The following is a 66,832-nucleotide window of genomic DNA, read 5'->3' as shown; positions in this document are numbered from 1 at the left end:
AGAGCTTTCGTGTGGTGTTCTGGGAAAGTGGATTTAGTGTATATCACGGAGGAGGAGGTGCAGACAGCATTAAAGAAGGCGAAGAAAGGAAGAGCACCAGGCATCGATGATGTACATACAGAGATGTTATTTGCTGGGGGAGAAGTTGGAGTCGGTTGGACGAAGAAGCTGATGAATGTATTTATGAGAGATGGTTCGATTCTGCAGGATTGGAGGACAGGGCTACTTTTACTGGTATGAACAAGGAAAGGTGATGTTCAAGATCCAGGGAAGTACAGAGGCATAGTACACTCCTAAGTCATGTCATGAAGGTATTGGAGAGGATTCTGGATTGGGGGGGGGGATAAGGAAGAGGGTGGAGATGGAGATCGGTGAAGAGCAACAGAGGTTTCGAAATGGTAGGGGATGACAGGTGGGAAGTTCACGCTGAGACAGCTGATAAAAAAAAGAGGTTGGAGGTGCAGGGTGAAATTGCATTGGGATATGTGGACCTGGAAAAGGCGTATGACACTGTTCCAAGGGAGATGGTGATTGTGACACTAAGATGGATGGGAGTGCCGGAAGTAGAAGTTAGGTTGATGGAAGGGATTACAAGGGAACGAAGGGAAGAGTTTTGCTTTGTCCTGGAATGTCTGAGGAATTCAGTGTGAACATAAATTTGATGCAGGGAAGTGCTCTCAGCCCACTCATGTTTATCATGGTGATGGAGCGTGTAAGCAGGAAGGTAAATATGAGGGGTATTCTGGGGAGAATATGTTGGATGCAGATGATCTGGCTGTTGTGGTGGAGAATAGGTGGGAGATGCAGGAAGTACTTGTGGAATGGAAGGAGGCATTTGAGAAGCATGGGCTGAGAATGAGTATGGAGAAGTCTCAGGTGATGTGAGTCAGGCAGCAGAGAAAATAAAGGAATATCAGGTAAGTCAGAGGCAGAGGTGCAGAAGAGGATTTAGATGGGTGTGAATGTGTGGAGGGAGTCATGGCAGACAGAAAGATATTGTTGTGGTTTCCACCCATCTGGCGTGAGAGCGACCGCTTTTAGCTAAACGCGGCCGCGCGCCCACCAGACGCGCAATCCTAGTCGCAGCTTTCGGATCAACGCCGAAATCCAGCTGCAGGTGTGTTTTTAACCGCACCATAAATCAGCCAACTCTTCTGTCCACGCACGACAGGGTCTGATCGCCGAATTGTCGATTTACCTAAGTATGCGTGCAGACAGAAATGCCGGGGATTTACACCTCGACGGGACCCATACGGATACGGGCCGCTGTACGCAGCTCACGCCGTTTGCGATTTGCCGAGCGGTTGTATATCGCCAAGCCCCGTTGTATCCGATTACTTTATCGGCGATTTAAAAGCCAGCTAATATTCCGTACGTAATTACAGCAGCTCAATGGAGGAAGGGGACACAATGAGCAGATGAACATTCAAACAATGACATTTATTTGTCACGTATGCAGTTAATGAAGCAATGCAGATATACAAGCACGTATGCAATGCAGTGAATGCAACGAATGGGGGTAGGGACAAGACACGAGCAAACAAAAGACCTGCAGCCATATCTATTTATTATGTACACAATCACTTAACCACAATTCTACTTGGTGGATACGGCTCCACAACTTTCATACAAAGAAAACCCCAGGAAAGGAAAGGGTAAGAACAGGGCCCGTAGACCTTTAATGTTCACGGAGCTTTGGAGACCGAAGGAGCTCCGTGAGACCGTGCTGGTTACCTGCCACCCTCGTGGTGACTCGCTGGGCGACCCTCGATGTTCCGTCATCACGGTAGTTGGTGTAATGGCGACTTGGTTGGTCCGGGCCTTGCCGTGCGGCCTGGTCGATCGGGCCTATCCGACGACGCCTCAGAGGAACGAACGGGCCTTTGCTCTTTCAAGAGTTGATGCTCTTTTACGAGCCCGCCCGTTCCTCAGCGTTTGCTCCGTCATCCGCGTTTTGCTGGCTGGCGACCCCTCTCCGGCCGTCACCACCCACCCACAGTTCGACACGGTACTGCAGGTTTGGCTGCGCTCCAGGCTTCGCTGCGCTCCGATGACACCGACTGCCCTCCACTGGACTCGAACATTGGCGCTCTCCACCCCGACTCCAGACAGACTGCGAATCCCGACAGACTCCTGGAAGACTGCTCGTTTGGCGTTCCAGCGCGCCTTTTTATAGGGTCCGGGGGGTGAGTTTGATCTTCCACCCTCAACCTTTCACCCCCCGCTGGCTCCGCCCCTTTTGGCATTTTGATCCGATTTCATCACCAACTGCGGAGAGAGCGGACGTGGTAGAGATCATCTTTACCACGCGGATGTTGTGGAAATCATCGGCTCCCGCCCCAACGAGTGAGTCTCCGCGTCTGTCGCGGAGATGCTGTTCGTTGGGATTCGCCGTGGCTGACGAAAAGATGGTGGCGCAATGGAGATGAAGGTGAGGCGATGTTGTTCGTTTGTGGAGATGTTGGTGAGGAGATGTCGTGGTTGGCGCTGTGGTGGGGATGGCGTGGTAGTTGAGATGCGGTTGTTCCAAAATAAAGATAGCAAAAGAATAATACTACCTCAAAGATCACAGCCCGGTTACACGAATAAATCCCTTTAGACATTGGTGGGGAAATCTAATCTGAACACACACTTATCGACATAACTGATCTCTGGGAAACCTGAATGGTGTTCTGTGAATTTCCACAACCGTAACAATATGAAGGCAATTGAAAGGGAAGGTTCTGATGTCGTGTGTAACGCTGGCCTACCTTTACGATCTGGAGATGGTGGCAATGAGAAAGACAACAACAGAGGCTGCAGGTTTGCGAAAACAACTGGGTCAGGAGGATTGTGGGAGTGAAGAGGGTGGATAGAAGGAGCATGGATGAACTGAGGGAGGAGATTGGTGTGTGCAGATGAGCTTGACTGGGAGATTGGTGAAAAGCCGGCTGAAGTGGGCTGGACACTTGGCACAGATGGAGGAAGAGAGAATGGCAAAGAGAGAGGATTGGTTGAGGGAGAAAGGTAGGAGGATAAGAGGTAGACTGTTGTTGATATGTGAAGATTGTGTGAGGAGGAATATCAATAAGATGAGCTTGGTTGAAGAATGGAGAGAGTTGGCTGAGGAAAGGAAAAGTGGAGGAGTATTGTGCGAAAGGCAGGGCAGAAACTTGGTACTGCTGGAACTCACCCCTTATAAAGGGAAGAGAAGGAAGAATAAATTATTTGGAGCTGAAAAAAAAAAAAAAAAATATATATATATATATATATATATATATATATACACACACACACACACACACACACACACACACACACACACACACACACACACACACACACACACACACACACACACACACACACACACACACACACACACACACACACACACACACACACACACACACACACACACACACACACACACACACACACACACACAGTATAACCTATACACACAGGATGGTCCAACAAACATTGGACCCCAAAATGTTAAACAATTACTTATGGGCTTCCCAAAATGTTATCGATATACCGACTTCCAATTGTTGATTGGTTTAAGGACCTTTCGGCGAATTATAGAAATAAAATGTATTGCTTTTTCAGGAATGAAAAATTCTATCCCACATTGCCAATGATGCTCTCAACGAATGAAGAGAAGGCTGTGATCAAACTTCTTGGGTAAGAAAATAGCTATGGTGCGAGGAAGATGAAGACTATTTCCCAATAAGACCTGTCTTTGTGCACAATCAACTTTCACCTCAGTAAAATTGACGAGTTTGGATCTACAAAATGAAACATTAGCAGTGGCAGATGTCAGAGTGTAAAGGACCCAGCGAAGTATCAATGCAGTTGAGCAACTTGTTTTATTTGTAGGCAAGATGATCAACCTGGGACAAGCAAAAGTGTCACACAAACTGCTCGTCAGCAGAAGATTTGCAGGTCTTCCATTTACAGGATGATAAGGCTTGATCTGAATTTTAAAAACATTCATAAGGATACGCTCTCAAAAGTGAACGCCTCAAGTTTGCGAGAAGAGGTTCGCTCGATTCAAGCAACTACTGCATAAAATGTCCAGAACCAAGGTCAACAGAGCATTCTTTGAAGCTGAAAAAGCATTTACAGTGGAGTCACCCCATCAACACTCAAAACAATCGTGCCTGTGTAAATGTTGAAAAGAAATCTGCGAGGCAACACTTGGATCAGGCTGAAATAAACAGAGCAATTGATCCGTTTTAAAAGCGAGTTCGACTGTACATTGATGAAAATGGGGATAATTTTGAAAATTTGCTGTAATTGGAATACTTTAATTGTTTGAACAATTATAAATACTTAAAGTGTAACAATGTTTTGTAAATATATGTACATTCAATAAAAATTAATTTCATCAAAAAGTATTAATAATTTCATTGGTAAACTTGAGGTCCAATATTTTTTGGACCTATATCTATATCTATATATATCCTTATATTGTCACGCAGGAAGCTTGCAAAGGTGATATGCTTCTTTGCTGAGATATACGATTCCACGAATAATCAAAAGGCTTCCAACTAAATTGCAGACAATTTGCTATCGTGTGCAGCCTGTGGCTGCTGGTTGCATCATTTTCTGGGGGCATGGCTGTGCTACTGATGCAGTGCCCTCTATCACCAGTGAGCTGGTACTCATTTCGATGACTTCGGAAGGACGACAGGCTGAGTCAACCCCACATGGTGTTAAATTCAACAGCCATCAGGGGCTCAAACTCAAGACCCTATGATATTAAGCCAGCCAGCTTAACCGTTAAGCCAACACCAGGCTTACTGCATTTAATTTAAATTAATATAAAATGCGTTCGGATGTTAAAGCTTACCGTTTCCCAAGGTCACCCAATGGAAAGCCGATTTGGTGACAGAAAGCGGGAAAGCGTTCCTGAATAAATGAAGTTTATTTGTAATGATAAGGGGGTCCAAGAGGTGGACAGCACATGGGAAACACAACAGTCCAAGCGACATGGAAGAGACATGGAGAGAAAGAGGTGATCTAAACTTTTGGACAAGAAGAAATGAATGGTGTGGATCCTTGGCGCCACAGTTTAAACAGACTAAGCTATACAGGGAACAGGCAATAACTTTATATTATCATAGTCCTGCCAGACCACTCGTGCAGAGACGATGGCTTGATGTAAGATAAAGCAGAAAGAGAGAGAGAGGCAGACTGCGTGTGCATGCACATGCCAGTTTTGATTGGCATCACTGGGACTGCCCTCGCTGTTCCTCATTGACCGTCATACTGGATGGGGCAGCACTTTACCAAGTTTCATCAAATGGTATTAATAATTTCATTGGTAAACTTAAGGTCCAATATTTTTTGGACATATATATATATATATATATATATATATATATATATATATATATATATATATATATATATATATATATATATATATATATATATATATATATATATATATACTTACAAACGCGATATGCTTCTTTGCCGAGATATTTGACCACCCCTTCTGAATATTCCCTCCTACCGGAAGACACAGTTGCCGAACTCACCATCCTGGCCTGCATGCATCGGCCAAGTATGTGCTGGTGGTTGATCTGAAACACAAAGCGCTTCCGTGCCGAAAGAAAGTCCTCCACCCGGCCTCACATGCTTTATGCGGAGGTTTCACACGAACAACCTTACCCAACTATCCAAAAGGTTACACCCACTGCCCTCCCCTCAGTGAACATATCCTATCACAAGTTAGCCTTACGGGTCCCTGTTAAATGGCAATCTAACCAACTTGAAACACCTTTGCCAGACTACACTAACCACAATCGAGCTATGGATATCCCCCACACCCATTTCACACAACAATATCTATCTATACAAGAAAAAAAAACGTTAAAAAAGTAAAACCATAGAGGGTTGACATCTCAAAAATAAAAATAAAACCAAACAAAGGTTAGAATGACACCACATGACGATTCCACAATACTCTTCTGGATTATCATCACGACATCTTTTGACAACTTACTTTTGTTGTGGGATTGTGATGGATAAAGAACAAGAATGAAGAAAAAGAATAATGAGGAAGAATGAAGAATTGAACCACATTACAATGCCACAATATGACACCGCAATCCTCTTATGGACGAACATCACAATATATTTTGACTTTTACTTTTTTGTGGGATCGTGATGGAATAATGTCATCACTCTTCAGGTCCAATATTTTTTGGACCTATATCTATATCTACATCTACATGTAGATATATTGTCATGTAGGAAGCTTGCAAACGTGATATGCTTCTTTGCTGAGATATTTGATTCCACGAATAGTCAAAAGGCTTCTAACTAAATCTAACTTCTGTGCTGTGTCACGTGATTGGGTTTTCGTATATTATGCCTCACCCGCTAGGGGTGGCAGGACTGTGCTTCTGGTCGCGCAATAAAGCGGAGTAGATGGTGGCCCGCGTGCTTCTTGCGTCCCACCGCACCTAGTACACACTAGTTGGCTGACGAAGATGGGATCATACGGACTTATGCCCGTTTTCGACGGGGACGACTTCGAATCGTTTTCAGAGCAATTGGATTGCTATTTCCACGCGAACGATGTGGTCGACGAGAGCAAGCAGAAGTCAATCTTGCTCGCTTCGCTTTCGCCGGAGCATTATCGGCTGCTGGGTGACTTAGTGGCACCGAACAGGCCCCGGGATGACGGGCTGGCGTTTCGGGACATCGTGGAGAAAATGAAAGCACACATGGCGGTTGAGCAGACTCGCGGGGATGTTCGAGCCATCACCGGCCACGCGGGGTCTGAAACACAAACGTGTGTTTGAAATGTCACAAGGTGGGTCATTTGGCGCGTGTGTGCCGTGGGGCGTCGGCCACCGTTAAAGTCGTGGACGGCGATGTGCGACGCGACTCGGGGCGGAACCAGCGGCCGGTGTTGAGCCTGGGTTCAGTTGGCCCGACGACGGCGCGCCCGATGACGGTGGAGGTCGAAGTGAACGAAACGCCGATCACGTTCCAGGTCGATACGGGAGCAGTGCTGTCGCTCATCGGCGAACAGACCGCGCGTAGACTCAATGGCTTGAAGCTTATCAGGTCAAACCTCGCGCTGTTCACGTACACCCGTGAGAAGATAACGCCAGTCGGGATGGCAGACGTGTCTGTGCGGTATCAAGGCCAGGTCGCCACGCTTCGGGTGTACGTCGTGCGGGGGAGCGGGCCGTCTCTCCTCGGCCGAGATTGGATGACCCGCATCAGGCTAGACTGGGCCGCAGTTCACCTTGTGCAACCCGTGCCGAGCCAGTGGGAGGATCAGTTGGAGGAGATTCTTCAAAGACATCAACGGTTGTTTAGAGACGACCTTGGGAAACTCAAGGGCATGGAGGCGAAACTCTTCTTGAAGGAGGGGATGATTCCTCGGTTTTGTAAACCGCGTCCGGTGCCGTATGCCCTGCGGGACAAGGTCAAGGGTGAACTGGATAGGCTAGAGGCCTGTGGAGTGATCAAACGGGTGTCATGCTCGGATTGGGCCACCCCGGTTGTCACGGTGCTGAAACGGAATGGGGACGTCCGATTGTGCGGGGACTTCAAATCCACAGTTAACCCGGGGCTCAGCGTGGAGCAATATCCATTGCCGTCAATCGATGAAATATATGCGCGATTGGCGGGGAGTCGATACTTCACGAAGCTAGACCTGCGTGATGCATATTTTCACCTGCCAATGGATCCCAGGAGTAGCGAGCTTTTGACAATCAACACGTGTCAAGGACTCTATCGATATACCCGACTCTGTTTTGGGATTGCTTCGGCTCCAGCTTTGTGGCAGAAAGCTATGGATCAGGTTTGCATTGGCCTGCCCGCTCAGACCTACCTGGACGATGTACTCATTGCGGGGAAAACGGCGGACGAGCATCTGGCGAACATTGCCCGAGTGCTGACGAAGCTAGAAGCGTGCGGCCTGCGCTTAAACAGGGACAAGTGCGCGTTCTTCAAGCAGCGCTTGGAATACCTCGGGCACATCATCACGCCGGAGGGGCTGTTGAAAGGTCCTCGGAAGGTGGAGGCGATTCAGCGCATGCCACCGCCTCGCGACAAGATGCAGCTGCGCGCGTTCATTGGTATGGCCCAGTATTACCAAAGCTTCGTGCGCGGGCTCAGCTCACAACTTGCGCCGCTGACGCGGTTGCTCAAGAAGGACGAGCGCTGGATTTGGGGGCTTGCACACCAGGCGTCGTTCGACCGCGTCAAGCGGCTGCTCACAGAGGATACGGTCCTCGTGCACTACGAGCCTGCGCGTCCGCTCCTATTGGCATGCGACAGCTCTGCATATGGCATCGGGGCAGTGCTCTCCCACAGGATGGACGATGGTTCCGAGCGGCCTGTTTGTTTTGCATCCCGGACCCTGTCCACAGCAGAGCGCGGATATGCCCAGATCGAACGGGAGGCTCTCAGCATCGTCTGGGGTGTGCGGACGTTTCATCAATATCTGCTGGGACGGCATTTCATTTTACAGACGGATCACAAACCGCTTCAATTCATCCTGAGACCCGAATGCGGAGTGCCGGTGGTAGCAGCCGCGCGAATACAGCGGTGGTGTCTGTTTCTGGGTGCTTACGATTATGATATTCAGTTCAGAAGCACCGAGAAGCATGCTAACTGCGACGGGCTCTCACGCTTGCCGTGTGCGGAGGGTCCACCTGCGTCTGAGCTGGGCGACCGGGTCGACGTGTTTGCGCTGGACCAGGTCCAAAGCGGGCCGGTCACGGCCAGGCAGGTCGCGGTGGAGTCGGCTCGTGATCCGGTGCTTGCCCGTGTCGTCCAGGCGATTTCTACGGGGAATTGGAGCGATCTGCCTTCGACACCGGCATTTCGACCTTTCACGTCACGCGCAGCGGAGCTGTCGTTGGTCCAACGGTGCATAATGTGGGGAATGAGGACCGTGATTCCACCGAGGTTCAGGCAGCGGTGTTTGGAAGAACTGCATGTCAGTCACCTGGGCATCGTGAAGACCAAGAGTCTTGCTCGTAGCCTGTTGTGGTGGCCGGGGTTGGACAAAGACATTGAGCAATTGGTTAAGCGTTGCACCACGTGCCAGACAGATGCTGATAACCCGCGTCGAGCTTAGAGTCTCTGGCCTGTGCCAGACCGAGCTTGGCAGAGGGTCCATGTAGATTTTGCGGGACCGGTTAATGGCAAGATGTTTTTGATTGTGATTGATGCATTCTCGAAATGGCCGGAGGTGGTAGTAATGCAGCATACTTCAGCAAGCATTACGGTAGAGAAGCTGCGGACGATCTTTGCTAATAAAGGGTTGCCGGAGATCCTGGTCTCTGATAATGGTCCGCAGTTCATCGCGGGTGTATTTGATGAGTTTATGCGCCAGAATGGTATTCGACATCGAAGGTCCGCACCTTATCATCCTGAGACGAATGGCCAAGCTGAGTCGTTTGTCAAGATGTTGAAGCGGGCTTTGCGCAGGGGGGGTGTTGCACCTGTGCAGACGGTGGTCGATGTTTTTTTGCTCCATTACAGGAACGCAGTTCATCCTGTCACGGGTGACTCGCCTGCCATTTGTCTCTATGGACGGGCTTTGCGGTCCAGGCTAGATTTGCTGCGACCTGGAGGGTCGGGGAGTGGGGCTATGTCGCGTCCGGCGCGGCTGCGCAGCTTCGAGGTGGGGCAGCGGGTGATGGTACGCGATTATTTCCACAGTTCCAAGTGGGTGCCAGCGGTGGTCTCTGGGGTGCTGGGGCCGGCGAATTGCATGGTGCGGACTGATGGTGGGGATGTGTGGAAGCGGCACGTGGACCAGATGCATGATCGCTGTTCAGCGTCACCCCCCCCACACCTCCCCGAGCCGAACGTTGCGGGGCCCCCACCGGTAGTCTCGCCGGCACCTGACGTTGTATCGCCGGGACTGGCTGGGCCGGCGCCGAGGGGGTCTTCGCCTGATGCCGTCCTACCCGGGGACGTCGAGCAGGCTGGGCAGTCGGGGGTAGCTGGTGTTGCGGAAAGTGCGAGTCCGGCGAGGGTGTCACCTCGACCGAGCCGGGAGGCGTATGAGCCTGGACTGTCTGGTGGCGCTGCCCGTCCGAGGCGGGTCAGGGTGCGGCCGCGGTACTTGGAGGATTATGAGTGTTGATGGGTTTCTGATGGTCATGTTGTGAGTATCCGTTCGTTATGTGACGGGTCATTTTACGGGGGGAGGAGTGTGCTGTGTCACGTGATTGGGTTTTCGTATATCATGCCTCGCCCGCTAGGGGTGGCAGGACTGTGCTTCTGGTCGCGCAATAAAGCGGAGTAGATGGTGGCCCGCGTGCTTCTTGCGTCCCACCGCACCTAGTACACACTAACTTCTAAAGTCAAAAGGCTTTTATTATGGACTCTTAATTACGTGCTGTTTGAACATCAGATGCACCCTTACTTCACACACGTACGTCTATTAATTATGTACAATTGGACTGCTGAGACCCATTTCACCGTTGAAGACTGTTTAAAACCCCCAAGACCCTTAAGATCCCAAAGACCTCAAAAAGACCCAAAAGACCCCGAGGAATCAAAAGACCCAGATGGTTCAAAAGAACCCGAAGACCCAAAAGTCACCGAGAAACCAAAAGACCCTTGAGACCCCTCAGACATTAACACCATTTAGATCCCTTCCACCCTTTAAACAGATTAGACAGCTGATACCATTGACCATTTAGACCACTCTGACTGTTTTATATTACAAATAAATATAATATCACTAATCGATCAATATATTACTAAAACTCTCATCTTGTATGTATGTATGTATGTATGTATGTATGTATGTTCCCAAAATACAGCCAAAATGGTAAACGATAGCGCAAAAATTTTAGGGCCACCTTACTCACCATTTGCCTGCGGTGTGCAGTATCAAGTTTCATTCAAATCGGGCAACGAAAAAAAATTATTAAAAAATCAATTCTGGATTCAGTCAAGTACTCTTCAGGAGTATTTGATCAATGCAAACAACCTCAGCGGTATAGTTTTCTGGAACTATCTTTTTTTTTTCTTTTTTTTGAAAATTTTTATATCAACCACTGTCACAACGGGAACCCAGTGGGTTCACGGGTCGTCTAGTATTACAAATAAATTTGTACAAAAGTAATGTCTGTATTATGATTGGTGTAAATCATGACAACACAGCAAATCCGTGATGTCAATCTCTGCAGCAAGGTGTGGAGAGGCGAGCGTAGCGAGCTGATCCACACGAGTATATATGTAAGAGTGAGTTGTTTGTATGTGTGTCATTGGTTGTTATTTCTATATGTGGATGTCATAAGGTGGAAGGAGTCGCAGTGCTAGAAGTATCCACCTCCGTTTTTATGAGGGATAAAAAATTTTTTATGAGGGATAAAAATTTTATGAGGGATCACGATTCATCGACGAAGCTGTGAAGTTTTCTTGTTCTCAAAGTTTTGTTCCAAGGGCTGTTCTGATACCCTGGACAGCAAGTGTGTGTGTGTGTGTGTGTCCTTTAGAATTTTCTGTATTTCTGCATAAATTTGACCTAAAATGTGATCAGATCTTCATCTAACTCATAATAATAGAAAAAGAGAACCTAATTAAACAAATATCACATTAAAAAAATCTACTTTTTCAATTATTTATTGAACAAAATGATCCAACATTCAATTTGTCAGAAAACGTAGGTGAACCTCTGTTAATCAGTTCAATTAAGGGGGTAATTACAGTCAGATGTTTCAATCAATGGGATGACAATCAGGAGTGAGTTTGGGTGGCCCTGCCTTATATGAAAAACATAAACTTTGTTCATCACCATCAGAGCCTGGTCTTCACCACACAGATTTGTGGAAGCTTGTCATGCCCCGATCAAAAGAGATTTCTGCGGACCTCAGAAAAGGAGTTCTCAATGCTCATCGGTCAGGAAAGGGTTACACAACCATTTCGAAACATGGTGGGCTCCACAAATCCACTGTCAGGCAGATAGTGTACAAATGGAGAAAATTCAACACCATTGTTACTCTTTCCAGGAGCAGTCGTCCAATGAAAATCACTCCAAAAACAAGGCATACAATAATCAACGTCGTCACAAAGAACCCCAGGGTAAAGTCTCAGGATCTGCAGGCCTCTCCTGCATTGGCTAATGCCAGTGTTCATGAGTCCACCATCAGGAAAACGCTGAACAAGAATGGTGTGCATGGGAGGATAGGAAGGAGGAAGCCATTGCTCTCCAAGAACAACATTGCCGCCGTCTCAGGTTTGCCAAAGACCACCTGGATGGTCCCGAAGGCTATTGGAAGAATATTCTGTGGACAGATGAGACGAAAGTGGAATTTTTTGGTGTAAATGAGAAATGTTATGTTTGGCGAAAACCAAACACTGCATTCCAACATGAGAACATCATCCTAACTGTGAAGCATGGTGGTGGGAGTATGATGGTAGCTGTGAAAGGAGGAATGGGCCAAAATTCTTCCAAGCTGATGTGCAGGACTAATCAAGAGTTACAGGAAACATGTTAAAAGTTATCGCTGCTCAAGGGGGGTGCCACCAGTTACTGAATGTCAAGCTTCACATACTTTTTCCGACAACGGAATTTAATGTTGGATCATTTTACTCAGTAAATAAATGAAAACGAAGATTTTTTTGTGTGATATTTGTTTAATCAATTTTATTGTCAGGTCAGGCCAGATTGATTCTGTGACTTGCTGCAGATACCATGAAAACCTGTTTCATGGCCAGGTTGTCGGCGACTAAACCGTCTCCCCCACCAGGTTTCCTGCTGAGGAGGGTATATGGACATGGACACCCAGCAGGATTACAAAAAACAACCTGTCAAAGGGCGGAGGAGCTCCTTGTGAGCCAACGGACATTCATATCTCATGCCCAACTGTGTCTGTGGCTGTCCTCCTGCAGTGGGGTTACTTGTTTTTAAGAGGTTGGTGGCAGGATTTGCACTCCAGCCAGCATAAAACACTTCATTCCGCAAAACCCAGGAATTCAAAGAAAACTGAAAACCCACTACGTGGGAGTACCTCCAATGCTGCTGTCCTTTGCAGGGCAGCTCACTGGATGACAGGATTGAGGCAAAGCATTCGGGACCCCAATAACTTGATGATCGGAGGAAAAGCACGGTGTAAACTTCCTGGGTCAGAATGCGGTGGTGTGTGACAGAGTGGTGCTGAGGTATGATCCACCAGAACAGCGGTCTCCTAGGTTTAACCTGAGGCAATCCCTTCAGGTGGGTGCCTGGAATGTCCTATCCTGAAGAGAGGACAATCACCTGTCTCTGTTATCATCTGAGCTCCAGTGTTTCAACATCTGTATTGCAGCACTCTCTGAGGTTTGGAGACTGGATAGTGGTGAGATCATGGCAGGTGGTTACACCTACTATTGGTCTGGTCACTCTGATGGTTACCATGCCCAAGGAGTTGCTGCAGCTGTGTCAAATAGGCCGACACCCATGATAATTGAGGTAACATCCATCAACGAGCGAATTATGAGACAAAAGATTTGTCACTCCTTGGTTGTCGTTTACCTGGTCTCTGTATATGCTCCGACTAAGGAGAGTGATCTCACCATGAAGGACGCATTCTATGCCACGCTGGAGTCTGTGGTTGAGCAGTGCCCCAGGTGAGATACTCTTCTAGTGTTGGGGGATTTCAATGCATTGACTGGCACTGATAGGGATGGTTATGAGACTTATGATGGTCCCCATAGGTCTGGAACTGTGAACCAGAATAGCATTCAGTTCCTTGACATCGTAAAAAGTCGTGGACTTAGGGTGACTGGTTCATGGTTTCAGCAGCCACAGGCTCATCGTTGAACTTGGTATTCCAACGCTTTTGATGTGGCAAAGGAGAATGACCATGTGGCTTCCAGTCTTGCTCTAAGGATGTGAGACTAAGACTCTGACCAGGGATCTGGAACAGACTTAACTCTTTCGGTACCATGCCTCTTCGGAGAATCCTTGGCTGTCGCAGGTCGGACTTTGGGTCCAACGAGCAGTTGCTGAGAGAGACTCAGATGAGATTTGTTACCTGTATAGTCTGTGAGCATCAGCTGCGGCTGTATGGATACTTGGCTCATTTTCCTGACGCTGATCCTGCTCACCAGATTCTATCAGTAAGGGAGCCTCATGAGTGGAGGAGGTCAACGGGCCGACCAGGTGCCTCATGGTTGCAGTGGGTTGATCAGCATCTCAAGAAGATGGGGATGGGCCAGGCATCTGCCTGGAGTATGGATAGACGGAAGCCCCTGGAGTACCGGCAGAAAGTGGATGCAGCAACACGCCGCTCCGGTGCATGCTCCCATACCTCACCTGACCTGATTTGTTTAATCAGGTTCTCTTTATTTATTATTAGGACTTACATGAAGATCTGATCACATTTTAGGTCAGATGTATGTGGAAATACAGAAAATTCTTAAGGGTTCACAAACTTTTCTCACCACTGTTGAAGTTACGCATTTTTAAAGAGAAAGAAGGCGCTTCTAACCAAAAGTAAAAAACTAGATCGACTCCGCTAATTTGAGCAAAAAGCGAATGCAAACCAGGTCTCGGGCAACGTTTCATCGGCTTCGCAGCTGGTCAGTAAACAAAAACCCATGGCTTGCATTAAATTGTTTGCCTTAAAGCTCTCCACAGGGGGTCAAAACCTCAGCAAGCAAGGTAGCAGGTTTTTTTGAGGCAGATGTGGTTAAATTGCAGATGCTGGTACTCCATGTTGGGACTTCACTTGTGGGACTTCACAAACAGGTGGCAAAGCTTCCAGGTTTGCACTCCAAAAGCATCTGTTGTAGTTTGTACAAGATTGGGGTGGTTGGGATGACACATTTTTAAAGAGGAAGAAGGTGGTTCCAATGAAAAGTAAAAAACTAGATCAACTCCACTAATTTGAGCAAAAAAGCGAGAGCAGACCGGCTGCGAAGCCGACTAAACGTTGCCTGAGACCGGGTCTGCTCTGGCTTTTTTGCTCAAATTAGCAGAGTCAAACTCACAGACCACCGAAAAAAAAAATTGTGGACATGACTCTATAAAACGAAAAAAGAAAAAGTGGACATGACTCTATAAAACCCATCACGACAATATATTTCCAATCAAGTGGGTTTACAGGATGGCCTACAGGTGTGCACACTCACCTCTAAACTGTCGAGCCTGGGTTCAAATCTCAACCCAGCTATAAACTGTTATGCTGGTGTTTCACAGGTAGGGTGATTCATCAATGTGTGTGCCATCCCTCGGATGGACGCTAAAAAGGCATACCGTCTGCCAGCATTCGTTGGTGGGCATTAAAGATCCCATGGTGTCCTTCACAAAAAAGTAGGTGAGCTATCACCGGCACTGAACAAATTCTAAATTTCTGCCAAAACCAGAAGAGGGAATTGCATCAGCCCCGCAGCCGAGTCCGCAGCCTCTTGCTGCATAAAAAATAATTAGAATTTCCATTTAATTAAATGGAAAACCAAATACTGCATTGGAGTCATCAGATGGAACCCAAAAAAGTAAAGAGCAAAGATGGAGTCATCAGGAGGAACCTGGATAGGATTTGAGTTTCAGCCACTACTCTTCTACCCTCAAACCCATCCAGGACACAGCCAAGTGAGCTTTACAGAAAACTTTCTGCAAGAATATACTTCTCCTTAGACAGATAGATAAAGAGAGAAAGAAATAAAGAGTACGAGAGATAAAAGAAAAGAAAAAGCAAGAATTAGAATCAAGGAAGAAAAATGTGAAAAAGTAGAAGGAAGTGTGAAAGGAACAAAAAACAAAGGCGGTGGGAAGAACCCGGATCGATAGATTTCAGAAGTTACTCCCCAGGCTCAAACGCAGCAACAGGTTCAAGCTCTCAGATAATCTCCAATGAATGATACATCACCATTTTGATACAAAATGCAGGATACAGCGAGTGTTCCATATGCAGGACAACACCTTCCAAGCACACTAAATGTGAAGTACTCTCCACCAGGAAACAGGAACACAATGCTGAAGTGCTTCATGGACCTGTCTGGCCATTTTTGGAAAGAATAACAGTGCTGAAAAAAGTCGGGCATGTGAGGCGTTAAAAGACAAGGGAGGTTGTTGGCTCGTGCAGCATGTTCTTCACTGGACATTCGCTGCAATTCATTGGCGATTTTTGGAAAGCTCACTGCATGTTGGCTACAATAGTCTCCAGATGCAGCTTGGACATTACCCAAGACCCCTTGATGGGCAACGTCATAATGAACTTCTTCACAATAATTTTGCCAGAACTCCTGGATGGTGCCCGGTTCCTCACCAGCAAGGACTAAACAATCGCACAAGCATATGGTTACAAAACCACACTGGGAGTATTTGAAACAGCCTATTTGGACCAAAGGTTCACAAATTGCATATGTAGTAGAAAAAACATATGAGGAATGTATGTTTGTAATGCATTCCCAAGAGGGTTTGAAGATTCCAGTGCAATTGAATAAAGCTGAATGATGACGAAAAAGAAAGCAAATTTCAACAATCTTACTATAATTCACCATCCGTCCATCCGTCTGTTCCCAGGTACCACAAAAACGGCTGAACCGATTGCAAACATTTTTTTGGGTGTGTAATCCTGGGACCCCTTGGAGTAAAATAGGCATAAATATAATAACATGACCCCCTTGACGGCTCCGCAAGGGAGCGGGTGCTTCGAGTAAAGAGCAATCAGAGATTGCAGACCCTCTTCAGGACATTTTGTGTTGCAAATCCTGTTTTTTTCAATCCTACTCCTCCCTCCAGGTCTTCAAAATAGCTGTTCACCATCTCATATCTTCCCCCATCCAAAACCTTTATCTTTTCAGCCCACGTTAATCCACCCCAAACCCACCTCCTTTAAATTCCCTGCTTTCCTTCCTGAAAGTCCCTGGAGTGGCCATCTTGTTTACCCCATGTATCCCGCTCCATCGCTCTCCCTTCCACAGATCTAATGTCTCTCTTCCTTACTGTGTTGTGCTTTCCTCTCCCACCCCTCTTGTCTCATGCCCCCCTTGTTATATTTTCTGTTTGTCATGTCTTGTACGAGCCTTGACAATGTATACAAAAATAAATAAATAAATAAATGGAAGGATGTACTAAATGAAAGGTTGTTGATTGCAAATGAAAGGTCTAAATGGTCTCGTAAATGTGTAAAGTTCTTAGGTCTGAAAAGTTGGAAAGGTCAAATGGTCTGAAGGTCTAAAGGTCAAAAGGTGTAAAGGTCTGACAAGATCTAAATGGGTCTCAAGCGTCAAAATGGTCTAAAAGGTCTTAAAAGATCGAAGGGGTATAAAGGGTGTAATTTAAGGTCCAAAGGGTCGGAATTGTCTGAAGGATCCAAAGGGTCTTAAATGTCTTAAAAGGGTTGAAAGGTCAAAGGTCAAAGACAGGGTATTAAAAAGTCTGAAAGGTGTGAAGGTCTAAAGGGTAGAAAGGAATCTAAGGGTCTTCAGGGTTTTAAAGTGTCCAAGAGGATCTTAAGGGTCATAGAGGTCTAAGGGTTCTCAGGGTGTAATGGGTTATATGGGGTCTGAGAGTTCAAAAGGGTTTCAGGGGTTTTAACAGGTCTTTGAGATCTTAAAGAGTCGAAAGGGTTTTTGGGTTCGAAGGGGTCTCAAGGCTCTTAAGGGTTTTAGGTGTCTTATAGGGTCTGAAGATTGTAAAGGTTCTAATGTAATTAATACACATAGTGTGTGACACTCACATTCTGTGCAGACAAACTAACAGATCCAAAGGCAATACCCTGTCCTTTGGTGAGGGAAATAATCGAATACAACTAAATGTTGTTGAATGGCTGAAAAAATGAATAAAATAGCACTTTAAAGGCTATCTATTTATTAATTATAATAATAATAACACCATTCCTTTCATGCCATAAAGGCACAGAGCGCTGCTGAGGCAGTTTCATTGGCAAGGAGTATAGTCCTGCATAGGTCGCCACTCCGACGCAGGTTACCCCAAATGGTTATTCCAGCCATCCAAAGGGACCATACTCTGTGCAGAGCATTGGTGCTGCTTCAGCAGTCTCCTTGGCTATCGGGCACAATCCTGGATGGGTCGCCACTCCGTCGCAGGATACCAGCAGCATGCTGGTACTCATTTTGCCGACTTCAGAAAGATGACAGGCTCAGTCAACCCCACCTGGTAGTAATTCAACAGCTAAGCAGGATTTGAACTCAGAACCCAATGATCCCAAGCCCACCACTCTCACCATTAAGCCAACACCAGGCATAAATGGTTATTACTTATTATTACCCAAGCAAAAAGTAGGGTGAAGCAATTGGTTCACTTCTGTCCGTCTGTCTGTCTATAAACATCAGTTTATGATCGAGGAACAACTTCATTTCAATTGAATGTTACATTTTGAACATGAATCGGAAAACAAACCTGGAGTTTATCAGTACTTTAGCTCTTAATTTGTCCTGATCACACACGCTCAGAGAGGAGTGAGTTTTTTTTTTACTCTGTCGACCTGCCTGGCAGTGAAACAAATTTGAAAATCATTCCAAACAGGAAACTTACTGTTTTTAAGGATGTCATAAAGGACACAAACAACAGGCAAGAACAACTAGTGTAGCTTGTTAAATAAGGTGTACAAGACACATTTACAGTGGTAAACTTCCAGAATTTTTTTCTAGGACCTTTAAAATCTCTTTCGTTTCAATTGAAGAATATACTTAAACACTGTAGAACACAAATCGCCTTTTTGCTGCTTTCAAAACCATACCGTTTAGCAGTACTTGGACATGTTAAATAAGGTGGTGTGTAAGACACTGCATCAATGGCGCTAAACATCCGGAATTGTTTTTTATACGCCTTTTAAAATCTATTTTTTCTTCAATTGAATGATATACTTGAAGACTGTGTGCAGGGTAAGCTGTTCTATGAAATCTCTAGTTATTCCACGGTATCAGACCCTTAGGCTGACGCTTTATCAAAATGAAATGCTGTCAGATCTTCAAAGTCCACACCAAATTACAACTAAGCAGAAACAAGTTCAAGTTTGATGGTGGAGGCGACGATTCGTCCAAGGCACAATTGATTGGAAAACAATTGATTTGTAAACAAAGATTCAAACTGCTCTTTTACTATCTTGGCCCAACAAGCATAACCACTTCAGACTTGGCACTTGGGTTTTAATGACTGTTGAAAAAGGGAAAAAAAAAATCTATCAAATATCATGGGTAACCAACATCCGAAAAATATTTCTGGCCTTAAAATGATACATATGGCATATGCATAAAACTTCCTGTCTGTTGACAAATCCACCTAATTCTTTTTATGGATATTCCATTTAGCTGTTGTCTATATTGGCATTTGGATAGAAAGTAAGTTTGATACAGGACTCCATCGTGGAGAGGTCTTGTTCTCCATCTCCAATGGTTTTGTGGGTGAGGCTTGATTTGTGAATCTCTTCGGGGGGCAGGACCTCAAGGCAGAGACTTGTGCAAGGCCTCAAACTATGATTGGTTGAACCTGCAGGGCTGTGATTGGTCTGCTATGCGCCTGGGACGAGAGACCATACATGACGTGTGCTGTGTCTATCAGGGCATGGAGATACGTGGATTGCTTGAGTGCCACCAAATGGCAGGGAGGAAGGATGCTCTTGGATGCTCTTGCCTCTCTCCTGTATCCCCTGCTCTGGCAGCCATTACAGTTCTTGACTCTGGACAGTTCCATGCTCCACTGGTTGTTCAAGTACAACAGCAACATGGGGATTCTTCGTCCTGTGCCTGTATTGCTCAGTTTTAGTGTGCATGATTATTGTGTGTGGTGCCACAGCCGAGTTCGTTTCTCTTGTAGAGCATTTCTTGTCCAATTTGTATCCGTCCATTGGGATTCTGTTACCATGTCTTGTATGAATGAATTATTATCTTGCCAAAACGAAGTTTTTGCAAGATATGTTAGTCAGCTTGTATGTTTTTTTTTGTTTGTTTGTCTGTAATCACGCATAAAAAATTCTGCAGAGCACAGTTATCATGGGAAATTTTTGTAACTTTGCATATCAGAGGCCTATAGAGGTCGCTTTCAGCGCACAAATTTTGAAGGTCAAGGTCAAAGGTCAAGGTCACTTTGTCGCAAATCAGGGGAGTCGACGAAACCCTTATTTTTTGAGTAATTTTAATTGAATCGTCTCCAAACTTTATGGGAATGTAGTATATGGTCTGGCGCTCAGCTGATTAGTTTTTGGTGGCGATTGGCCTTGACCTTCATGGTTAGCGCCTGAGGTCAAACATATTTGACCCCAAGGTCAAATTTTCAAGTTTTAGGAACCATATCGTGTCGTACCTCAAATTGAACACCTCGATGAGTGCTTTCTAGATATGTCAAGCTTGAGACATTATGACGTCATTTGGTGACGTTATGAGGCAAACGCATATTTTTCATGGTTACTCTGTAGAACGAGTCTCATCAGAATCTCTCGTAGGCAGATATTCCTCAAGGAGTCGCTCCTGGTGGATAGCAGCTCTGTTCACCTCAGTGTGACCTTAAAGAAGTCACACGTGGTCACCTTTTGGTTTATTTTTCATTTATTTCTGAAGAGACTGTGCTGCTTCTTGTTCACGCCATTTCACGATGCCAACATTTGTATTTAATCGGATTGCCTGGAGGGGTAAGTTGGTAATAATCCTGTTTTATAACCAGCGAAGTATTAGACCCTGCCAGAGCACGGACTTGACATTAACTGCTCACTGTCGGATCGTGAAAGGTAGAGATAGATCCACTATGCTTGAAGCGGAGACTCCAGCATCATCGGTTGCCACTCAATTCTAGTTTTGCCCTTTCAGGTGGTTGCAATCGACGTGATTCAACCAGGTAGTTCCACCTTTCAGATGGTTGCAATTGATTATGTTCAATTTTGAGTGCTTAGTTCCATTATCATGAGTTCCCGGAAGCTTCGAGCAGAGCCAGCATTCCAATATGGAGTAAAGTAACAGAGTCTAATGGACATGAACTATCAACGCCGCATTGCCGAAAGATATTCAGTACAGTTAGGTAATTGGAATTCCATGCAGTAAGAGAGTAGAATCTCCAAATGCTAAGTAGGTCTACTCAAAATGGTGGATTCTATAGGGTGCAAGGGTCAAACTTGTCAATCTATCTATCTCTATCTCTATCTCTCTCTCTCTCTCTCTCTCTCTCTCTCTCTCTCTCTCTCTCTCTCTCTCTCTCTCTCTCTCTCTCTCTCTCTCTCTCTCTCTCTCTCTCTCTCTCTCTCTCTCGCAATATCTCTCTCGCAATATCTCTCTCGCAATATCTCTCTCGCAATATCTCTCTCGCAATATCTCTCTCGCAATATCTCTCTCGCAATATCTCTCTCGCAATATCTCTCTCGCAATATCTCTCTCGCAATATCTCTCTCGCAATATCTCTCTCGCAATATCTCTCTCGCAATATCTCTCTCGCAATATCTCTCTCGCAATATCTCTCTCGCAATATCTCTCTCGCAATATCTCTCTCGCAATATCTCTCTCGCAATATCTCTCTCGCAATATCTCTCTCGCAATATCTCTCTCTCTCTCTCTCTCTCTCTCTCATAATTTGGAAACAAATTAATGAGGTATGCTCACAGGATAGCTCAGAGGAATGCGCACTCGCCTCTGAGCTGTCGAGCCTGGGTTTAAATCTCGACCCAGTGATAAACTGTCACCCTAGTGTCAACTTGCATGAATGTGTGTACCATCTATTGGATGAATGTTCAGGCTGAAGACACGTCTTGTGGCACTGGTTAGTGGTGAAGCTTAAAGATTCCACAGTGTGTTTTGTGAAGACAAAGCTAGTTACTGCCAGCACCCTGAAATCTGTTTTTTTTTTTTTTTTTTTTCAAATTTCTGCCTAAACTGCAGGTAGCAAGTGATCTCGTCTTCTTGGATAGCCATTGACACCAGGATACACTACTTGCCATCTCAGAGTGTACTCGTTGTCCTGGCAGCAGTTGTTCTCTGCAATAGACAAAGGTACATACCCAGGTTGTTCCCATTTCACATGTGAACAGCCATCTTTGGCTCTGGAGGGCAAACACGATACTCGTAAATTTATTCGTAGTTCCTTGTTGTGGGGAGGATCAAGGCTTCAGTACCGGGTAAGGCTTCATCGAGTGCAGCACGGATATGGAGACAGCTTGGCCAATGAGTGGTGGAGCTTGGAGGTGGCTCCAGCATAGAGGGGGTGTCACAGGTGAGTGCACAGGTGGGCAAGCCAGCCAATGGAGTCATACTGCCCAGCCACAAAATTGTGCAATGGCAAGGAAAGAAAATTTGGTGGGCACGGCCCAAAAATGTAAGTGCACCAACGCGGGGGCGACGGAAATTCAGGATTTTGGAACCCCGTAGTTTAATGAAGGCCTATTGGCAGGGTATAACCCCAGGAACAGTTTAAATGTATAAGAATGTTAGCGTAGTTAGGATTTATGTAGATCCCTTCATACCATCCACAGCTGGGATGATCACCGGCCATGTTACTTGCCCTCCAGGTGAGAGGAACAACGAGATGGGTTCTGCAGTGTTCATAAAATTTTGTGTAATTCTGTCTTTTCCTTCCCTGGAGGAATCTTGGGGGGATTGATTTCTTGAGTTTCAACAAGAAACTTTTAGCTCTTTCATGAGCCCCATCTATATGTACAAAAAAAAAAACTAAGAAAATAAAAACTTGGTAACTGAACACACCCCTGCATATTTTCCATTACCAATAAGCTTGTCGAGCGCTCGCCAAGTGGCTTAAGCACTCAAGCAAGCATTCCAACGAAATGTTTGAAAAGGAACGGCTGGCTTTGCAAGCGATAGCAAGCTGATTGGTAATGGAACACCTTGGTGACACAGCATTTCTTTTTTTTTTTCCAATGGGTGGGGGAGGCAATAAAACATGGAAATTCCTCTGGATTGTTTGCAGTCGAATCTAAAGTAACATATGCTAAGCAAGTCCTCTTTTTGGGGCGAAAATAACACATTCTCTTCGTTGGGCATTTTGGCCGAAATATTTTTTGTGCCCTGGGCCCCCCCCCCCAAAAAAAAATCTTAATCCACCTCTGTATGTATATGACATACAGATGAGGTGGGTGATAAATGTTTTGGCATTCTTGCAGCCAATATTTTTGTGGGAACGGACATAGTGGGTAAAGAGAGTAAGATAGATTAGTTATTTCAATAATAAATATCCTGCATAAGTGTGTGGTTTCTGTGTAGAATGATAGGACATGTGTTGAATTGTGTTCAAAAGATAATAAGTAGTCTTATAGGTATTCCCCCTCCCTTCTGCAATGTGTTAAATGCCCTCCTGCCATTCCTTCCCTTTTAATCCTTTAAATCGGTTCACTTTGTAATCTGTCTGTGTGTTGCTGTTATAAATTGTTTGCAGCTCTACAGATCAGCGGAACCACGGAGATAGAGAGACCAAGAGAAACACAGAATACAACCATAGGTTGCTCCAGGCAGGTGATGGAGATGAAGTGATCGAGTCCCAGAGTGGGATCGTAGAAGTGTGCATGCGCATTAACCCAAACCAACAAAGTCTGGAGGTGATGCTAGCTATGTCTCGCTTCACATGTGCCAAGTTTCGATTTTTTTCCATGGAGCTGTTTCAGAGATACAGAGGTCCAAAGTTTTTCCTTTTTTCCAACACGGCTGCCACACACCACATGACCGATGATGTCATAATTATCATTAAACATTCTAATGAGTAGTAGCCATTCCACATGAGTTTCACATATGGTGAAAATTGTGTCAATCGGATAAGCAGTTGCAGAGAAAACAGAGAAAATTAGCACGGACGTACATACGTACGTACGTACAACCCAAAAACATAATGCCTCCAGAAACTTCGTCAGCGGAGGTATAAAAATGAATCACATATTTCGTTAAGTCATGGTTTGTAGTTGTACCACTGCCTAGATTTTCTGAAAATTAGGGAAGGCTTTATACAACTACTACTACTACCACCACCACCACCATCAGCTTCTCAGCGGTTAGGGTGGTGGCTTGGGATCCTAGGGTCCTGAGTTTGAGCTCCATTGGCCACTGAATTTACACCAGGGCGTTGACTCAGCCTGTCATCCTTCCGAGGTCGGCAAAATGAGTACCAGTATACTGGTAATAGGGGCACTGCATCAGTGGCATTGCCGCACCCCTAACCAATGATGCAACCAGCAGCCAAAAAGGCAGCACACAATGGGAACTACAACGACGACTACTACTACTACATTAATGGTCCCAATTATATGCACCGTTTTATGGGGTGGCCAGGGAACGTTTACAGCCCAAGTCTTTCAGGAACCAGCTGGCTATGCCTGACATTCAACTGAATGTGGCAAGAGTTTGTTGTTTGTTCAGGGTGCTGCCAATAACTCGCCAACTCTTTCTGAGAGACACCATTAAATCTTTCATGTCCACCAATGAGCAGTGCTGTGGTAGACTGGTCCTCCAACTTAATGTCCACCTGATGAACAATGCTTTGATGCCTCACCCTTCCTCCAAAATACCAGGCTTACAGTTTATAGCTGGGTCCAGACTCTAACCAACACGAGACAGCTCAAAAGTGAGTATGCATACCTCTCGTTTAGGTTTCCTGCCAGCCTACAGTTCACAGCACATATTAAAATGGTGTTTCTAATTAACTGGCATTTATAATTCATTTATTTTAGCTAAATATACAAATTCTGTATTCCTAATAAAAATGTAAATTAAATGACTTTTATTTTTGTAAAAATAACACTTTAAATAGGGCCAATAAAAAAGGAAAAATCCTTAAATAGCATTTTCACAATGGTTATTGTTCAGGCCTGACCTGTACTAAACTCATGTGTTTTCAGCAAAGTGCTAAAATGGGGTTTTTGTATACAAAGTTGAGGCTCATGGATGAGAAAGCTGATAAAGGGCAAAAAAGCCAACGCCATGACAGTGGGGCCACCGGTGGATACAAGAAGCTAGGGAATGAATGAAAAACAAAAGAGGAGAGAAGGGAGTAAATATAGCAACCTGCAAGTAAGAGAGTTGAGTGTGCTAGGGTTAGTGGGGTAGAAAAGATCATAGGTAGGGTCAGGGGATGACATGAGAAGGTGATGCACCATTTGCTTGAACTACCCTAACCCTGCAAGACTACATTTGAATCATCTCTGTGAGCAGTTCCACAAACAGGAGAAAAGAGCAACAAAGGTGTCGAGGAGTGCAGAAAGCCTAGATTTTAGGGGTTGAACTAGGAAGAAAGCATGTGAAGAAAGAAGAAACCATGAGAAGCTGGGTAGCACCGGAGGGCTGAAAGAGCATCGGGAACTCAATCAGAGGAGAGGTGGTAAAAACACAGAAAGGCCATCAACTTGTTTCTGATGTGACAGCAACAAGTTTTGTGCTTCAACCTCATCACAAAAAGGGCCGATAAGGTCGAGTGCTTTAGATTCCACAGAATCATGGAGAGATATATGTGTTGCTGTGGCATCAGCCCAAAGCGGAGAGCAGTACTCCATTGAGCTGTGTATAAAGGCCTTGTAGGCTGTGGATAGCTTTGGTTTATCAAAGAGTGACTTGGAATGATGGAGGATGCCCAGTCTGCGCTGGCTTTGGAGGCTAGCTTTGCTATGTGGTTGGCCTCGAATAGGTCATGGCTGATGCTTAAGTTGAGAGGTTCAATGGACTGAGCCTTTCCAGTGGAAGTAGATTAGGTAGGTTTGTTTGATCATCCTTTCAGAGTGACAGGGTCAGTGACATGATGAATTGTTGATGTACAGTATATGATACTGGGGCTGTTGATTTCTATATAGAACAAGCAAACAGTTCTTTCTGTTTGTCCGCTGTGCTCTTGCTGAAGCAAATTAAAGGTGAGAATCATGAGAAACCCTGTCCGCATCCAACTGATATATCAAGGAGATGCACAATTTACAATATCTACAAATGTTAGTGTGGTAAGTTGTATAGATTCTAAAGGAAAGATTGAACACTAATACAAGTTGTATATGATTGATTTTAAGTTTTATACAGCATTACAGAATGAAAACTAGAGGGGGAGCACTCGGTAGAGTGCAAAACCTCCGCCGCCAATACTGCTAGGTCACTCAAGTGAACCTGATATCCTATTCATTCAATTTGACGTCAACATTGCTCACAGAGTTATAGTTTGCAACTTTCACTTTTACATACTCAATTCATTCGTCATAACTAGATTCCTTGAGACAGAAATTGATTTTATGTGGGTATATCCACCTGAAGTTCCAAAATCAGCCACAATTATAATTTTGGCATGTTTTTTTGTTGGAAATCACTTATAACATGTGGAAATGCAAAAAAAAGAATCGAAATTTTGTTGAAAAAAAATTTGCAAATTTTTTTTCTCTAACAATTTTTTTTGGGGGGGGGGGTTGGAAATCACTTAAAACATGTAGAAATGCAAAAAAAAGAAATCGAAATTTTGTTGAAAAAAAAGTTGCAAAATTTTTTTTTTCTCTCAATTTTTTTTTTGGGGGGGGGGTTGGAAATCACTTAAAACATGTAGATATGCAAAAAAAAAAATTCTCTAACAATTTTTTTTTGGGGGGGTGACAATTTTTGGGGGGTTGAAAATCACTTAAAACATGTAGAAATGCAAAAAAAATTTTTCTCTATTTTTTGGGGGGGATAAAAAAAAAAATTTTGGGGGGGGGGGGGTTGGAAATCACTTAAAACATGTAGAAATGCAAAAAAAAAAAAAAATTTCTCTAAATTTTTTTTTTGGGGGGGGGGGCAAGTCTAACCAAGTCCAAAATTTAATGGCATGGTCCTTGGACCATACCTAACCCCCCCCCCCACCAAGTTTCGTCGAAATCCGTCGAGGAGTTTTTCCGTAATACTGTTCACAAACAAACAAACAAACAAACAAACAGAAAGGGGTGAAAACAGTAACCTCCATCCATCTTCGAAGATGGTGGAGGTTAACAAACAAACAAACAAACAGAAAGGGGTGAAAACAGTAACCTCCATCCATCTTCAAAGATGGCGAAGGTTAACAAACAAACAAACAGAAAGGGGTGAAAACAGTAACCTCCATCCATCTTCAAAGATGGCGAAGGTTAATAAGGTTTTGATGAATATTCATTCCCTTTTGCTAAATTATCGTGTGTATAATCTGCAATATAAATTATCTTGAGAAAAACAAAAATCTCATTCCTTATCGTACAGTACTGAAAAATAAAAATCTTCATCAGAAACATTTTATTACTGAGGCAGTTAAAGAAGCCCCTGCATACCTCAAAAGTCCCAGCCTTGAGCAGCGCCACCTGGTCGAACTGAGAGAGGCTGAGGAAACCTGGAATGCTTCGTGCGAATGCAACCACCTGCTTCACAGCTGGCGTGAAGTAGCTAGAGAACTCTTCCCACAGGTCGGCTCCAGTGGCTCCTGGCCACCCATATGGGTTATCATTTAGAGGGCATGCCTGGGACGGGGGGGGGGGGGGACAGGCAAAGAAAACAGGGTTTCATGGAGAGCGGATTAAATTGTGTAAAAGAGAAAAACCATGAAAAGAGGTTGGTATGAAATATCTTCAAGGGAAAAAAAAAACTTCATTTCTTCAAATGAAAAAAAAAAACGGCAAAATGCAAAACACTTTTTTTGTTAGCTTTTGACGAGTTTTGATATGGGTGAAAGTATGGTTTCATGAGGGGTCGTCTTGCAAAACAAGAGCAACAAGAATAGCACTCAGTATAGCACATAACTCCGCCAGGCTGAACAGTTTATGTATTGTATCCCACTGATAGGCCGGATCTGCATCCGTACCAGAACCAAAATCGAATCGGCTTGTTCTTATCACCTAAAAAACTCATCTACCTAGTTTTGTCATCATCCTTCCCCAACTTTTTGAAATATCGTGCTATAAATTTGATTGTTTTTGGCCCCATCTCTCAATGGTATGCCTGATGTTGGCTTAATGGTTAGGGTGGCGGGCTTTGGATTCGAGGGTCCTGAGTTTAAATCCTGCTTAGCTGTTGAATTAATACCAGGTGGGGTTCACTCGACCTGTCATCCTTCCAAGGTCGGCAAAATGAGTGCCAGCATGCTGGTATCCTGTGTTGGAGTGGTGACCCATCCAGGATTGTACCCAATAGCCAAGGAGACTGCTTAAGCAGCACCAACGCTCTGCACAGAGTCTGGTCCCAATCTCCTCCTCCTCCTCTCAATGGTGAACAATCTCTTAAGAAATTAAATAAACCAATGTGACCCGCAGGGTGACCCGTATCTTGCCAAAAGGTGACCACGTGTGACTTCTTTAAGGTCACATTGAGGTGAACAGAGCTGCTATCCACCAGGAGCGACTCCTTGAGGAATATCTGCCTACGAGAGATTCCGATGAGAATCGTTCTACAGAGTAACCATGAAAAATATGTGTTTGCCTCATCATGTCACCAAATGACGTCATAATGTCTCAAGCTTGACATATCTAGAAAGCACTCATTGAGGTGTTCAAGTTGAGGTACGACACGATATGGTTCCTAAAACTTGAAAATTTGACTTTGGGGTCAAATATGTTTGACCTCAGGCGCTAACCATGAAGGTCAAGGCCAATCGCCACCAAAAACTAATCAGCTGAGCGCCAGACCATATACGACATTCCCATAAAGTTTGGAGACGATTCGATTAAAATTACTCAAAAAATAAGGGTTTCGTCGACTACCCTGATTTGCGACAAAGTGACCTTGACCTTTGACCTTGACCTTCAAAATTTTATGCGCTGAAAGGGACCTCTATAGGCCTCTGATATGCAAAGTTACAAAAATTTCCAATGATAACTGTGCTCTGCAGAGTGATTTATACGTGATTACAGACAAAAAAAAAAACAAAAAAAAAAAACATGAAGGTCAAGGCCAATCGCCACCAAAAATTAATCAGCTGAGCGCCAGACCATTAACTATATTCCCATGAAGTTTGAAGACGATCCGATCAAAATTACTCAAAAAATAAGGGTTTCGTCGACTCCTCTGATTTGCGACAAGGTGACCTTGACCTTTGACCTTGACCTTCAAAATTTTGTGCGCTGAAAGCGACCTCTATAGGCCTCTGATATGCGAAGTTACAAAAATTTCCAATGATAACTGTGCTCTGCAGAATTTTTTATACGTGATTACAGACAAACAAAAAAATAAATAAATAAATAAATAAATAAAATAATAATAAAAAAAAACATACAAGCTGACTAACATATCTTGCAAAAACTTCGTTTTGGCAAGATAAAAAGATCGCAATCATCTCCATGAAAGTGAAACGTTTGTGCTATTGATATCAGAAAAGGAAAAGGCTGACAAAGAAATGATGTCATACATGAAAGTACTGAAACTTCATGCTGTGGTGTTTATCGACACAATAATTAAACCTCTTTATGATGTCTGGAGCAAAACAAGGAAGATTTCAATATCTTACCAAGTGTTTTCCCCTACAATGAGATGCTGCACAGTCTCCATCAGTGCTGCTGTTTTCACTGCTATCAGCATGCAGCTTACTCCCAGCAAAACGGGGTGCAGTACCATGGTTCAACGCCATCTTTGGCTGCCAGCATGGGGCCTGGCCTCCCTCATGAAGACATGATGGTTCAGTTGTGGCAATGTATGTGTGGCCAAGAATACTAAGAGGACATGTAGGAGGGTCACTTTGCCGCAGCGTTTGCTGATAGCCCCCTTGTATGCTGCATGTGAAATCCATTGCAGTGTTTTCAGAGGGGTTTCTCTCTGACTCAGTGTTGCTATACTCCACCATAGACTGTGATGTGATGGGTTGAATACCTCGGTTGTCAGTTGGCAATGGCATGAGCTGCTCCGGTGCCCCCCCTGGCAACTGCCTGCACCTTAATCCCTCCTTTCGACTCAACCCCACAACAACAGCTACAGCAGCAGCACCTGGGTTATGCTGGCGGTAAGCTCTCTTTGCTTGCATTGACGTAGAACCAAGCAGCCCGTCATCTGCAGGGGTTCCAATTTTGTTCACAGGCCTTCCTCCACTCTGGTTGAAAACCAGGGATACCTCGTCTTGTGCCAATCCAACTTCACGAGTCCCATTCCAGTCCATGTTACAGGGTTGAGCATGAGATATTGTTCCCAGTTGACCAGATGAGGCAGCGCTCATTGTGCTCCTGACCTCCTCCAGAAGACGTAGCTTCTCACGTTTTGGGATGCGACCAAATCGTACAGCTGCCAGGAAAGTTGGAAAGATGAGTTACAACTTCAACATTTGGAGAAAACCAAAGCACTGCTTCCAAAGAGAAAACCAAACCTAATGCAAGCACATGTACCATTGTTGCAATAAGGCGCCACATATCTATCATGTACACAAATATGGCAGGATCTTTCATACCTCCAACCCTCCCCCCTTATCCCCCACATCCCTTGCCTTATGCTCTACACATGCCCCTTCCCTTCCTTCTCTTTGCTCGTATTTCCTCACAAACCTCTTTCTTTTCTATTCCCACTATTTTTACAATTCCCTACCCTCCTTTCATCCTCCCCTCCTCAATTTTAATTTCCTCATTTTAGCCACATCCGTTCCCCCAAACACAATGCACCCCCATGAGTAAATAATAAATCTTTATGCAGTATTGCATTACTTAAACATGTCGAATACGTCCTCTTACCATCCTTGGACATTCCCACAGAGAGGCACTTTTTAAAGCGACAATGCTGGCAGCGATTCCTGTTCGCTCTGACAACGGGACAATCTTCATTCTTTAAACAGGGTTTGTATTTGATGTTCTGCTGGATGCTTCGGCGGAAAAATCCCTAATGAACAAGCAGGTGAGTTGGTTAAACAGTCAATTATATATTTTCGGAAAGCAGTCATTAATTGTCAAAAGTCAGTCTGACCTTGGTATGAATCTACATGAATTGTAATCTCACACATAACTGTAGGAATTTCTATGTGATAAGTAGGGAAAGAAGGGTTAGGAGGATTAAAGTTAGAAAAATAATAAAAGGAGAGTGTAATGTATTTAGGAGGGGATAGAATTAGGGGAAGGGTGGGGAAGTTTAACTATCTATACGATAGAAAGATGTTTGTCTGTGTGTCTGCATATCTGTCGGCATTTTTCTCAGAGATGGCTGCACGGATTTTCATCAAACTTTCAGAGGTTCATCAGTGAGTGCTTGTTAGTGTTTTAGGCAAACAAATTGTAAAAGTGGGATATATTTGGATTTTCTAAATCGCTCTATCGTGCCTAAGCTTTTGTAGATATGTGAAAAGTAATATTATATGATCCCTGAGCCAATTCCTTGGTGGGTGTAGGGAAGTGCTTTTGGTCCCAACAACAAAAAAAAAACAAAATTTGATTTCTTCAAAATGCCAACAGGATTAGAACAGCACCGGGCAACGCAGGGTACCCCTGCTCGTGATGTATAGGACACATGACTGACGCTATTTTACTTGTGCACTTGTGAATAAAACTTGCCATTTTAATTCCTTCCTGACAATCTAACATGGGAAAGATTTTCAAAGGATGTGCACCAACCTCATTAAGGGGGACAGGATAGGAGGAGGGGGAAGGAGTAGGGGGGAAACAAATAAATAGCCACAAAGATTCATTTCTCACGTGGAATTAATCACAAAATCTCAACAACAAAAAAATTCAGCCAGAAAATGTTATCACGAGTTTATCACGAGTACAAATTCCATTTGGGTGTTTTGATCATGGAAGAAGGTCACCCTTGTCGGGAAAACGTTAGTCTGAGTCATGGTTCTTGCAATGACGATTAAACAGTTGACCGTGCCTTATGCATCGAGGTAATATCAGAAAATAAATAGCCAAACATTATGTAGATGCATTTTTGTATTAAATCAGCAGGGGTATATTTATTTTGGAGAAAGAATTGAACTCATTACCTTGCAGCCCTCACAGGCATGCACTCCATAATGGAACCCTGAGGCTGTGTCCCCGCAGACTTTGCACAACAGCACGATGCCATTGATTGCTGTTGAAGAAACAGGAGGAAATTATTACTCACCAACACTAACCGTTTGCAGCAATAGCAAGATGGTTTGCTTCCCTGCACATATCTGCTGAAGGGCTGACAAGGCCACTGCCTGCAGTTGCTAAAAATGGACTATGTTTGATCATAATTTATGTGTAGGGTACAAATAAAATTGAATGTGGCACACCTCAACATTGCTTGTATTAAGCCTCCCCCTATAGGATAAGGGAAGACTTATTGCTGTTGTAAAAATTGTTTCTACAATTAGCGCCACAATTTTTAATGGTATCACAGAGTTTATTAGACCCCGAGGAGTACTAAACCACCACTTCGATTTTTTTTTCTTCCTACACTCCTAATTTCTGAAATTTCCGAGCTGTATCTCGGATATGGCTCGGATTTTCAGCATGAATTTTTGCAACAACAATGTACGCAGGGTTGACAATTTTTAAAGTCATGACCCAATTATAGGCATTAAAACATTTTTCACCAAAACTCGACCAAGGTGTTTTTTCCGATCAGAACGACATTGCCCTCTGTAGACAGCCTAGAGCAAGGCACATTTATGCTTCATTTACGTCATACCCCTCCGAGTTAAAGGTCAAGGTATTAGACCCCTAGGAGTATTAAATCACCTTTTGAGATTATCTCCTTTTTCTGCCAATATCCAAGCTGTATCTCTGATCTGGCTGGGATGAAAAAGTAGGTGGAGTTGACATAAATTTTGAACTTGATCTAATTTTTAAGGTCATGACCCAATGATAGACTTTTTTCTTTTCTTTTTTGTATACATAATTGAGGCTCGTGGAAGAGATAGTACACTGAACGGATCGGGACATAACAGACAAAAACAGGACGCAAAGGGAACAGTAGAGATAGAGGGGGAAAACACCAACAGCAGAGTTGAAGGCCATGATAGAGGTAGACTTGGCTAAACAATGGTTGTGGAGAGGAATTGGGGGTGGGGGGGGCAGGATAAGATGCATGGGGTGGAAAAGATGGATACAGAAGGAAACTCCAAGGAGACAAAACTGGAAATTTGGAAGGAGGGGGGATTTGGGTGGAGTTAACAAGGGTAGAAAAGATCAGGGTTTTGGATGGGGCACATTTTGAGATGGTGGTGAACAGCTGTCTTGAAGACCTGAAGTAAAGAATGAGATTGAAGAGGATATGGAAGTTGGTTCCACAGGTGAGAAAAATAAGAAACAAATGAGTGGAGGTGGGCCTGATCCTGCATTTATGTAGTTTCTCCAGAAGGGGGTTGATGGTGGATCACATGAGCCCTGCAGAAATCTGGGGGGGGGGACAAAGAGCAGAGGGTGCAAGACCAGAAAGGAGGTGGTAGAAGACGGAGGGATCACTGACCTGTCTGCAATGGTGAGATGATGGGCTCATTGACTTACCTTCATCGCGGGAGCTGAGCAAGATGTGAGGCAGGGGAGCCAGCCCAGAGGGGAGTACTCCTTTAGGCTGTGGATGAAGGCTTTCTAGGTGTATAGGAGTTCAGGTGTGCCAAGAAAGGACTTTGTACAATGGAGGATACCCAGTTGGCATCTGGCTTTGCAGTCCAACTTTGAAATGTGGTTTGCCCAAGATATTTTAACATTTTCACCATAACATGACCAAGGTTTGTCCGATCGGGACAAAATTACCCTCCTTTGATAGTTTAGATGAAGGTGCATTTATGTTTATTTACATTATACTCCTCTGAGTTAAAGGTGAAGGTCAAATGACAGTCTGAGAAAAAACAAAAACGTTTTTTTTGTCATTACTCAATTTTGCCAATGCGGAGTCTCAAAGATCCTTGGCCTTGTGTTCTTGGCCTTCCATATGTTCTTGCATCATAACAGCAGACATATATTGAAGTTGTGCACCTGATATTTGATTAGTGTTCTTGACCTACTTGATTCGGATTGTGACCTAATTAACAAAGAACACTTTTTTAATCATAATCTGAATAATTTTCCTCTGATTTTCACGAGGTTGACTTTATGGATAGATTGTAGTTGTGGACACATTTTCTTAATCTCCACTCTATCCCGAAATGTTGAATGTCAAGGTCATACAATTGTCCAAAAATACGGCCATCATTGGATCGTGGGCCAAGAGTAAGTCATGGGCAATCGCCATGTTTGGGTCTAACAACACTCATGACTCAGACTTCTTAGAACTCTGGAAAGGATCATAATTTAAATATAAAAAAACAACACCTGCAACATTTCATTAACATTGACTCAACAATGCAATTAAATACTTGTTTATCTGAAGCCTTGATTGCTGAATTATCACGTTGCAAAAACGACTGATCTAGCAATGGTTACACTTCTTCCTTCCAATAAATTATCATGAAATCAATGAAGCATAAAACTGCGATCAAATCAAATGAAGAGAAGGTGTGTTTTGTCCTTACTGCTGATGTTGCCCACACATGAGGCCTTGTGCTTTGTGGCTACTAGTGCTCCATGTAGTTGACTGACAGATCCCGACTGTGTGGGAAGAGGTCCAGCCAGTGTCCTGGGGCAGTAGAGGTGTTCCTGAAGAGGTGGGTCATGAGGAGGTGACGGTGCAGATGAGGCAGAAGATGACGAAGACAGAGATGATGGAGAAAATGGACGGAGAGCGGGGGAGCCCGGTGGGATAGTGGACATTGGAGACGACGTGTCCGAACCAAAACCGCTCTCACCACTGTCACTGTGATAACATATTGAGCTCAGCTCTGAGGTCGCTATGGCAGCATAAGAAATGACTCCACCTGAACACCAGCAGCAGGTACATTTGCAATAAAAGTTAGTGACAGTTTTCTGGGCAGCAATAATACCTTTAATGTTATTCTGCTGTGTAACGGCTGGAGAAGCACGGACAATGACTTGTTGACATTACTATTTTAAATGCTCACTTGCAAACAATTATTATGGAATTCTACTATTAATTTGCAATTCGTCACTGGCTTTGACTCCAATATAAGTTATATATTATGGATCCTGGGCATCAGAAAGCTACATATATCGAACAAACAGTTTCAAATGGAACACCTCACCGTCATTAGAGCAATTACATTGCATCAGATGTGGCAAAATTGTTGCTCCCAGCTTGCCGGCTCAATGACAGAAGACACCATTTGCATTTTTGCCACCTCCATTCCTACCCCGTTTAGAATCCCGTGCGGGCATGGGCAACTTACTCATGCAAGTTAAGTAAAAAAAATTGATTCGTGATATATTCAATCAATCCTGTGAAACAAATGCATTTTACAAGTACAATGGTACTCGGTAGAGTGCATAGTCTCACCTCGCACACCCATTATGAACAAAATTACCATTGTTAACTGAAAACGCTACTATTATGGACCACTGCTATTACTGTATGGCCCAAATACCTGTATCATCGATACACCCTATTATGTCACATACATTGCCATGATCTGTAGCTTTATTATTAGGCTATTTAATGACCACTTCTGTGCACATTAAGGATAAATTGCATCAATGAAGATGAATATGAAAAAAAGATTTCAAACGATATTCCCCATGACAAGTCAATCATATACATGAAGTTTTGTATCAATCTGTTAAGCGGTTCTGGAGAAGAAGATTATTTCCGTTTTTATTTGCAATCCAATATGGCCACGAGACCACGATACCGATGACATCATAAATTTAATTCTTCACTTACATTGGGTCGAAGATCAGATATATTAAGTTTAAGGTTTTTTTGGATAAGGATTTTCATTCAACCAATTATGGCTGGAATACCACTTCACCGATGACCTCATCGGTTTCACCCTATACACCCAATGGAGGGTTGATGATATATGCAGTTTAATTTTTTTGTTGTTGAGCAGTTTCGCAGAAAATGTCCAAATTTTTCAGTTTAATTCAATATTGCTGCCATACCATTTGACCTATGACATCACAATTATCAATAAAATATTCTCCATGGGGAGTCCTTCCATCGATGCGACAAGTGGTTGCAGAGAGAAAAACAAATTTTTAAGTGAAAATATATAGACATGAACACAGACAGACAGGGCCATTACAATAGTCTCTCAACCCCTTCGGGGCGAGACTAAAAAATACTCATGTTGCAGTGTAAAAAAAATAAAAAAAATAAAAAAAAAAATCAATGGCTCATGGAATGATTGATGCCAATGGTCCAGCATGGAAGGGGATATAACGTCTGCTTGTTTGTATTTATTAGAAAAAGAAACTGCCTAAAAAGGACAGCATCAATAAATAAAAAAACTTGTATGTACATTGTACAATATATGTTCATACAAGGTCTGTATAAGAGATAATTATTTTGTTTCACCTCTGTGTTGTTCCCCAGTGCAAAGGAATGTGTGGAGCTTTGTCAAATGCAGTTGCTGTGAAATGATACCATTCATTTTGATAATCTTTTCATGAATATTTGCAGATTCGTTTGTCAGCTGAAATGATGGTCGGCATTAATGATACCAATGTTTTTTTTTTATAGCTTTTGCAGTTATTGTGTTTGTTTTCTGCACCAAGCTGAACAAAATCCTGTCACATAATAGCCTGCCCACTATTTGGTACAATTCCCGTGATGCCTTTCAAATAATGTCTTCAGATACGGTGTGTTATTAGTCCATGGATCAATTCCATTCCCAAAGAGTGGGCTAGCAATGTTATAAAGAGTTGGCTGACTGACAGTGCAGATAGCAGCTTACTTCCAAAAAGCATCAGCAGCAGCAGCAGTGTAGCAGCTGCCACACTGCTTGTTTGCAGTGGGTGATTTTGTGTCTGTCAGTCTGTCACTAAAATCCGGAAGTAGCTATTTCAACTGTAAAATCTTAGCCCAGTGTTCCCAAAGATTTGATTGCATAACTATGCTTCGGGCTGGGATGTATGCAATGATATGACCGTGTGCTTTGGCCTTCAGGCCAAAGTGTGTGCGTATACTAGTTTGACAAGCTTTGATGGACTGTGCGATTCATAAATGTGTGTGCCATCCTTCGGATGGACAGTAAACGGGTGTCCTTTCTGCTAGCATTTGTTGGTGGACGTTAAAGACCCCATGGTGCACACGGCACCCATTGATCACTCCTCGGCTCAACCCGAACCGAACTCGTATCCACTACATCTTACAACTCATACTCGCTATGTACTCACAACATTGTGTTCTAACCCTATCACTAAACCGTCACTCTCTGGCAACTTCACCAATAGTGTTCCTCTCTCCTCCTCAACATCCATACTGAAGCACTCCACACACTCCGGTACCACATTCATTCTCTCGCTCACACACATGCACATGCCCATGCTTGCTCTCTAGCACTCCCCCACATCCATGTCAGAAGGCTCGAGTCGGACGGCTTTGATCCCGCAGCACGTCTGCTCACCGCATGCCGAAGCACATGATTCGCAAGCCAGCCACATAACCTCCACCACACCACGACCCTTGGTGTGAGTTTGGACAGCTCACGCGCAGGACCCGCACACTCCACACACATGCACAGACACAGGTTCGCACACATCCCTGTGGAGAGTCCCTGACCAACCGTCACTCTCTCTGTTTGTACCATCCTTTACATGTGTTTTCCATGTCCCTGCCAGTGGCGGCTATGACCGCTGGCTCCACCTTGCAATCGCACTGTACCACGAACAGACAAACAGATGCCAGCTCAGTTTTTAGCTCCCCACAAATTGTATTGATTTTCCCTCCCAGCTTGTCTGCCAGCTCAGCCTGCTCAACCTTCATGCTCTCCATCATCTGCGCCAGCATAGCCATTATCCTGTGGTCACTTTGGTGTTGCTGTGGTGACACTGACTGCTGTTGTCTCTTTCTGCTTCAATTGGGGGCACTGAATTAGTTTGTGGGGAATCGGAAAGGCTACCAGGTGGTAAGGGTGACTTCACCATGCCTTCCAGAGATCCTTCCTCAACAATGTGTGTTTGAGTCGTGGCTGGGCGAATGAAATCTCTGTGCTGGGCGAGTGATGCGCCGAGGCCATCACTGGAGAGATCTTACCTTTTGGTGGAACTCAGTTGTCCGTGTGATAATGTGGAGTTGTCCAAGTTGGAGGTAGAGTTGGTGGATTTTCATCGGCAATCAGTTGTCCATGTGATACGGTACTCTAGCGGTACAAAACCGTGGCCAATCTCTAACTCAATCAGATTTCCCCAGAGCTGCCCGATGAAACAGTCACAAGCAAGCAGGATGAGCCAAAGACAAATTCAGATTCAACAAGTGTATTGTGTTGTGTTAAAAATTTTTACATGTATACAACAGTGACTGCAAATCATATACCCCAATAATTAACCCCTACCAATACATGCCCACGAAACAGTCCAAGCGAACGAACAGGAACCTTAATTAATCTATGCCTTAATTAATGAATACACATGACAGAGGACACGGGTCACCACAGGACAACTAGTAGAGGTCACTCGGTCGCAAGGCCCAAACCCAATATTGTTGACTGGAAGAAGTATTGTTCAGCTCCATCGGAGCTGCAAAGACTGCAAAGAGGGGAAGGAGACATGGTGCTGGCAGAGTGGGCATGACACTGGCAAAGTGAGGTATAGCAAGTCAGGTGGAGGCATGGCGTCACCCGGCAGTTCAGCAGATTTGTATACCCTCGAGTGGAATCGCTTAACTCCAAAACATGGCAGAACATTAATTTTTTTGACAAAAGTACCAAACTTGGTATCCGGCTTCCTGTGACCATATTGAACGATTTTAGAAGGGGAGCCCAGGTAGGCCCCTCATGGCTCGTCTTCGGCAGCCATTTTCCAAGATGGCCACCATTGGGGGTAGGGGAAGGCATCCATCACCATATAAAAGAAGTATATTGTTACGGAAATGGCCCTTATTGGACTACTAAATATAGGATTAGCTCAGATCCCCCATTAAATGCATGTTTAGCTAGGTTGTGTGGTAAAATGGATGTTACATGTGTGTCGGGAGGTGTAAGAGGCTGTATTATTGTTTGTGCGGTGGTGGTGGAATGAGAGCTCCCTCTTCTTCCCCATCCCGGACGAGGCCCCGCCCAGTCGGCTGAGAGGGTGTGGCCAAAAAAAGGAAGTAAAACTGAAGGGGAGGAGTTTTGTCGGCTTCGCTGAGAGAGGCGTGCTCGTGTGTCGAAGGAGCGAATGAAAGAGAAACGAGAGAGAAAAGGAGTTCTCAGTTTGGAAAACGGTCGGGTTTTCGAGGCGCGCTCATGGCTTCGAAGTGAGCGAACGAAGGAGGCACAGTGTTGGATCTGCCGGGAGAGAACGCTGAACTGCCTGCACGTCGAGGATTCTGCCGTGAGAGAGATGGCAGCCTGCTTTGAGAGGCGAGTGAGGAAAAGGAAAGAAAAGGTGATTTGACAGAGAGAGAAACTGAGAGGACGGAGTTGGGAAGTCGGGCTTCGAGGCAGGAAGGCAGGAGAGGAGACGACGGAGCCTCTGACAGTCCCTGCTCACACCAACGGCTCGACACGTTTGCCGATCCGCTTGCCGGAGCCCGGCACCTCAATTTGGGCCTTGTCTGGTGAATAGGCCAGGACTGGATTTGTATGCTGGACCGTGAGAGAAATCAGCTGAGGCCCATCGTCGACTTTACGCGGGGTCAGAGCGCGTGGAGACTGCGTGCGGTGCAGAAAGGAAAGAGTGCGGCGCCGCCATCTTGCCACGTGGCGTGTTCGAGCTGGGGCTCGAATCCGTGGACATCCGCCTGTTGCGAGCGACATTCGTGATTTTGACACTGTCCTCTCGTCCATGAGACACCACCAAGTACTCTGTCTTGCATGCATGCTGTCTGTCTTTGTCTGCACGTGTTGTACAAGGCATATCTCGGTCGGGACCCCCTCGAAACCTATAGTCTGTGGTTCCCGAGTTAAGAACGGGTTGAGGATTGTTAATAACAACATTGTCGTGAATCTTGTTTGTGTTGTGTTCCCCGATGTTCCCCAATAAATCTGGTTGATTCGGATGAAGTTTCCGCTATGGATTAATTTGTGTTGCGTCGAGGAATGATCCGTTCGATTGGCATATAAAACCAAAGTGGTTACAGACTGGCAGAAAACGCTCGGCATCTGACAAAACCAGTCTGTAACCAGGGGTTCTATTTCCCCAACTAGCAAGGTTCAGGATTACGTTGGTATCGCGATTGAAGACGCGTGACCCGAGACCTGTGCTGAGCCGGCCGGCGTTATAAACCCCGGAGACGGCAGTGGTGAGGATGGTGCCAAGAGTCGGGCGAGAATCCCGCCACCCCAGATCCGCAACAATATATTGATGAAACGGCGATTTTAACGTCTGTTTAAACGTTTCTCATGATATACAATAAAATTTCACTATACAATATTTCACCCAATTGCATTTTGTTCAAAATGGCTTTAAAATGGCAGGAAACTTAATATAAGGGGAACAGCAACAAGAACGTCTATATAGTCTATACTGTGATGTTTTTGAAATTTATTTTCCTAGAAACTTCCCCATATTGACCTTTGTTGATTCCTGAACTTCTTGGAAGAAAAGCCATCTGAAATTATGATTCTATGGCAAATTTTGTTCGTTGTTGCCATGGCAACCGAACCCCAGATTTCACAAAAAGTACTTTTCGGTGGTGTAACGGTGATGTATGTCACAAAATTATTGACACAACCTTTTTTTACATTATGAATATTGCAGGTAATGTCAAAGTATTCTATCTTGTTGAATAAATTTCAAATGAAATGCCTAGTGCACGCTGTTAGTATCTGTGAACGATAGGGTTTGATTGGATATTGTCGTTCATCAGTGTGTGAATTCGCCTACCTTACACATCGCATGGGCACTTGCATAAGGCGCTGCATGGCAAATCGGACTTTATGCATTTACAAGTCCTGCACGGCTTCTTGCAGCCACATTTAAGCAGCTGACACTTGTAATCCACACCGGGTACCATCGAATCCCGTCTTTGCGCGACCTGAATTCTGTTGGCGACGGAAGTAATGGCATGGTCTCGCTGCATGTCCATATTCCAGTCTGATAGACTGCCCGCTTCAGATGCTGATCCAAGGCATCCTGGAATATGTAGTCAAGGTTTCGGATTAGAACATGTGCTTCAACCAAAATTCAGGGTTGAATAAACAGCATTTTCATTGAGGATTCGTTTCCGGTTCTACAGTCAACCTCTCAAACCCTGAAAAATATTGGAGCTCACCTGTGTGGGCGGAATTCGATCCAACGAGGATTTATCGTGATGACAGAAGAGATCTTTTCTGCAGGCATTGACTGATGATAAGGTACTCCATCGATCGTACAGCTTGACTATGTTTTGCTCAATAAGTTTGAAAGGAGCTTCATTTGCGTGAAGACTGCAGAATGGGTGATCGGAGATGAACATGAACACATCATTCACTTCCTCAAAGTCCATCCATACCTTGTACACCGTCTTCTTACCAATACCCATGAAGGCAGACGTGGTGTCACAACCAGTCAAGCTGTGGAATATTGGTAGACACCGGGACGCACGATATCCAAGTTCCGAACAAATGTCATTGACTTTGTAGTACGTGAAGTTCTTTCCCATTCCGAAGGCGACCCATATAACCAGATCCGGACAGCGACTCAGAAGCTTGTGGAATTGTCCAATTAGGATGACGACGACATCACTATCGACTGTGCATACTTGTATCTGGGTAAACCCATGGTCCAGAGAATCAATCAGATGAACTAACATTCGACTGTCAGCCTCTTCATGAGAACAATCAGACATGGGATCACCTCCAATGGATATCACGTTGACATCTGATTGAGTTGTAAACTTCACCAATATAGATGTTGACCTTGTGCCAAATCAAGTTGCAAAAGGCGTCATGTTCAAAAATGCTTAGTAGTTTTTTGAAAATTCCTAATGCATTCACTCAGAGGGAAATTGTGAAATTTAAATATGAAGCTTGTGAAACAGTCTTTTAATGAACATTTTTGAACAGGCCTTTTGTGACTTCATTTGGCACAGGGTTAAAATCTACATTAGCAAAGTTTACTAGTCAATGAAGCATCATGGAGAAATTTTACAAAAGTAAAACGGTAGCAACTTGATTTCGAACAGACGGACCCACGTAATTTTCATGGCATGAAATTGGTCAGAAACCCAGACTAAATTTGCGTGATAAGGTTGTAGAAACAAACGCTATTCTCAGAAAATACTTCATGAGGAGTGTTCTCCGCAACAGGCCTAAAATTCACGGCTCAGGGTGTGGGGAGACCGACTGAAGATGGATGGCACGGTGGGCTGCAGCAGTCGGTGATAAAAGCAACACGATACCCGTCAGGATGCAAGGAGTGACCAGATTATTCCAAATCCAGCGAAATCTGATAAATGTCACGATACAGTCATGTTAGTCACCTATTCTGAGCAAAAATGATCGAGAACACTTCGAATTTCCAACTTACCCACACGTAAGCTGCCATTTTGTTGCAAGTTGTCCCATCCTCCAGCGGGAAAAAGGAGCACAATTTGGGCGCGGTCACGTCACCCTGGCGCGATTTTTCTTTCGCTTTCAAAAACCACAAAAAACATCTCTTGCCCAGGCTCTCCTTCTAAATTTGTATTTAATCGTCTGAAGAAGCCGTATGCCAAGTTTGACACGTTTGTCATAAAAATAAATGTTTTCATGTTAAGCGACTACACTACTCCTGCTGTAATCAGTCCGACGCCACGCCCCCTTTATCACCTTGGGCCTGCGCTTCATCGCTGATGCACCGCACCACACCTCTCCCATCTCACTCTCCATTAAGCGATGGCCTGGTCTGGGGTGGGGCGAGCCTGGTGGGGGGACTCCCTCACCATGCTGAGTTGGTGATGTGTCAAGGCCCAGATAACCAGGGCACCATCTCCTATCTAAATTAAGGATTGGAGACTGAGCCAAACTCTATTACAGCACATTTATAGAATGAACAAAGGCAAGGACATGAAATAAGCATCAAACGGGAGGTTTTTTTTCTTTCTTTTCCAACACACACTACGAATTAGCGATGCATATTTTAAATGACATTTAATTACACCGTGCTTATTCTGAACACTCAATATGGGAATAACTACATGATGTTAAGCATTTATTAACCCCGAGGAACCACATCTGCAACAACATACAAAGATACATATATGTATCCATATATCTAATTAATATACAGGGTGTGCCAAAAAGACCTGGACAACTTTGGTTGTTAATATATTTAGTACGACAAATGATACAATGATACTCTTTATTTTATATGATTCACAAACTCATGAAGTTTTCTATATTTTCAGGTCTGGTGGTTTAATGTCAAAGAAAATGGCAAGTCCACAGGAGAAAACTCAGTGCGTCAAATGGTTTATCGAGACGAGATCTGACATGCGAGTTCAGTGTAATTTCCGCACAAGGTATGGAAGGAATTCACCATCGTGGACTAGTATCAAAGAGTGGTACAAGAAGTTTAAGGAGACTGGAAGTTGTCAGAAACGAAAGTACCGGTTGACCAAGCACAAGTGCAGCAGACGTTGAGCGAGTGCGTGAATCATTTCACCAAAGTTCCTGAAAATCAATTTGACGTGCATCGACTGGGACTACCGGGAATTGGGCACTGGGACTACCGACCACCACTGCACACAGGATTTTGCATAAAAGACTGAAACTTTATGCTGATAAGGTTCAGATTCTGCAGGAAATCCAACCAAATGATGGTCCCAAACGCAAGGCATTTGCCTTGGAAATGCTCAGTCGCATAGAAGATGATGAAGATTACATGAAAAAGGTCATGGTCACAGACGAAGCTTGCTTTCATGTATTGGGGAAGGTCAGCTGGCACAATGTGAGGATCTGGGGCTCTGAAAACCCCCATTTGGTCATTGAACACATACGCAACAGTCTAAAAGTCAATGTGTGGTGTGGCCTTCTCCATGACCACTTGTTGGATCCGTTTTTCTTTGCGGAGCACACAGTGACCTCAATAACTTACATGAACATGTTGGAAGGATTCACCTTCCCACAGATTTAAGACCTGCAACTCGATATAATTTTTCAACAGGACGGCACTCCCCCTCATTGAGCCTTCGTCATTCGAGCCATCCTGAATGAAAATTTTGTAGGTTGCTGTATTGGCAGAGATGGACCAACCGCCTGGCCACCACAATCACCAGACATAACCCCCCATTGATGTTTTTCTGTGGGGGGTTGTCAAAGATGTTGTCTAGAACAACAAGGTGGCAAAACTGCATCTTCGTTCTATGATCACAGCTGCATGTGCACTGATGGATGTAAACATGCCGAGCCAAAGATGGCAAGAACTCGTGTACTGCCCTGATGTCCTGCGCGTGAAAAACGGGGCTCACATTGAAGTGGATTGATGGTGTGCACAAACCTTTGATGAGTTTCTGTGTCATATAAACTAAAGGGTATTGTTGTATCATTTGTGGTTCTAAATATATTAACAACCAAATTTGTCAGGGTCTTTTTGAAACACCCTGTAGATGTATATAGGGTGTTTCAAAAATATTGATACAACACTAGACTTCCTGCAATTTCTTTGTTTTTTGACCTATATAGTTTTCCTTTTCAGGGTTTGGTGGTGTCATCGTGGTATTTGTTCACTGGAATTTCTTGCTCCGTAAGCTCAACTATGCCATTGACAGTGAAACAGAAGACAAAAGTGGTGGATCTGTAGTATGAGACAAAATCATATGTAGACACCCACCGGAGGTTCTGCCAGGAATTCGACCTCAGAACACGTGATGGACACACAAATTGTGCCATTCAACGTATTGTGAAACATTTTGAGCACAAGGGTACAGTGCACAACCAGAGCAATGGCAACAGTGGCAGGCCAGCATCAGTAACCAAGAGCCAAGCCAACATCAACGCCGTGTGGAATTCTGTGGTGGACAGTCCCAAGAAGTCCCACCACCGGCACTCCCAGGAGCTAGGCATCAAACCAACATCAGTCTGGTATATCCTCACTGAAGAACTGAAGCTTTTCTGATACATCAACTCTTTTAGGCATAAACTGAGTCAAGATGACATGAGAATGAGACTTGATATGTGCAATTGGCTCAGTGACAGGATGGAGCGGTACCCAAACTGGATCAACCTGGTCTGGTCCAGTGATGAAGCCCATTTCCACTTGAACGGTGCCATCAACAACCACAACAACATTTTATGTGGGGCAGAACCACCTGAGGAGATCACTGAAAGGGCCTAAGGTCACAAGTTTCTGTGCCTTCAATGCCAGGTAAGGAATGGTAGGGCCTTACTGGTTTGAGAATGACAATAGCAGGATGGCAACAATCAATGGTGAGCGCTACCGGGCTGTGCTCCAGAAGTTCCATAATGATCTAGCCCAAAAAGTCACCCCAAATCAGCTCAGCATGACCTGGTTTATGCAGGATGGTGTACCCCCGCATACAGCTGGTGACCATCACTTTCCTGCAGCAGTTCTTCAGAAACCACCTCGTTGTCCTGGGTACCGCTCATGACTGGGCACCACATAGCCCAGACTTGAACTCTCAGGACTACTGGTTCTGCGGAGCTGCCAAGGGCACTGTCTACATCAACCATCCTGCCACACTGGAGGATCTGAAGCAGGAGGTGTCAGACTACCTCCAGGCAGTGCCACATGAGATCAACAGGAAAGTCGGACAGAACTTTGGAGTCAGGATCAATGCCTGTCCGCACCGTGGAAGGGCACACATCGAGAACGTCAATTACAAGGATTTTGCGTAAATGCCAATTTCAGACCTTGGGCTCTCACTAACTCGAGCAGTGACTTACTGCAATAGTAATCTAGCAGTGACTTAAGAAATGTTTGGTTCATGTTCTTGAGGTTTCTGTTTCTTTGTAAATAAACATTTAAAGTTGCATCACTCTTTTTGAAACACCTTGTACATACATATGCTGTATGCATAACACTTCAATATTCTGTGTACAAACAAATGTTGCAGCCAGTCCACCCCGGAGACGGAACAGTGGCACGGACTATAAAATTGATGATTTAAATTCTCCTCCCAGTCTTGGCTGCAATACAATTCCACTGAGTAGGGGGGCTGTAGCTCTGCTAAGATCATGCCTAATAGACAGAGCCTATACAACTGTTTGGCCAGAAGAGCCATATATATATATATATATATATATATATATATATATATATATATATATATATATATATATATATATATATATATATATGTATGATTGTGTGTGTGTCAAAACATGTTCAGCTCCTTTTTGAAAACGTGCCAGAGTGACTTAGTGGTGGAATTGGCATGTGTTCTGTAACGTGATGAATGACACCATCTTAAAGTGATAATTCTGAAGGGGATCAGAAGACTACAAAGATGGGCTTTTGTTCAAAGCGAGATGGTTATGTCAGTCTTAAACGCCTTCTGGCAGGGTGCAATTCACATGTTTTTGAAGGTGCGCGGACATCCGCTTCCACAATTGCCAATGCTCTCCTCCCTCCCTCCCTTGCTGCTCAGTCTATATTCCAACTGTGCCGCAGAGGGACCCCTGGGACTCACTGTCTCAAGTCACGTTGCCAGGAACGAGAGCCGTGCAAGCTGGGAAAAGCGATCGCAGCATCACGTGGATTGCACCAAAGCACCGCGTGTCGTGTTGCCATATTTATATCACTCCTGTTACTAATTCATGTCACGTTGGTGTCTGTTTAATTTTTTTTACCAGATGTGCACCCGACTACCAGCTTTCATCTAAGCACGTGTCTATCGGACTCTGCATTTTGACGTCATAAGCTCATTAACGTGTGTTTACGGTTTATACCTTGCATTACATGCAACGTCTCATGCACTCCGTGATTGACCAGTCAGCTGTATGCCCTCTTTTCGAACTTCACTTCAACATCATAAAAACAAATAATAATCATCAATAATGACAATTAAGAAATGGAAATTGATTCGGTCGAGTCTGTTGTGCTCAATGGTCGAGCTGTTGTTAGTATGTTTGGTTGTTGTGCAGCAGGAAATATTTTGCAATAATTTGCATGCAATGCAAGCTCCTTCATGTAGTTAAATACCCCAGTGGTTGTGCAAGGGCAGGGTTGAAGGCGGAATTCAGCTTTCGAAAGCACAACGAACCTCGCCGTCTCCCGCATGCCCACCCTCCTCTCTCCAATACAACCTTCTCTTGCACTCCTCTCTGGAGAGGACTCCCTTGGTCCTGCAAACAGCAATTTCTCACCGCCTCCAGGCCAACTCACGTGTCCCTCATTGCCACTGCCACATCTGACCTAGTTCCTTGCATTTGCGGCACACCCCCACTCAAGATGCAGCCAATCTGCACTGAACCGCACCCGAGGCAGCCAATGGGATATAAGCACAGATCGTCCGCAAGAGGCCAACTCGCGGGAAGAAGCAGCCGCTAACGTGTCATGAGACCGTGCTATATTCGTAGCTGGTTGTTGTTCCACTGGATAATCCTCGCGTCCCCTAGTTTGATAACTTGACATTGAAAATTGCGAGTGATATTCACGATTTGGGGACTGTTCACCCCTCAAGTATGGATTCAACCCCTTCGTATATTCTCAGGAGAATTTAGAGGTGATTGTATCGTGATCATGTGGAATCAATGTGAAGAACGTTTTTGGTGTGGTCTAAACAAACCTCACGACTTGCTCGCGAAAAACAGCAGCTACTTGAAATACAGGACACAAAACCTTCGAGGAAGATCAGTTTGATACGTCCTAGTTCTGATCAATTTATTGGCAACCAATTGCTTGGAACAACATTAAAATCTCCAAATCAGTTCGTTCATGTTACTATGTGTGATGTCATCAGTCTACATCTCTTTAGACATTAAATTGACCGGTAAAAAGAAGAATAAGAAAAAAAAAGGATTACTTTTACTTTTTGCATTGCCTATTACTACTACTAGTTCTTCTTTCGTACGCAGCACAAGGCTGTGAGGTAGCATCATTGGCTTTGCCGCTGTTGCAATGCCCTCTGGTAGCTTGAGGCAGGAATTAGTAATTTGTTCAGGGTGCCGGCAATAGCTCGCCTACTCTTCGTGAAGGACATCGTGGGATCATTAACATCCACCAACTAATGCCGACAGATGGGACACCCGTTTAACGTCCATCCGAGGGATGGCACACACACACACACACACACACAACGATTAATCACCCTGCCAATGAAACACCGGGATGGCAGTTTATAGCTGCGTCGAGATTCGAACCCATGCTAGACAGCTTAGAGGTGAGTGTGCGTTCCTCTCGAGTCTAGACCATCCTGCCAGCCCATTACCACTAAATTGTACATGACCAACATTTATAATTATTTAATTATCCAGAAATAAATTTTAAATCGTTGTTATTTATTTTTGTTATTTGCTGTTATTTCTTTATTGGTGAAAGCCTCACATCGTACAACAGTATGACAGCAATGTTTTCGTAATATCGTGATTATGTCACGATATTGAACAAAAATGATTGAATTCAGCCACAGTTGTACAATCATATACTCCATTCTCCCGCCAACCATTCACTGGTATATGCCTTCTCAGAAAAATAATGCTTAACGAAGGTGAAAGATAATTCAATTCCATCAAAGAATGCTTGACGAGCAATTTTTAGGCTGAGAATTTTATCGCTTCGTGGTTAGTTTGCTCCTAATGCCCATAATAGTGGAGTTGGATTTCAACCAAGAACTCTCAGCACCCAAGAGGCCTAACCTGCTGAGCTATATCAACACGGACATGAAGACAATAAAAAAAGAAAAAAAATCAATAAAGTATGAAAGTTCTGCAAAAGAAAATTAACATCAAATGATGTGATCATAACCAAAGAAGAGTTAGAGCCTTCAAGGGTCATCGAGAAAACGCCGGAACAGAATGGCAACAATTTTGTGCAGGAAAATGAATTTTGATGAGTTATTGAAAAGGAGTGGAACGTTTTAAACTTTAATATGGCTATCAATGAGATCGTCATGAGATTCAGTGACATTGTGGTTCGAACGTCAGCTCTGAGTCTGGTAGATCAGCAGTCAATTCTGAACCTGGGAATAGCATACCAGGGTATAAGCATGGCATGTGCTGCTTCTTCTTTGCTTGACGTTCAGCATTTATAAGATAGAGCAAAGATAAACCTTGTGGGTTGACAGCCCACATGTTGCGGGTAGGCAGGGGAGGTTCTCCTTGATTTTTACACTGAATGTGGAGGAAAAATGACTTCACAAGATGGTGTCAGCAGCACCAAGAGCTCTCCGGAAAGTTAAGGCTGTGATTGTTTGATGTTGATAGTCAAGGATATTGTTGTCCAATGTCTCTATATAGATGTCCATTTGTCCATTGTCTGGAATCATCTGTGTAATTCATTTAAAGAAAGTTACAATGGTGACTCCTAATGTCCTTGTCTCAAATGTGTTATATGTACAAGCTTCCCCATGAGCCTTGCACCCTGTAAGTACAATTGCAAAAAAGGTCAGAATGCACAATCTCGATAAAAGGAATAAATAAATCCAACAACTTTCTACTTTATTCACTTATTTAGCAATATTGAACGATATGTTACAACACAATTCCCAAACGTTTTGATTAAGTGATACTTCTGAATGTTAATACAATTGAAATTGGTCAGTACTGTACTTCTCTTTGGTTCAACACACTGCAGTAATTATTACTTCCGCAACCGAAGGTGGACGGAGGTTATGTTTTCACCACTGTCTGTCTGGCTGTGGGCACGATATCTCAAAAAGTTGTGGATAGATTCGAACTAAACTTGGTGAACAGGTTGGGTGTGTGACAAGGACGAATTGATTAGATTTTGGTGAAGATACGGATCAGGATCAGATAATTTTCTCAAGTGATTCTTCGCAATTGAGAGATCAGGCCAAAAATGATATATAGCACGATATCTCAAAAGTTTAGAGACGGATTTGGACAAAACTTGGTGGATGAGTTGGGGAGGTGACAATAATAAGCCGATTAGATTTTGGTTAAGGTCTGGATTCAGATCCAGCCTATCAGTGGGATACAAAACGTCAAAATAGTGTTCAGCATGGTGGGGGTACGCACTCTACCAAGTGCCATTCTAGTTTTAATTGTTATACTATTCAATTAATTATTAACGAATGGTTAATGTGAATAACGATGGAAACCAAAACTATGAAAGGAACAAAACAATTAGGTCTGTTGTCAATCCGCAGTGTTTCACAACGTACCACCATGAGTGTTCAGGAATTTATCTGGGATGCTTACGTATCATGGTCGTGTCCATTGTATTTGTTTTTCCACCATGTTAAGCTCAATACCTTTTCTGTACAGCATGTATGACAAGACTATTCACTCCTGCAGGACATGTATATACTATGGTGTTTGGCTTCACCCTGAATTAAAATGAGGTTCATCACGTAACATAACATGTGATTCCTGCAGTTCTATAATGCTCTGGAAACAACAAAGCAAACTGCCCAACTCTTGTACAGAACATATCTCTTCGGGGTTGTGTACAACTTTTGCTCGAAAAAAAGACAGCCAAGTGCACAGAATATCGTGTGTAGGACTAGCGGAGTATGTGAAAAGCTCAACAGACTATAGAATGACATATGTAGATGAGCAAGAAAACAACAAAACCAGAAAAGGGATCCTTAATCCAATGAGCAACAACCTTCCAAAAACAGGTGCAAATGATGGATACGACACAGGAAAACAAAACAGAAACAAACAAAGCCCCAATGATTTCAAAGAAAAAAAGAAAGAAAGGAAAATTACAAAAAATAAATATCAGCAGATATACTCTAACAAATGGGAGAATGAGAAAAGAGCAGGAAGATTTTTTAAAAAGAAAAAGAGCTTGATAGAACAGGGGTTGACAAGAAAGGCTCATTGGAATGACTAAGAAGAGGTCAAATTAATTCAGATGGAGAACGAGTCATCATCAATGCCCAATAACAAGGACACTACACTAATACCTTTAAGAAAATGGTGGGATTAAGCCAATTGGACGACAAATATAGGTTTTGTGGGGAAGTAACAGTCACTTCCTCGAGGGATGTAAAAAAAAAACTCATGTCAGCACAGCTGTACACAGAAAGACATTACAGCGTTTGTAGAGTAATCCACTGGCACGTCTGTAAACATTTCAACATCCCGGTCCCAGAACAATCATGGAAACACAAACCAGATCCGATCCTTGAAAATGAACGTATAGTGCTCACGCGTGACAAGATGATCCCATCAAGTGTGGACATCGCAAACAAAGCACTGCGTCAAGACACAGTGCTCAAACACAAAAAGGAAAAGTCGGCATTGTTGATCGAGGTTTCAGTTCCCAATGACTGGAATAAATGCGACAGAAATCAGGAAAACAACCAAATCACCAGGATCTGAAAAATGAGGTCAAGAGGATGTTGAAATTGAAGAAAGCTGAAATTGTACCGGTGATAGTCGGAGCTACAGGAATGATAAAGAAAACCCTTACTGAGTACTTAAAATCATCCCGGGGAATGTCACTACAAACGAGCTACGAGTGGAGGCTGTCAGAGGTTCAGTGAAGATTTTGAAAAGAGCCATTGGAAGGAGGCTATGAGAACAAAACTTTACAGTTTGGATCGTGAATCATGATCCTTTACAAAAATAGGAGATGGAGATTTTGAGTTCTGGGAGAACTTCCTCCCACCTCCTGAAACCCACAAATGGAGATAATACCCAACAAGAGAAAGTGGATTGAAAACCACAGCTAGGTATGCAAACATTTTGTGATTGACAAAAGGAAAAGCCAGTGAGAGAAGCTTTTCTCACCGGAATGCGATCAAAACGGAGCTCGAATGACAAAAATGTTGAATGCTGGCAAAGCTACACCCATACCGACAAGTACAAAAATAATTGGCACAAATGGATAACTGCAAGAGCAGAAACCATTCATCTCGAATATCAAGAAAGTATGGTCAGAGGAGAGAAAATGAATTGGATTGTAAATGCACCATCAGGGAATGTTTTAACCCTTACTATTTCAACCTGTGGCACAAATCACATCCACCATCATCTAGACATAGCCAGCTGAGGTCACAAGAAGCCGAATGTAAATATTGAGTGGTGTTGAATGAGTGTGTAACCCTTTACACTGAATTATTGTGAAAATGATGGGGTTTTTTTTACAAAGCAGTTAAAAACTTATTGCGACTGGGTTTTGTTTTTTAACCACTCAGTCATGGAACCCTTCACAGCTCCTACAGGATTCCAAGAACCCCGCTCCTGGTTAAACACCCAAAATCCAAGAACTGGGAATTAGCCTGGCTGGGGGCTTATATTTTCGGTCCTGTCCATCCATCCGTTGATCTGTCTGTCCGTCCGTGCATTCATCCAAAGCCTCACAACAAAAATGACAATGCATTTCTTTCATATTTGGCATATGTACACAATAATATCAATTAATGAAGCATATGAAATGATTTAAGGATCGGAGCCAATTTTGAATTTTGGGGAAAAATTTTTTACGGGAGAGAATATGTGCAGAATTGTATGTGCTTTCGGGAGCCATTATTTATTAACATACACTTTACCATTTCCTCCACCAACACACAACTTTGAATTATTAATTTAGTTATATATATATAGCCTGGCGTTGGCTTCGTGGTTAGGGTGGCAGCTTGGGATCCTAGGGGTCCTGAGTTCAAGCCCCGTTGGGCCGCTGAATTAATACACCAGGAGGTTGATTCAGCCTGTCATCCTTCTGAGGTCAGCAAAATGAGTACCAGTGCACTGGTAAGGGGGACACTGCATCAGCGGCATAGCTGTGTCCCAACCAATGATGCAACCAGCAGCCACAGGCTGCACTTGATAGATAGATATTTATATATACTTTACAATACCCAATATCAACATGGGAGTTTTATTTATTTGTTTACTTACGTTTTAGCATTCTGCAACCTTCATACCTTCTTGAAGTACTTATTTATTTCTATACACTTTACATGCCTGGTGTTGGCTTAATGGTTTGGGTGGTGGGCTTGGGATCCCAGGATCCTGAGTTCAAATCCCGCTCAGCTGTTGAATTAATACCAGGTGGGGCTAACTCGGCCCGTCATCTTTCCGAGGTTGGCAAAATGAGTGCCAGCATGCTGGTATCCGGTGTCGGAATGGCGACCCGTCCAGGATTGTGCCCAATAGCCAAGGAGACTGCTTAGGCAGCATCAACGCTCTGCACAGAGTATGGTCCCAATGGATGGATGGATACACTTTACCATCATTACAACCTACATATCACCTTAAAGTATTTATTTATTTAAATACACGTTACCATCACTGCTACCTAAATACCACCTTGAATGGGCTGGCAGGATGGCCCAGAGGTACACACACTCACTTCCAAACCATCTAGCTTGGGTTAGAATCTTGACCCAGCTCAAAACTGTCATCCTGGTGTTACACAGGCACGGTGATTCATCAATGTGTGTGCCGTCCCTCGGATGGACGTTAAACTGGGTGTGTCATCAGCTGGCATTTGTTGGTGGACATTAAAGAAAACATCGATAGGTCACATAGTTTGGCAGCCATATTGGATTGAATAGAAATATTAATCATGTTTTCTCTGGAACCACTTAATCAATCGATGTGAAACTTCACATTGATGATCTAATGGTGATGGGGAATACATGTTCTAAATTTCAACTTGAATGGACACATGGTTTGGCAGCCAGAAATAATTAATTTTTTGATGTGGGTTCTTTTCTTCTTTTTTTTTTTTGAATAAGGCTCACTTGGCTGTGCCTGGATGAGTTTGAGGGTAGAGGAGTAGCAGCTGAAAGGTGAATCCTACCCAGGTTCCTTGTAATGACTTCATCTTTGCTTTTTGCTTGTTTGGGTTCTTCATGATTACTCCAATGCAGGACTGTACCTATTTGGTCTTCCATTTGATTTGAATTGAATTTCTTTTAATCTCATTCGAAATTAAATTGAATAATAATTTTTAAAACGTCATGGGTCAGGGTCAGGTGTCCGATCAGAGTGGGGATGCATCAAAGTGGGATGTTTAGGTACCCAGTCATCACTGGCAGCAGTTATAAAGTGGCAGTTCTAGTTATGTGTCTTTTTAATTGTTTCATACACCAATACACAAAAGCCACACAAAAGCAGTCCTGGCGAGGGTCTGCAATCTCCGATTGCTCTTTTTCTTGTTTTATCCTGTTTTTGAAACTACCTTCTGGAAGCACTTCAATCCCAAATCTACCTCCAAGGCTTCAAGAGCAAGTACCGCACTCCCTTCTCACATCATCCCCATACCTATTCAAGTTATTTCTACCCTCATTAACCCTACCGATCCCAACCCTCTTACTTGCAGGTTACTGTGTCTTTGCACCCCTCTCTTTTTTATCTGTTCATTCATTCTCTTACTTGTGGTGTCCAAATGTGACAGTCAGTACAGTGCCTTTTTACCCCCTTTCATCCCATTCTTCCTGAGCCTCGATATTTCGAAACCAAACACTGAAAACATTTCATGTTAAACATTCACAAGTCATTCTGGAGAAATAATGGACATTATAGAGTAGTAGTAATGGTGACTTCTCGATTCGAGCTGTTTTACGAGGAATGAGAAACATTTACGCAAGAGGAAGCCATTCGGCCCATCATGCCTGCACTTCACAAACACCAAAAACCCTCACCCATCCACACACTACCTTGACGTCCTACCACATTATATGTGTACCCTTCTATCTTCCATGCATCTAGGTACCTATACAATTCCAATTTAAATCTATCGACTCTTTCTGATACCACTACCTTCGATGGAGAACTTTATATGTATGAACAACTGTCTGACTGAAAGACCACTACCATATCACTGTCCAAACTCTCCTCTTCTTTACTCTCAGGATATGGCACCTGTTCTTATCACTGGTCTATTCTACTGAAAATCTCTTCTGCACATATTTTGTGTATACCATTCATTATCTTAAACATCTTTATCAGATCCCCTCATAATTGCCTCCTTTCCAATGTGTAAAGTCCTGTCTCCTTAAGCTGTTCTTCATAGCTTAGTCTAGGTATCGAGTTGGCCTACGCTGAATCCTCACTATGGCAGCTATGTCCTTCCTGAGTTGTGGTGACCAAAACTGCACACAATTTTCTCCCACTTCCACATGCTACACCATATTGGGATTACTGAAAGAGAAGTCCAACACAGCACCCCCCCTCGTGGGCATCTCTACAAACTTGATTAAAAGGCAATCTTGGACAAGATATATAAAATCCTCATCCGCTCCATCTTCCCCTTGTTCCTCTACCAAATCTATCCCAGGCAAGTTAAAATCCACCATAATCAATACTCTTCCCTCATCACATGCCCTTCTGAATTATTCACGTATCCATCTTTCCTGTTCTTCCCTCACACCCTGAGGCCTGTAGAAGCAGCCGACAAGTATCTGACCATTCTTTCAATCTCTAATGTCGATCCACACAGAATCCTCTCCTTTAATTCCCTCCTTAATATTGTTACGGTTGTGTAAATTCACAGAACACCATTCAGGTTCCCCAGAGGTCAGTTATTTCGGTAAGTGTGTGTTCCAGGTTAGATTTCCCCACCAATGTATAATGGGAATTATTCGTGTGCCGGGCTGTGCATCTTCAGTTAGCCGTTATTCTGTCTCTATCTTTTATTTTAACAACGACAACCCACGGTCACGTTTTATGGTGATCTCCAACACGGCCGCGTTTTTACGGTGGTCTCAAACACGGCCACGTTTGACGGCAAGATCGGATCAAAACGGCAAGAGGGGCGAAGCCAGTCGGGGGTGAAGTGTCGAAGGTGAAAGAGCGAGTACCCCCTCCCCCCCCCCCGGACCCGATAAAGAGCCGTGCTGGAGCGCCGAGAAGCCAGTTGAGTTGAGTGTTGGAGTCCCGACAGTTGGAGTTGGAAATTGGGCTGGGCCGTTGGAGAGAGTCTGGAGTCTGGAGTTCGTGGCTTGGGTTGGCGGTGGGAGTGGAGAGACGCCCCGTTGGGAGCTGGAGAGTTCGGAGTTCAGGCAGTTGGTTCGCCAGCACAACCAGGAGGCCTGAGGCGAGACCCATTCACTCCTGCAAGCGTCGTCGGCTAGACCAGGCCGCAGTGGGGGCCGGACGACCAAGGGAGCCAGTTGTAGCTCGGGGGTCCGGGCAAAGACGCCGAGGGTCGCCGAACCAGGACCCAGCGAGTCACCAAAAGGGTGACCAGGTAGCCCGCTTGGTCTCTCAGAGCCCCTTCGGTCATCCCGGCTCCGAGCAATTATAAAGGCTCACGAGCCCGGTTCTTTCTTTCTTTCTTGGGTTTTGCATGAAAGTCTGTGGCGCCTTGTCCATAAGTAACAAACTGTGAGGTGCATGTACATAATAAATAGACATCGGCTGTAGGTTTTTGCTCGTGTCTTGTCCCCATCACCCCCTCCCCCCCCATTCATTGCATATGTGCATTTCAAATAAATGTCCACATTTTTGAATGTTAACCTGCTCGATGTGTCACTTTCTGCCATGATGCGTTCGGAATGTTAGCTGGCTGATTATAAGCTGATAAAACGTACATCTGGTCCGATGGGGCTTGGCGATATAAAACCGCTCGGCAATCAGATACGGAACGAGCTGCTTAAGCGGCTCGTTTTCGTGCAGGCTCCGTCGAGGTATAAACTCCCGGCATTTCTGTCCGCGCGAATAATTAGGTACATTGACAATTCAGCGATCGACCCTGCAGCGCGTGGACAGAAGAGTTGGCTGGTTTATGGTGTGTTAAAAACACCCGTAGCTGGGTTTTGGCGTTGATCCGGAAGCTGCGACTAGATTGCCACGTTCGGTGGGCGCACGCGGCCGCAATTGAGCTAAAGGCGGTCGTCCACATGCCGGACGGGCGGAAATCAACAACAATATCATGCCTTTCACTCAATACTATACTGTCTTTCACCAGATTGCCACATTTCTCTAGTTTTCTCTTTCCTATTACACCGATAAACCCTGTCACCTTGGATTCCTATCCTCCAATTGGATTGCTCACTAAACCACGTCTCACCTCACCATCCTTCCTAGCCTCCAGCTGTTCCATATTTCCAATCAACCCCTGCCATTCGTGTTCAACACTTTCAACCTTTCCCTTCCGTTAACAACCCCTGCTGCCCCAATCCTCCAACCACACATCCTCAGTCTCTCGTCGAAAAACAACAATTTATTTTTCAACAACTGCCATGAATCTCGCCGCTAAATAGAAGAGGGGCTAGACGACCTTCCATGGAGCACCCTGCCACCTGACCACATTCACTCACTAAGACCATGTAGGGATCCCCACGTATTCACCAACCCAACCCCAACTACACACCACCTCTGCAACCACTGCTTAACCCTTTGAACATGAGGGGCCGTTTTATCAGCCGCTATTCAAACCTCCATACACTCGAGCGGCTGGATTTTTCTCCAGGGAGCCCAGGGCAAGGGAGCCGAAAGTCCAAGGAGCTCAGGGTTCAAAGGGTTAAATAACAACATCTACTTACAGAGATCTGCCCTGACTCCCACCTTGGTTTTGATTCGGGAATTGTTTCTTCACATCAGAAGTTTGTTTGGAGCCACTTCTGTTGTACTCGTTTGAAGAATGTTGTGAACAACTACATAACAGGTGCGAGTGACCATGCCGTAGAGTGTTGACGTCATACAAAGATACCATCAATCATTTGTCAACCATTTTTTAAATATTGAGATTTTAAAATTCGTCCTCGACCTCGGGCAATGCATTTTCTGCATGACTCTATGTACGTAATAAATATATAACTGTGTATCACTGTATGTATGTATGTAGCCTGGCGTTGGCTTGGCAGTGAGGGTGGGGGGCTTGGGATCTTAGGGTCCTGAGTTTGAGCCCTGGAAAATAAGTTGAAGTAACACCAGGGGGTTGACTCAGCAGCGTGGATGGGGAGCTTGGGATCTTAGGGTCTTGAGTTTGAGCCCTGGCCACCGTTGAATTAACACCAGGGGGTTGACTCAGCCTGTCATCCTTTCAAGGTCGGCGAAATGAGTACCAGTATGTACCGGTAATAGGGGCACTGCATCAGCGGCATAGCCGCACCCGAAAGCCTCCAAAAACGAACATCCACAATTCATCAATTTGTTAAAACTTGTCGATTTTTTAATAAATATTTAAGCAATTCGTTAGTTTAGGATCCTTATCGAGTAAAACAATGATAATATTAATAATTAATATTCTGACTGAAATGCCAAACGGTGTATATATATATATAAAACAAAAAAACATTGAGGTAAAATCTGACAACAACATATTTTTTTTTCATCTTTGTCTCCATTAGAAATCGTTAAATCGATTATAATTATGTACGTTTTGAGGGGAAAAACAATTCCTACTCTCAGAGAATGAATCAGTCACGCCTCAGCGCAATGTCACCAACGTGGCTTTCAAAGCGAGACGACGTCACCGGCGCGTCAATACATGTAAATTACCAAAGAGCCAATGGGCGTGCGGCAATCCGCCGCACGCGGACAGAGCACGTGGGGAGGAGGAGCGGTCCACGTGGGGAGGAGGTGCGGTCCACGTGAGCTGCACATCTGCCACTCTCGGCGATTGCGCTCACCCGGCATGGCCCCGGAGGTTTGTTTGCTTTTCTGCCGTTTTTTTTTTATCGGCTCTACTGGAGTGCCGCCAATTGATTAGATACAACACAACGGCCCCCAGAACTTGCCGGGTTAAAGAAATGTCATTTACCTCACGTATTCAAAATGCAACATTGAAGCGGTTCAAAACAAACGAGTGCATCAAAAAAAAAAAAGCAGATTTTTAAACGATCTTACCTGAAGAAGCGGTCGAGTCCATGATCGCGCTAACCTGGAAAAATGGGACAGGAGGTGAGGAGGTGGTTAAATAAATACGTTTTAGTTGTTTCGGGCTGAGGGATGGGGAGAGAGACGCGAGCGAGAAGCTCCGATGTCCCACGATGGCTTTTGCGCCTTTGCGGCGGGGCAGGGGCTGTGCGCCGCCAATAAAGCCGATCCCGCGCACCGCCCCGCTCCGACTGTGATAGGGCGTCGCGTCCCGCGGGCGCCTCGAGCACGCGGCTCCACACAGCCTGCCCCAGTGACACAGTTTTCCTGCGCGCGGCTCACGCGGCCCGCAATGTGAGCGCGGGGCGGTGCCGTGCCTCACACGCCTCGTGACTCCGGCTCGTGTTGCTCTGCACCTCAAATCCCGATTCATGTAAATTATAATGGACGTTAAAAAGATCCCACGGCGTCAGATTGGAGAAGAGGAGGCGAGTTATCGCCAGCACCTTAGAACGTGCAGCAAAAGGAGGGTGCTCTCTCCTCCTCTTGACATACCGTGTACGTACGTACTCTGCACTGAGCATCGGTGCCGTGGACGCAGCTCTTAAGCGAGGGCTACACTGGGTGGTTTGCCATTGCCTTCCCAGCAGTAGTAATGGCGCAGGAATTTGGAAGAGTGTTCAAGGTGCCGGCGATAACTCGCCTACTCTTCGCGTAGGACACCGTGGGATCTTTAACGTCCACCGACTAATTCCCACAATCGGGATGCCAGTTAAACGTCCATCCGAGGGACGGGCACACACATTGATGAATCACACCAGGGCGGCAGTTGATCGATAGCTGCGTCGGGATTCGAACCCAGACTTTGATAGCTTTGAGGCGAGTACCTCGAGGCTAAGCCAGCGTGCCGGCCGAATTGAGGAGCCACTGAAGATCCTCATGGCAAACGATGAAAGAGCGCTTGGTGATGTTGTGTTGTGGACACGACGGCTCGAATGGCTGGATGGTTTTTTGTTGTTATTGTTGTTGTTCGTCGTGATGCAGACGATAATTCACAGAGCTGAATGAGGGCACACGTCACACAACCTCTCACCCCTCCCTCCCCCTCTCATCCAACCATCCCCCTAATCCCCTCCCAACGCAACAAATCATTTCTCTCCACAATCCTCAACACCCACACACTAACCCATAGGATCAGAAAATAAAGTTTCCAAAAATTGACACAAAATGTGAATAAAACTACAAAAACCGTTTCACCTTTAACATTTCAATGTTTGTGATTGACTGATATTTCACACTTTTGATATACTGCACTGTACTGTACTGATAAATGTTTTACTTTGGATAATAATAAAAGAACGTTTATATATTTGATGAAATATTTCCAATTGAAATGATACAATATATTACAACAGGCCTGTACATCACAATTTGTATTCAAATTGTTTCTGGGACAATGCAATAACAACAACATGCACGCACACTCGCCTCTGCTATATCTAGTCGAGGTTCGAATCCAGACCAAGATATAAACTGTCATCCCGGTGTTTCACAGGCAAGGTGATTCATCAATGTGTGTGCCATCTCTTGGGATGGACGTTAAAGTGGGTGCCACGTCTGTTGGAATTCGTTGGTGGACGTTGAAGACCCCACGGTGTTCTTCATGAAGAGTTGGGTTGGCGAGCTATCGGCAACTCTCTCCACTCTCCGACCACGCCGACCTTCCTGATTTCCCTCCTGACACAATTTTCCCATCTCAACCTCGTTCTACGTCTTTTCCTCCTACCTTGGTCCCTCAACCGATCCGCTCTCTTTGCAATTCTCTTTGTCCCATTTTTCCCCAAGTGTTCAGCTGATCTCAGCTGGCCTTTCACCAATCTCCCCATCAAGCTCATCTGCACACTAATCTCCTCTCTCAGTTCATCCATCCTCCTTCTACCCACCATCTACACTCCCACAATCTTCCTGACCCAGTTGTTCTCGCAGACCTGCAGCCTCTCTGTCAGTGCCACTGTCTCCAAGCCTTAAAGGTAGGCTGGCGTCACCATAATATCTGCCATTATCCCCCTCCATCCTCCTCCCCACGTTCGCACACACGTGAATCTTCCTCCACACCTCTGCTTCCAACATACCATCCCCAGTCACTGTTCCTCACAGATACTCAAACCTATTTCCCTGTCTGATCTCCTTCCCCTCTAACCTGATATTCATTTCTTTTCTCTGCTACCCAACCCACATCACCTGAGACTTCTCCATACTCATCCTCAGCCCATGCTTCCCAAATGCCTCTTTCCATTCTACAAATCCTTCCTGCATCTCCCACCTATTCACCACAACAGACATCATCCTCATACAACATCCTCCCCAGAATACCCCTCATATTTACCTTCCTGCTTTCAAGCTCCATCACCATGATAAACATGAGTGGGCTGAGAGTGCTTCCCTGCATCAAACTGATGTTCACACTGAACTCCTCAGACATTCCAGGACAAAACAAAACTCTTGCGTTCGTTCCATTGTAATCCCTTCCACCAACCTCACCTCTGCTTCCTTCACTCCCATCCATCTCAATGTCACCATCACCATCTCTCTTGAGACAGTGTCATCGGCCTTCTCCAGGTCCACAAATCCCAATGCCATTTCACCTTGCACTTCCAACCTCCACTCCACCAACCGTCTCAGCATGAACATCTCATCCATCATCCCTTACCCTTTTCTAACCCCCAATTGCTCTTCACCGATCTGCCTCTCCATGCTCTTCCTTATCCTCATGTCCAGAATCCTCTCCAATACCTTCATGACATGACTCGGCAGTGTAATGCCCTTATATTTCCCCGGATATTGAACATCACACTTCCTCTTCTATATCAGCACAATTAACCCAAGTCCTCCAATCCTCCGGAATCGAACCCTCTCTCGTATATACATTAATCAGCCTCTTCGTCCGACTGACTCCGACTTCTCCCCCAGCAACTATCATCTCTATATGCACATCGTCAACGCCTGGCGCTCTTCATTTCTTCATCCTCTTTACTGCTGTCTACACGTCCTCCGTGATCTCCACTAAATCCACTTTCCCCTCTACATAACACAGTAGCTCCAGCTTGCTGATGCTTCCCCCCTATTTCAACACCTCCTTGAAACAACCTTCCAATTGCAATACCTTCAATACTGCCCCCTCTCTCTCACAAGCCTCTCCACCTCCATCCTTTATCAACATCCCCTGCTCCCTCCCTGTCCTTCCTATCCTCATCCCCATCACAATTTATAGATAATCTTCTTCCACACCATTTATTATTTTCCAAGTATGTTGGACATAATTTCGACATTCAGATATTTGCCAAATAAAATAATCCTTTTTTTCTATTCGCAAAATATTTGTAAAGGTATTTTATAATATTATATTACCTTTGATGAAATTGATCAGTTGGAGTTGACATATATGTATTTTGCCTATTCTTCCGATTAATTGATATCAGTAAAGCTTTTGTAACCAAAGTACTTTTCTATAATTTGGTATTTTTCAATAATTTGAGAGTTCCATAATTTGGTATTTTTCTTAAATTTGAGTGTTCTATAATTTGAGAATTCCATAATTTGGTATTTTTCTTAAATTTGAGTGTTCTATAATTTGGTATTTTTCTATATTTTGAGTTTCATAATTTGGTATTTTTCTATAATTTGAGTGTTCCATAATTTGGTATTTTTCTATAATTTGAGTGTTCCATAACTTGGTATTTTTCCTTAATTTGAGTGTTCCATAATTTGGTATTTTTGGCTGCTCTTAGAGTACCCTTATTCTGGACATTTCCATCTGTCTGTCTGTCCGCGAAACTTTGGTCAAGCCTAGGGGCTAAACCACTCAACCGATTCCAATGAAATTTGGTAGGTAGGACCAATATTTCTGGGAATCATGTGCTTTCGAATATGGGACCCCGGGCCCTAGCAACGGCATAGCAACGCCCCTTTAAAGTGATCAAAAAAAAAATCGAAAAATCGAAGCTTAGAGTTCTGTGCGCAATCTATCTAGCTCCCTTCATGCCAATTTGCAGCCTTAACAAAAAATATTTGTAGGAGGAGATAGGTTTTGGGGGAGTACATGTCGAACATTTCAGAAACGGTTAATTGCGAATATCTCTAAGAGAAAGAGTGTGATTTTGATGAAACTTGGGTGAAATGTGTACAATGTGGCTAGCATGTACACAAAAATGAATGGTTGCTATTCACACCTCCGTTGCTTAGCAACAGCTAAAATACTTTATCGTACATCGTACACTTATTGTGGACTGTACAAAAAAAATTCAATACCTCCGAAACTGGACCTCTGAGGGATCTGTTTTTTTGTGCCCAAGGAGAATGTCTTACAGCATCATATAAAAAAATAAAATCTTTAGCGAATAGAGAAATGGAATTACCAGGGCTGCCATTTGTTAGAGTCTCTTTGGAAACATGCCTGAAATTTCACAAGGCAGGTTTCTGGGCACAAACTAAGAGGGCTGTGATAATCATATTTATTGTGCTAAATTGATTGATAGCATGTACATGAATATTGGCAAGTCGCGTCGGCCAGCTTTCCATCGAGAGTGAGCAGCCATGTCGCCTACCGGCTTGTTCTATATTTTCAATGTTCCATAATTTGTTATTTTTCAATAATTTGAGTGTTCCCTATTTTGGTATTTTCAATAATGTGAGTGTCCCATAATTTTGTACTTTTCAATAATTTGAGTGTTTCATAATTTGGTATTTTTCTATATTTTGAGTTTCATAATTTGGTATTTTTCTATCATTTGAGTGTTCCATAATTTAGTATTTTTCTATCATTTGAGTGTTCCATAATTTGATATTTTTCTATCATTTGAGTGTTCCATAATTTCGTATTTTTCTATAATTTGAGTGTTACATAATTTGGTATTTTTCTATAGTTTGAGTGTTCCATAATTTGGTATTTTTCTATAATTTGAGTGTTCCATAATTTGGTATTTTTCTATAATTTGAGTGTTCCATAATTTGGTATTTTTCAATAATTTGAGTGTTCCATAATTTGGTATTTTTCAATAATTTGAGTGTTCCATAATTTGGTATTTTTCAATAATTTGAGTGTTCCATAATTTGGTATTTTTCAATAATTTGAGTGTTCCATATTTTGGTATTTTTCAATAATTTGAGTGTTCCATAATTTGGTATTTTTCAATAATTTGAGTGTTCCATAATTTGGTATTTTTCAATAATTTGAGTGTTCCATAATTTGATATTCTGCTTTAATTTGAGTGTTCCATAATTTGGTATTTTTCTATATTTTGAGTTCCATAATTTGGTATTTTTCAATAATTTGAGTGTCCCATAATTTGGTACTTTTCAATAATTTGAGTGTTCCATAATTTGAGTGTTTCATAATTTGGTATTTTTCCAATAATTTGAGTGTTCCATAATTTAGTATTTTTCTATATTTTGAGTGTTTCATAATTTGGAATTTTTCGATCTTTTGAGTGTTTCATAATTTGGTATTTTTCGATCATTTGAGTGTTCCATAATTTAGTATTTTTCTATAATTTGAGTGTTCCATAATTTGAATTACAACCAGTCGGTATGTTTTTGCTTCATGCATGTAACCCGGGCTATTTTTATTGTATTTTGGGCGTGATTGAGGCAGCTTTCAATTGCCCATACACCGCACAAATATGTATACGTGTCAAAAGAACATGTTGCCTGCTTGGAATAAGATCGCCTGTATGATGGGTACTCTGCTCGTGCGATATAACTTGTTGAACTCTTCAGTGTTGTCAGTTATTTGAAAAAAAGGCAATGTCAATTTTTACAAGGGGTGACAAGACAAACCCTGTGGTTTGATTGTTTGTACCATATCCTGATGCTGTGTGGACTGTGCTCCCCCACTGATGGACCCCTGGTAGCTTGTATCTGTCAATGCGTTTGAGCGTGCAGAGTAACTACTGAAATCTATCTGCCCAGGTTCTTCCCGACATATTTGTTCTTTGTTTATTTCACATGTCTTTCTACTTTTTCATCTTTCTCTTTATTCAAATTCTTGCTTTTTCTTTCCTTTTTCTTAATTTTCAGAGCGAAATGGAGACGGTTGATCCGCTGTAGCGACCCCAAACGGGAGTGAGCCGAAAGAAGAAGAAGAGAGGATGGGTTTGTGGGTGGAGGAGTTGCAGCTGAAACCCAAATCCTATGCAGGTTCCTCTTGATGACTCCATCTTTTCTCTTTTCTTATTTGGGTTCCTTCTGATTACTCCAATGCAGTATTTGGTCTTCCATTTGATTATATATTTGGGAACTTTCATGATACTGTATTTCAGGTCTAATTGATCATGGGTATGACCAAGTTGATCACAAAGAAATCCACAGCCATAGCAGATCCAATGTGGATAAATTCAAGGGTTCAACATGACCTTCTTCCCAAAATAAAAATAAAGGAATTAGCTTTTTAGGGAAACCATTGTCCATATTTATTACTTTAAAATAAATGCAAAAAAAAAAAAACATCATCCTTTCCTGAAAGGCTGTGTTTAATACAAAGTCGTCAAAGAACACTAATGTAGCAAATTGAATCACAACTGATGGACCATGAGATGGAATAATTCTTCGCTGCTGCTGGAAAAACACTGGGAACTCTATTGGCACTTACAAAAGGACAGTCACCGTTATTCGTTCCGAGGAAGATGTGACTACTCTAGTTAAAGGACAAGTAGTGCCTCCTAGTGGTGCGAATTAGCGCACTATAGCATTGGAAAGGAAAAGCAAAATTATCTTCCAGTGATTACACATTGATGCTCAGGGATGAGGGAATCAAATCAAATAATCAGTGAAACACCTCCTGATTCAATGCAACACTGTGAACCATTCAGGGCAACAGGGGTGTTAATAACAACACATTGTTGATCATGACTACCTTAAAAAATATATATATTTTAAACATATGATAACATTTATATTATTCTTCCCATTTAGCCATCATTGCATCTCTATTGCAACCTTTGAACATAAAACACACACACACTCACACACTCACACACTCACACACTCACACACTCACACACTCACACACTCACACACTCACACACTCACACACTCACACACTCACACACTGTACACAACGTAAGAGAGATGAACACAACAATCTACTATACACAGTAAGATAAGAAGGTTGAGGTTCATGGAGGAACAAGAAGAACACTTCAGGAGGTTTCAACTGATATAACAGGGCAGAAGTGATCAAGCTGACATCCAAACAGAAATTGTAAGAAAGGTGGTTCATGGCAAGAAGCTTGTGATGGGAATTGTAAAGAGCATGAGTGGAAATGGGAGATGATAATCGATGGCAATGAGCTGCAATTTTGAAATCGTGGAGGAAGGAACATGACTGGATAAACATAGGCAGGTGCTTCTACACTCTACAGACAAGAAAATAAAAATGAATGACAAAGGGACAGTTCCAGCATTTAATAGTTGACAAGACTGTCAAGGTGAGCGTTGCCAGATGAAAACACTCACATGGTGGAGCTGGAGAGCTGAAAATGCAAGGGGAAACAAGATCAGAGGAAAGATGGTATAAATCACGGCAATGGAGGTTATAACTACAACACAAAGTTGATCATCACCGTGTGTTGTAATTATACCAACTGCAAACATCCTGGCTTGTTACAAGACCAACCACTGTACATTGCAAAAGCAGTAGACCACATGCAACCTGTGATGCTGATGTTTTACAGAGCCTTTACCTCCACCAGCGAAGAGATCACCTGCTGGAACGCCCTTCCACAAGGGAGAACAATACTCCATTGTGCACGGAAAGTATGCTTTATACTCTCGACAGAAGCTCTGCAGAACCAAGAAATGATTTTCCCAATGTATAATGCTCCATCTCCACCTGGCTTGGAATGTGGTGTCCCCAGGAAAGATCACAACTGAAAGTGAAGCAGAAGAGATCAGAGGATTGAACGTATTCCAGAGGTTTATAAATCAAAGAAATAGAGGTAGAGCTATGCAGAAAGAAGTTTTGAGGATGTGTGCCTTACCTGGAAAAAAAAAGTCATGTTCCAGGTGTATTCCACCCAGTTTTTAATCTTTTTGAGGTCTGATGGTGAAGAATCCAGTCGCTGCTAATCTGTCACCGGGACGAGGAATGTCTTGGAGATGATGTTAAATAATTAAAATGGTAAAGAGAATTTAAGGAAACAGAGAGGTCATTAGCAGAAACAAAGAAGTACTCGACCCAAGATGTGAATTGGACCCAAGACGAGAACGCTGGGAAACATA

At 43.8% G+C, this 66,832-nt stretch overlaps 2 protein-coding genes across 4 annotated transcripts in view; one reads left to right on the top strand and one right to left on the bottom strand.

The window, feature by feature from the left end:
- Nucleotides 1-11,978: 11,978 nt before the first annotated feature.
- On the bottom strand, nucleotides 11,979-58,905 carry LOC147022338 (nuclear receptor subfamily 1 group D member 1-like). 3 transcript variants are annotated; one of them, XM_085893123.1, is made up of 8 exons: nucleotides 58,586-58,905; nucleotides 37,843-38,000; nucleotides 34,265-34,606; nucleotides 31,766-31,854; nucleotides 30,525-30,669; nucleotides 29,321-30,084; nucleotides 27,156-27,341; nucleotides 11,979-12,269 (listed from the first exon to the last, which is right to left on the bottom strand). In XM_085893123.1, exons 3-8 carry the CDS (start codon nucleotides 34,500-34,502, stop codon nucleotides 12,117-12,119), a joined length of 1,575 nt encoding a protein of 524 aa, XP_085749249.1. In that variant the 5' UTR covers nucleotides 34,503-34,606; nucleotides 37,843-38,000; nucleotides 58,586-58,905; the 3' UTR covers nucleotides 11,979-12,116. The 3 variants fall into 3 exon arrangements, with proteins under 3 accessions (XP_085749249.1, XP_085749250.1, XP_085749247.1); XM_085893124.1 differs by lacking the exons at nucleotides 37,843-38,000; nucleotides 58,586-58,905 and adding an exon at nucleotides 46,854-46,999; XM_085893121.1 differs by lacking the exon at nucleotides 37,843-38,000 and having other exon boundaries at nucleotides 11,990-12,269; nucleotides 58,586-58,899.
- Nucleotides 58,906-60,389: 1,484 nt separating this feature from the next.
- The window catches only part of LOC147022337 (arf-GAP with GTPase, ANK repeat and PH domain-containing protein 1-like), a 185,509-nt gene continuing 179,066 nt past the window's right edge, over nucleotides 60,390-66,832 (top strand). The window contains exons 1-2 of the mRNA XM_085893112.1: nucleotides 60,390-60,585; nucleotides 64,631-64,750. Coding sequence (XP_085749238.1) covers nucleotides 64,702-64,750 — 49 coding nt within the window. The 5' untranslated portion in view covers nucleotides 60,390-60,585; nucleotides 64,631-64,701. The remainder of the gene's footprint in view (nucleotides 60,586-64,630; nucleotides 64,751-66,832) is intronic.

Source organism: Eptatretus burgeri, chromosome 8 (genome assembly GCF_056783735.1).
Source record: "Eptatretus burgeri isolate ZD-2024b chromosome 8, Ebu_testis_v1, whole genome shotgun sequence".
Classification (NCBI taxonomy): domain Eukaryota; kingdom Metazoa; phylum Chordata; class Myxini; order Myxiniformes; family Myxinidae; genus Eptatretus; species Eptatretus burgeri.
This window is presented reverse-complemented; position numbering and strand designations above follow the sequence as displayed.

Excerpts from the sequence above, each read along its gene's own strand:
- LOC147022338 (XM_085893121.1), bottom strand. The coding sequence starts at position 58,607 with ATGGACTCGACCGCTTCTTCAG. Across the intron at positions 34,607-58,585 it reads GGACTCGACCGCTTCTTCAG|GTGGAGTCATTTCTTATGCT; the intron begins GTAAGATCGTTT and ends GCTGGTGTTCAG. Across the intron at positions 12,270-27,155 it reads TCAAGGCTGGGACTTTTGAG|AATATTCTTCCAATAGCCTT; the intron begins GTATGCAGGGGC and ends ATCTGTCCACAG.